Genomic DNA, 72,089 nt, shown 5'->3' on the forward strand with positions numbered 1-72,089 from the left:
CCTCTGGTGTCTGCAAATCACAAAAAGGATATAACTGAACTAGACAAGTCCTGTGTGACAGACTCGACCTAAAAAATATTGAAGGGGATCGAACTCAGGTCACCTGTATGGGTGATTGCCCTATAGGTGATTGCCCTCTGAAGGGATGATTCCCTTTTTTATTATTGCATCTGAGGTGTTTTTCAATCCAAATATTTTTTTTTCGTTTTAAACGGTACGTGCGCATATTGTATCTTGAGCAATTACTAGAAGATTAATAAAATGCACATGTTCGAGTTCTAATTGTGTAAGATAACATGTCATGAAATGTAAGTTAAATTTGATCGTTATATAAATCTACACGTTACACAATTGACTATCATATCAATGAACTTTCGATAATACAGGAGCAACATATTTAACTTTCTAATTCTAATAAACTCAAACACAATAGCAATATAAGACAAATATCTAGCTTATAAGGTATGGAAATATGGCACATCCTTTTTCCTTTTGAAGTTCATGACTGTATAATCTGTACCCTTAATTAATTAGAGCTTAAAATTTAGCATACCTATTATTTGAAGAAAAAGACAAAAAACAAATAAGATGGTGGTTCTCCTACTTTTTTTTTTTTGGGAGACTATGGTTGAAATTTTAGCAAAACAAACAAATTTCCTCTCATTTGGTTAGTGGCGGATGCACATAAAGAGTTGTGGGTGCTTAAGCACCTATTAACTTTGACCGTATTAATTAATTTATATAGGCAACAATACAAATATTTAGATAAATATTGAGTGAGCACCCACATGTAAATTTATTTTTCCTCTTCTTTTGAAGTTTTTATCGGCGAGCACCCATAACTTTAAAATCCTGGATCCGCCACCAATTTCTACAAAATAGTTAAAATGCATGCAAGTTGGTCGAATACTATCGTTCACAATTAAATAAAAAAAGAGAGAAAAGAAGAGGAGGACTTCCTATTAACACTAACCGTTACGTTAAGACCATTTATTTTGATTAAATACTAGGATTAATATGGGAAGTTATTTCAGCTTATGTTCTTTTCTTTTGGGTGAGCTAGCTTAGAACATTGTTAAAATGAATCCCCACGTTACGTTGCTTGCAAAATTCTTAGCATCTTCTCCAATCATCTGCCAACCGAATACAATATGGAGGACAATTAGTATTATACCAATTTTAGAGCATGGATGTCAACATTTAATCTTATACCGGCTTTAAAATAAATATATAAAATATTTAATTTTATGAAGAGATCACGAGTTCACATGCCCATAAAACTCCATATAAATCCGCCACTGATGTTCTCAATGTATCTATCTAGAGCAAATTATGCTATATACCCATAAAAGATAAAATATTTACCCGTAAAATATTTACCCGTATCTACCCATGTTCATTTCTATTATATTTTATACCTATGCGACACATTTATTTTACCCGCTCTACTCATTCTTATCTTTGCCATTGCTTAGCATGAAAGTTCAATTCTCAGATTCATATGCACCTCTATTGTATCTTTTAAGTGCACCACATTTTCCTAATATAATTTATACCTTATCATAATAATACTAATTAAAAATAATATAATATAATATTTATTAAATAATATATAATATTATAAAAATATATGAACCTGGAGAGCAAAAAAAGATATTATTATTATTATTTTGAAGATTTATTGTTTGATTCGATGTGGGCCCTATAAAATATTGCTTATAGTATCTTCGAGTAAGCTTCGCAAATCCAAATTTTTATGTGTATTTGAATATCCACCATTTTTGGGCTTGAAGCTCAATTTTATTTTTGAAGCTTTTTTGTTTGATTCAAAGTGGGTGCTGTTAAATATTGCTTATAGTACCTTCTGGAAGTTCATACTGAAATTTGATAGCATTTGGAGTTGATTTGAGGTGATTGAGATCGAAATTTTCAGTTGAAAATCGAAGAAGAACACAGCTACAGTATACCAGTATACCACTACGGTATACAATATATTGTAGGAGTATATAGCTATACTGCAACAGTATACTATTATAGTTTACAATATACTGCAACAGTATATTGTAATAATTGAAGAAGAACACAGTTACCTAACAGTATACCGCTACAGTATACAATATACTATAGGAGTATATAGTATACTGCAACAATATATTATTAAAGTATATAATATATTGTTATAGTATACTATAATAATATGCAATATATTGTAACAGTATGTTGTAACAGTATACAATATACTGCAATAGTATACTTATTACCGTAAATTCACTTGCCTTTTCCTTTTTAATTTGCTTTAAGCTTTTACCCAACGTGAGGGGCAAATTGAAAATGCAAAAAAAAAAATTAAAAAAAATTATAGTATGCTATATAACGTAACGTTATACTCTTACAATTAGACCCTTTTAAAATTTTTTGAAATTTTTATTGACAGTTGATATTATTTTAGTTTAATAATTGAATTAAATTTTTTTTAACTCTTGCGTACAATTGTATACCTCGTTGGTATAACTATATACTATACTGATATCATATGTTAATTTATATTTTTTAATTGTATTAGCTACATTTAATTGATACACAATTTGATTTTTCTTTAGTAATAGTATATATAAAAAAAGAATAATAAAAAATAGTGAAACAGTAAATGAAATTAGATTATGAAGAGAAAAGGAATATAAATAGAAGAAGTTAAATGAAATTAGAAAGGGAAAAAAGAAAAAAATAAGAAGAAAACGAGAAAAAAAGAAAAGGAAAAAAGAAAAGAAGCATAGACATAAAAAAGAATTGGAGAATAAAGAAAAAATTCCTCACAAAAATTACTATGGGTAGGAAATGTAATTAGTTTATGAGTAAAAAAACAAATGGATAGACAAGGGTAAATAATTTTATTTTTTGGGATAACTGTGTCATTCTCCCCTCCACTGAAAAGTTAATGTATCTAGGCCACAAAGCAACCAAACATGTCATCAAAAGTTCCTCTAATTATACATTTCTTGGCTAAAATATGTTGCTAAAAAAATCAGCTAGCGTATATAATATATAAGGAAAGAAAGAAGTATGCTTTTAAAAATACAAGAGAAACATTCACATATGATATAATTAATATTCTGTTGACCAACTAATTAAACCCATATCATAGTACGTAAAACCTAACTATTTTCTTTACCAATTTCAAAAATTAGGACAACCACATTTTACCTCGTATAACCAAATGCAAAACCAATACTAGAAGCACAAAAACCACCAACAATAGACCAGCGTACCACTATAAAGATCGTGGTAACATAGGAGCTTGAGTAGCTATAATTTTATGCTTACTTAGTTAATCTGTATATTAAATTTAGAAAAGCTTCCAAGTTATTTTTTTTGGTCAAAGTACCTTTAACTTGGGTTCTTTCGAGTAAAATTTTTTATTATGATCGATCGATAACATAAAGAGTTAGTAAATCTTACGATTTGAGTAAATCGACTAGAAAAACTAGTTTGGTTCCATAATTGAGGTGTAGGTTCGATTTTTCTTAAATACCACTAGGGATCCTTTAATGATATTGTTAATTATGTGGGTTTAAAAGTGATGAGAATTCTCCATCTATAGGGAATATTTGAGATTTTAAAAAGTTGTAAGGTTCTATTTCAACATTTTAAAGAATAAGAGGACCTATTTGCATTTAATACGGCTCTGCTTCGACGCTGTAAAGAAAAGGATAGTGCTTTAGGGTTTAGCGTATTATTACAGAAAGAACAAAGATGGGAGGGAAAGGGAAAAAGAGAAGAGAGAAGAACTACAGAGCAGCACATGGAGGCACCACTAGGCTCCCTCCCCCACCCACTCCCTCCTCCCTTGATGCTCTTCCCTCTAAGCTCCGTCAAATCATGGCCTTTTCAGGTACACAATACAGTACATTCCATTGTATCTATGTTATTGCTCGTGAAGTTTTTCTAATACATGTATTTGGTGGAAATTAATAGTTTTTTTTAGTTTCTAATATTTAATTCGAAATGGGTTTTTCATATTTATGATTTTAGGTGCAGGGAAAGCTTCATCCAATAATGCAGATAGGAAGAAAGGAGATGGTGGCGGCAGTACTAATGGGAAGGTAAAGTTTGGATCTTTAAGCTTGGGCTCCTCATATTACTTGTCTTCATGGAGATAAATGTTGTACTGTAATTTGGTTGTACAAGTTGGTTTTAATGCTGAGTTTGGAGTTATTTTAGTCTTTTAATTGTAGGCAGTGTTATCTTCAGAGAATCCATAATTTGCCTTAAAAAGACAATCTTGCAAGCAGAGGTTGACCTAGGATTTGAAGGTCGTGGGTGCACTTTTGGATGCAGCCAAAATCTGCTTGGTGCCCGCTACTAATATATCACTATTTTCTAAAGACATATATATATATATATATATATACACACACACATGGTGGTAATGTTGAACTTCACGGGTGCCGGTGACCCATCTCGGTATAGCATCGGTCCGCCTCTGCTTGCAAGTGTAGTTTATTAACATCAATATGCTCGGAAGATTCAGAACTGTTCAGTGATAGGTTTAATAGATTTATGATCAGCTCAAGCATGCAGTCAAGATTCAAAGCATCATGTTCACTCAAGCCCAAGTTAAGTCAAGGCTCGGTCCCTAGCAATTTTGTTTATTCTCTTGCTCTCCTAGTTATTCTGTCTCCAACACTTGTCTTCGTCTATGAGCTAAAGAGCTAAAGAATGCGAGATGGAAAAATAAAAAAGGGTGCTACTTAGTAGCTATAACATGGAAGAGCTTAATATTTACCAAAGCATAGCCAAGTGCATTTGTTTAGATTTTTTTCTGAACAAAATATAACAACAACAACAACCCAGTAATAATCCCACTAATGGGGTCTGGGGAGGGTAGAGTGTACGCAGGCCTTACCCCTACCCCTGAGGGTAGAGAGGCTGTTTTCGGGAGTTTCTGAACAAATACAATCTTTATTTATTTCTGAAATAATCAATTGGATGCTATCATACATTTGTTTAAGATTCGTACTTACCATACATCTTGTTTGGGGGGCCTTTTCTTATTACATCAAAGAATAATTAAATTTATCATCCATACATCTAGATATTTGGTAGACTGTCTGGCTCGAAAGAAACAACAGAATTTTTGAAGGAAAAAAGAGAAACATACACAACCTTAAACAGAGATGTATTTTTCTGTTAGCTTTGTGGTGCAATCTAGTTAAACATGATTTAGAAGGAATGCTAGACACAATAGAGGGATTGAGCAACCTGTGCCTGATGCACTGGCTTAGTGCAGAAATTCATATAATCTCTAGTTACTTATCAAAAAAAAAAAAAATAATCAAAACAAATTCAATCTCAACTTATCAAAAAAATAAAAATAAAAGGTATACTTGAAGTGTCAAGTATTTGCTGTTAGTCTCCATTTTGGCCAATGCTAATGCTCATCTGTATGCTAAGTTTGTCGCACATTTCCAATGCGAGTGATCTTTCATTGTCTCTTGTCCCATTTATGGTCTTTCGTCATTATCAATTTGCATATGCGCTCTTTCTTGTCTCGAATAACATAAATGTTCTAGTGAATCATTAGTAAAAGAAACTCCTGAATTCTCTCAGTTTGTTCTTCTAAGACCGTCACTGTTTTTTCCGGCATTTCCCCCCCCCCCCCCATGCAAATGTGCTACTTGTGTTACATTAGGTGTTGAAAATTTGGACTTTTATGTGTCCCTGAACAGAGACTACATTCAGAAGATCGAGATCAAGCTAAAAATGCGGGTAACAAAAGGAAAGATGATGAAAGCAATTTGAGTGGTGTCGGGGATAACGCACATCAGAAGCGAAATAAAAAGAGAAAAAGGAAGGAAGTGAAGGACCTTCGGTTTGAAACGGCTGAACTGGGTGTTACTAGTTCAAAGAGAAAGGAGCGAAAGAAACAGTAAGAACTAATGCCTCAGTGAAAGATCTCTCTTTTACTTTCCTGCCTTAATGATAGTGGCATTTACTTGAGATAAACTTTTCTATTATAACAAAGGTGAGCTGAAGTAGAGGCAGAGCTATTTTTTATTGTTAGTAGAGGCAGAGTCATTGATTTACGTCATCTTAAATATATATGCTGCATATCTTGTTAGCAGAACAACTAAACCAACTCTATTTCATGAGGGGAGAGGGGTATCCATTTTAACCTGGGGTATCGAGGGAGTCAAATCTGTAACTTCATGGTTATGCAGTAAGGTGGTTAATCATGCTAAGGCTGCACATTATTCTATGACAAGTTTGACTCTAGCTCAGATTCAGTATTTCATTAATTGAATTTAGCAGCTAATCTTTTTAGCACCTTTACCTGTTTTCTCTAGTTTAATACTTTAATATATTACTTGCTTGTTTCTTCGTTGTTTTCGATGGTTACTAAGATGCAGCTGAGTTTCTCCAGACAATAACAATTTCCCCCCAAATAACTTACTACTCCTTATTGAGGGCCATCGGACTGGGTAAAACCTGAATTAACCGTGGTGCACTTGCGGGAAACTCCTTGCCGAGGGCCTGTGCACCCCCGGGATTAGTCGGGGCTCATAGAGACTCGGACACCCGGTGCAAATCAAAAAAAAAAAAAGACAATAACAATTTCCCCCCAAATAACTTACTACTCCTTAAGACATAACAATTAGTTGAGCATTGTTTTACTGTTTGTTTATGCTGGCATAATGTATTCCGTTGAATTTCACATTTTATTAGCAATTTGAATTTGGGCCAATGAAGCAACATTCATTTGTAAGCAAAGGAAAAAGGATCCACCCAGAATAGCCTGTTTTCCCTGTAGCAAATGTAATAAGGATTTCGCATATACAAACATTTTGTGATGACATATTTTCATTTTTCACTTTTTTTTTGTGTGTGTGTGTGTTTGTGGGGGGGGGGGGGTGTTTGGTTGTTACTGAATTGTTTATATTTGGATCTGTGCAGGCGTTTAGAAGCAAGAAAGAAGAAACATAAGAATGCCAATATGGATGAAAATGTGGATTTCCCTGGCCGTGAAGAAATAAAATTTGGTGAAGTTGTTGAAGCTCCACCCAAGTTGGTTGTTCCAAAGGTACAGTTGGATGATTTTATTTTGTATTATATACACCCGCATTGACATCTGAAGTCCTAAACTGTGCCTATGCTTATGGCATTGACCTTGGTATATACTGCAATTCATATGGTAAAACTTGTTTTCTGCTTATGAAGGCATTCAAGAATGCACAAGATGCTTCAAAAGAAAGACTTCGATTGCAAGCAGTTGAGGCCTACAGGCAGCGGAAAGGATGGTCATCAAGACCGGGGATTCAGCTTCCTCAACCAATCACAGAGTCTCCACTGGTATAGTTATCCCACAAACAAGGTTTTATTTATCTCCTCTGGACATCAAATGTGAGATTGCCGGATGGATACTTGATACCATACAAACGCTCTACATTGTGCACCATATAATATCCAAAGAGTCGAAAGGAAGGACATACTTTGTCACAGAAAAGATTAAAAGGAAAAAAACTGGAAAGGAAGTGGAACGGCTGTTTGAATCATACAGTAGAGGAAACTTTCTTGTAGTTTAGTAGCACTTATGTTGAATGAATGTAAAGGGATGTACTATAGATGCTAATTTACTTTAATCAGTTTAGCATCTGCATGCGTTTATATTAACCCACTTTTAAGCTGGCGTATATTTATTTTGATCTTTTCTTTTGTATTTTTATATGGGTTCCTTTTACTGGATCCAAGAATATTTGGTGGTTGTCGCAGACATCTTCGTTTCGAGAAATTTTGCTTAATGGTGAACAAAAAATAAAAATGAACTAAAGCAGCAAGGAGTACGGAGATAGGTGAAACCAGAGAGGAAAATGTTGAGTTTCTTTAGTTTTGCATTTTGTCAAATATGTTGTTTCAGTTTGCTTGCAATGCATAGGCTACAGGGGTCTTATTTGAGCTGAGAATCTACTAACAGAAGACAAAGTGGATGAGGTTTTGATTGACAACAACAACGACCCAATGAAATCTCACTAGTAGGATCCGGGGAGGGTAGTGTGTACGCAGATTTTACCCCCGAGGGGGTAGAGAAGTTGTTTTTGATAGACCCTTGGCTCAAGAAGACGAAAATGAGGTTTTGAATGAATTTCAAATATTTAAAGGAGGGTTTCTTGAAAAGGTTGGCCCTCATATGCAGCTGCTTATGCACTATATACTGGCCAAGAAGTGGTGAAGTTTCCTCATCAACTGTGTTTGCCTTAACTATGTCAAAACTGATACTAAATGCAAGCATCTTGAGAAAAATATGCGCATATAATTTGAGGTGGACAAAAAGGGAAAGGCAAATCATAATCGACCCTACACTTGGAATGTCCCAATGTGCCTTCTCCGATGTTTCCTTCCTCATCATGCTAGTGGTCCCAAAGATCCGTATAGTTATATACCGGGTAGGGCAGCCCAGTGCATTAAGCTGCTGCTATGCGCAGCGTCCAGGGAAAAGCTGTACCACAAGGATCTATTGTACGCAGTCTTACCCTGCATTTATGAAAGAGACTGTCTTCAAGCATATTATTGAGAAAGTTAAAGCAAAATTTGAACTCAAAGAAATAATTTTTTTTAAAAGAATCAACTAATTTATGTTTTAGAGTCCTTAATGTAGTGTACTTTTATCGATCCATAAAATTAAAGAATTTCTAACGTATTCTCTTTCATATCTTGATGTTGCTCTCAACTCTTATATCGTTTCTAGATGTTATTTATGTCATGTATGATTGACAAGCAAATTGAGTAATTTAATACACCAATACAAGAAATAAATTTGGAGTCAACACAAAGCTTATTCAAACACTCTTAAATAAATTGTCATTCCTAAAACATTACTTTCGAACAAACGTGTCATAAGGAAGCAAAATGAAACCAAATACTCCAACTGTCTCGTATTATGGGTCATATTTCTCTTTTACACGCCCCTTAAGAAATATTAATTAGGAAAGAGATCTGGCTATTCGATCCTTATTTATGTCTTAAAATGTAATCTTTCTTTATTAAGTATTTATTTTATTTATGTGTTTGTCACACCTACTTTTTGCGCGCCCCACCCCGAAGGGTTAAATGCGCGAGGGAGTTTTTCCAATTTAAGTGACAATATTCGAAATGGGATTATTTATTTAATTCAGAGTTGCCACTTGGGAAAGGTTTGGCTTTTAGTGTCCCAAGTCACCGGTTTATCTTGAATCCCAAATCGAGGAAATTTTCGACTTTTCCAAATGAAGTCTGCGAAGAAATTCTAAGTAAGGAATTCTGTTGACCCGAGGGAAGGTGTTAGGCACCCTCGAATCCCGCGGTTCTAGCACGGTCGCTTAAATTGTTATAATGGCTAAATATCTGATTTAAATACATGTTGTAACTTAGTGCTTTTATTAAGTTTAAATCGCTTTATTATTATCGTTTTTATTTTTTATAGGATTGCAACGTCGTGAAAATGCATCTCGAACCACGTCACAATCAATGCACCCGTGGTCGTCGACACATTTAGACTCCGTTGAGATTTGGATTTGGGTCACATCAATGTGCACCCGAATTTAAGAATGTAATTTAATTAAGTCGCACCCAGAGCAACTAACGTACTGTTATTTTGGGAAGGCCGTAAAATTCGCTAAACGGCCTGTCCCGAATTCTAAGTATTTTAGTATATACATTTAGAGGGCCCCGCAGCTTGTTCATTTTTGTTAGTCGAGGCTCGTCTCAATTTTATTTAAAGGATAAACCTATAGTGACTACATTTTTCTATTACGTTTGTCTCTAAAAATAAAAGGAAGAGAATACCAAATTTACTTGTTTAAACAACTACATACTAAATCTTTAATATGTTTGCCGAATCCGAATTTTGTTTTATTACGTGATTGGTTGTTTATGAGAGTTACCTCATGACTTGTCTTCAACGAGTGAATACGCTTGTTAATTGGCTAAGGGAGATGGCAAACAAACTAATAACATGTACTAAACTTACATTAAACGACCTTCAAATTTGAATTTTAAAACTAGCTTATTTGGGCTTTGATTAATGGAATCGACTGTTTATTAGGAAAACTACTACTAATTGAACTCAAAATGCCTATTAGTTTTCCTCAAAAGTCATCGTATTATTTCGAAACAGTGAATCTATATCGAAACCCATATCGAACCTATATAGGAACAAGTAATCTAACAAGAGGGTTGGCATACATGACCACCCTGTTAACGTAACACCACATGAGAATTAGCTTGGGGTACATTTATCTTGAAATCAAATGGGACCAAATATAACAGATTTGACAGTTCAGAGGTCTAGACAAAAATACATACAGATGCTTGCCATGATTCTATGTTATACTGTCATAACTAAATCGAAACCTAATGGTTATACACATTGAAAATACGTCTGATCTAACAAACAATACTATCTAATATGTCAATCAGGATGTGTTTAATTCATACAGAGCAATTGCAGTTGGAACTAACTTAAACAAATACAGGCCAACTACCATTCAACCTATTTTGAACACAAGTATTGTGAAGTAAACAAACGTTCATTTCTTTATTTCTGCTTCAAACTTCAAACTTTTAACAAACATGGTTTCGAAAGTGTGTACCTGGAAGTGCTTACAGAAGAAGAAGAGAAGTCAGTAGAGTAACAATGGCAATAGAAACAGCAGCAGTAACAACTGGTAACAGCAGAACAAGCTTGAACGCAAGAATGGCAACTACAGCCGATAGGAAAGGTAGCCAAATGACAGCAGCACACAATGGAGTAGAATCAGAACTCCAGGCAGACCAAAACCAATGATAAACCAATGAAAACACTCAACCAAATAGACTCAATTGGAACTTCAAAGAATCAAAATTGATTGAAAAGGCTGAAAACAAATGAAGCCCAAACAACAATAGGAAGAAACAGTTTATGATTTTTCTGTCTGTTTTTCTCTCTTGTGTGTGTCTGTATATATCTAACAATCAAATCTCCAGAAATCTGAGTTCAGTCTAAAAATCTGTCTGCCTTTTTCTTTTTCAAAATTCAGTCCTCAAAATCAATCTCAGTCCCCTTACTAATGGAAGTTCTTTTTCCTTTTATAGCCTAACATCAGGCTATCTACAGCCTAGTAAAACACATCAGAAACCTTCTCTTTCTTGCTGTTTTTCCATTCAACATTTTAAAATATGAAACATTCCCATGAGATTCCTGACAGCCCTTTTAATTGGCTTATTAAACTAAAAGCAGACATGGGCAGCAGGAATATAACCTGACAGCACATGCTGTCAAGTTATTCTTCATCTTAACAAAGGCCTTTATGCACATGTTGTGCACAAGTGCACATGCCCCCCAATTCAGACTGCAGTTATAGACCAAGACCCTTAAATTTCTGATTCAAGTACAACAACTATAAGTAGTTAAACTCAATTCCTAATTTGATTTAAGTAGGATTTCAACAGAAAACCCAATCAAATTATTATCATTCAAAGCTTTGAACTTATTGACGATGTGTATCGACTCGACTATATTAATTACAACATATACAATCAAAAGCCATGATCAGAACTCTAACAGTATCAACCTACAATTCAAATTGTACTGACTAAGCAAAAGTTGTACTGGTGAAATCAATTAATCAGTCAATTTCAAAGTTCAATTGATTGCACAGCTCATACACATATACACATTATCAGTGAATAGAAGACAGACTCGATCAAACACAGAGGTGGACAACAACAGTTGATAAAATTTAAAAGACACAAATTAAACAAAACATTTGGCCATACGAACAGACCTTTAACAACACATGTACTGAATCGAGGAAAGAAAAACACACCTACCTTAAAGTCCTTGAAAAAAAATCAGAAAACCAGCTCGTGTTTGAAATGAACCTTCTTGGGGTTGAGCGGACTTTAATCGAAGTGTTCTCAAGTGAGAACACTTCGATTAAGGTCCAATAGACCCTAATCACTTTAGCTCAAACGGACACAGACCAGGCTTGGGGTTTCTGGGGTTCATAGATGGTAGATTTGGGATTTGGGTTTCCATGGTTAGATTCGGACCAAACCAAGCATGGTTTGGTCACGAGGGAAGTTCGGGGACTGTCTGGTGTGAAGCTGGGGTACATCGGTGTATGTCGAGGTTCTGCTCGAATCTTCAAATGAAGATTCGAGACGATGGGGGGAGGTTCGAGATCAATGGTTTGCAGATCTATGTTCAGGGTGTCAAGGTGGTCCTAGGGTGTTAAGGTGGGGGTCACCGGCGTCCATGCCGCCGGGTTTTTGGTGAGGGGAAAGGGGGGCGGCTCTAGGGTTCCGGGGTTGGGTCTGTTGGAAGGGATGAGGACGAAGGAGGGGTATTTGGATAGGGGGTGGGGTACGGGTGGAAAGCTTATATATGGGGTGGATGGCCTGATCTCAGCCGTTAGATCAATCGAGATCAACGGCCTGGATCTGGAGGTTTAAGTGAAACGATGTCGTTTGCTTTCATACTGGGGTGGATTAGGCTGGGTTTCATTGGGTCGGGTCTGATAATAGGTAAAGGATATGGAACGAGGGCTGTTAGATCAGCCCGGCTTGAACGGCTGAGATTAGACGGCCTTATACGACGTCGTTTGGGTAAAGGATTGGTCTGATCTGGGCCGTTCCCCTGAATCAATCAACGGCTCAAAAGGATGACGCCTATACGGCGTCGTTTGGGGCATCTCGCAGAAAGCCTGGTTGGACTGGGTCATTTGTATGAGTTTGGGCCTGATTTCATTTGAAATTATGGCCCAAATCCAATGTTTTCCTTCTTACAACTTAAAAAATAAAATTCCTAATAAAATCATACCAATATTAATTAATACTCAAAACAACAATTATCACTTACATTGACATTTAATTAAAATCACTTAATGACAAAAAAAAAAAATAGAATAAAAGACGCATATTTTTTACGATTTTCCTTTAAAAACCAATTACGGTTCAACTACACACGACACATTTTTGTATTTTGTTTTCAATAAAAGATGGGCAAAAATCACAAACAATTAACAAAGTACCGCGTAAAAATCCAAAATTGTATAGCAAGACCATTTGCTATTATTTTTATTTCTTTTGGAGTGATTGTCGCGTAAACAAAAATCACGTGCTCACAGTGTTATCTCTACATATTCAAGAATAATTATTACTTATTAAGGGTAAAAAGGAAAAACTATTTTAAACTTCTAAAATGACAAATAATTTGAGACAATTATCTTTAGTAACCACTACTTCTGTTAATATTAGTGGGAGTACTATTTTTTTATGAGATTTTTTCATACCTATATACTATTGAAAACTTTATTACCCTAAATGTTAATGTCAAAATTTGTATCCTACTTCTTTTAATATATCGACGGTAGAGCCAATAAATTCACAAATGACTTTTACGCATTGTAAACGATATTTTTTTTTATTACATGAATGATAAAAAAAAAATTAAAGAGGATCGCCGGCCAAATATATATATTCCACCTTAAAAGGCTCCCAATCCATTATTAGTGTCTTCGATTAAGAGATTTAATTACGCCCTTTACCTTTTTTTTTTTCTCTTCTTCACTAGATCACCAAAAATACTAACAACTGCATCACTAAATTCAGACAATAAGGTCATTCCCATCCCTTGCATAGACATGATGAGGTTTTTCTTCGATAACGAAAACCAGATCGACAGGAATAATACCAGGTTCCTGATTTCCCTTTTAGGAAAAGTTACCTTGGTCCCCTTCTTCCACTCAGGCTTTATGTCGATGGTCAATATCTCCGCAGCTTCCTGCAATAGAAGAACAATATACATATCACAACAAAGTAACTAACACTGATGAACATCCTATGAAATTACAGAATGTATCATCAAAAATTCATCACATAACGTCTCTATTAGATCCAAAAAAATACAATATCCATGAAACTACAAATATAACGACAAGATTCATACACACATCTCATGTCCAAAAGCAGAGGATGGTGAATCACAGAACTTATGTTCCAACAGGGGAAGTTCATTTCTCTATGGAGTGACATCATTACTCTACATAGTACACACGAAGAATTTTTATATAGCTACAATATCATACAATTTAAATATAAATTTTATACAAAAATTATACAATATGTCTTTTGTATATTTTGTATCTGATTTATACATAGTAAAAACAAATTTCATACAACTAATTATACATTATACAACTTATCTACAACTTTCACACATTATTTCTACCCAGTTAAATACAACTACAATAACATACAACTTAAATACAAATTTTATACAAAAATTATACAAAAATTATACAATATGTCTTTTGTATATTTTGTATCTGATTTATATATAGTAAAAACAAATTTCATACAACTAATTATATATTATACAACTTATCTACAATTTTCATACATTATTTCTACTCAGTTATATACAACTATAATATCATACAACTTAAATATAATTTTTAGACAATAATGTTCAACTTTCATACAATAATTAAATAATGAAAGAAAAATATATAAACAACAGAATACAGTTTTTCTACAAATTTTTCTACAATTTTGCTACAATTTCGTAAATATAATGTATATTATGTCTTTTTTTTTTCGAGTTTCAATATGAAATTCATGCAAAATAAAGTCTAATCTTCACCAAAACCTCTCAAAGTTGAGATATAAACTCCAAACCATATTCCCAATTGTTTGCAACAACACCCAATCCAAACAAATAATGATTTTTGAAAACCCAAATTCGAATTCAAAGCTTCAAAGCTTTTTAATTGCTGTCAATGGTGGAATTGTTGCTCTCTTATTAGGGGATTGAGAGATTGAGAGAGACGTAGAGAGAATTCCCAATTTTTTGCAATAACATCTAATTCAAACAAATAATATTTTTTGAAAATCCAAATTCGAATTCAAAGTTTCAAAACTTTTTAATGGTTGTCAATAGTTGAATCATGGGTGAGTGCAAGATACGTGGGAGGGGGGGTGAGATGTGGAGAGAGAAACGTGTGGAAGATATGTTAGAGTAATTTTGAGATACTAATTATTATCATTAATTCCCTTAAAATGTACATAAATGGTGATTGGATATATAAAATGTAATTATAGTAAAACTTGAGGGTAATATAGTTTCGTAAGAATGTAAAAATTCCATTATCTCAAATTTCTGGTCCAACAATTTACAAACCTCCTCCAATTAGATCTTCTAAATACGTGTATCTGAACAACTGCCGCAGTAAGATGATGATTTGGCATCACACGATTGGCCACTTGTTGAAGAAAGCACGTAGCAGATCGGACTTTTTTCAGTTGGACTGTGCAGATCTTGGCAGCTTATGTCTTTGTATCAGATCTCCACTCAAAATGCTATAAATTCCAAAACCCCCTATCATCAAAGTTGTGAAAGCAGTTCAGATCTGTCCGAGAAGGAACGGTTTAGTGAGGTAAGCCAATGCTGTTCTTCTTCATACATTGAACCTTATTAGTCTTAACTGTACCATCCTCATTTTGGAATGCCATGTGTATATTGATGGCCTCTCTTGCACGTCTCTTCTTCTTTTTCTTTCGTCGGTGCAAAATTTGCACTTTCAGTAACACGAAAATACCACTTGTATCTATATGTCTACCTTTTCTATGACATAATCTCGTGCATATCCAGAGACCCATTTGGTTTTTTGAATAATTGCAGTGGCAAAGTTGACATTTTTGATGTTTGAATGCAGTGAGAGAGAGAGAGAGAGTTGCTGAGAATTTTTAGATTAAAATGGCTGCAAGGAAGCCTGGTTTAATTGCTCTCTTTGATGTCGATGGAACTCTTACAGCACCTCGCAAGGTATGATCTTTTTTCCTTTTTAAAGTAAATTTACTTAGTGATCTTTATCCAACCCAGCAATGCTACTGAGTTTCTTGCGCATCTGCCTGTATAATTGGTTGCTTGTATTTGTTGGTTATAGTTTGATCATTTTCTACTAATATAGATCTAATACCTGCCCCTCTTGAGTCTTGACTTGAACCTATAACCTATGGTTGGTGGTGGAAATGCTGAACCACTAGAGAAAAAGCCTCACTCTTGAAACTCTTTTCAACACTTCATTTCTTGCTTGCCTCCTAATTATTTTTTTAAAATCTAGTCACTTGTTCAGAAGGGAGCCTTGGCGTAACTGTTAAAGTTGCTGCCATGTGACCAGGAGGTCACGGGTTCGAGACGTGGAAACAGCCTCATGCAGAAATGCAGGGTAAGGTTGCGTATGATAGACCCTTGTGGTCCGGCCCTTCCCCGGACCCGCGCATAGCGGGATCTTAGTGCACCGGGCTGCCCTCTAGTCACTTGTTCTCATTCTTCCTCTCTTTTGTTCCACTCTTTTTCATAAATTTACTTGTAATGACTTTTACTCATCTTTGTACTGCTTACTGACTCTTCTTCGGAATTCTTACCTCAAAATTTCAGGAAGTTACTCCAGAAATGTTGAAATTTATGAAGGAACTTAGAAAGGTGGATGATCCTTTTCTAAACTCCTTTCTCCTCCCTTTTTTCTCTCTTTAATTTCTTTTTCCTTCCTACTTAACTGTTTGTCTTCCTGCAGGTGGTTACTGTCGGAGTTGTTGGGGGTTCTGACCTGGTTAAGATATCAGAACAGCTTGGCAAGACAGGTCAGCTTAACTAGCTTTTATATGTATTAAACGTGGAGTCGTTATGATCAAAAGTTTAGGACATGAAAATTTGTGCGAAGGGTTGTGATCGAGGTGCCAAATGAGCTTATTGTAGCTCATGTTTGTAGCTCAGTATCTAAGATTCATCTTAGTATTAGAGCAAGAGCAGAACTATGGTTTCATTCGCCAAAGAGCACTTAACTGAGTCTTGATTTAAAAAAGGTCTTATACGAAAAGTTTTCAGTAAAATTCAGTTTAGTGCTCTTTTTCGAAGTAAAGACCTTTCAATTAGCGTGTGTAAGTAGTCTTATGGTAATAGCTCCATGTATGCCGATAAACTCTATGTTTTCCCAGTGTTCCTTTTCGAAATCAAGACCTTTCTACTGGCGTGTATAAGTAGTCCTATGTTTATAGCTCCCTGAATGCCGATGAAATGTATGTTTTGGTAATTTTAATGCTAAATGTTCCCTGAGGTCAGGCGTATCCATATGGAGCAGATATGATTATCGCGAGAACTATCGCCAGAAAGGAAGAAGAAAGAAACTTCCAATGACAAGAAAGAACACAAAATAGTTTTTACGTGATCACTCTCATTGTTTTACTTTATCTATCCTTATCTTGAAGTAATAAATTATAAACATTGATGTCCGGTGAACCAAAAGAAAGTCTATGGTCATCAATAATGTCGATCAATGATCATCAATGTGGAAAAAACAAAAACATAAAAAAGAAGTCTATCAATGATCTCCTATGATTCTATTGCGATTCTGTCCATTTATGTGGTCCCAACAGCCAAAAGAAGACAAATCTTTTAGCCACTTAATTCACGTGGGCCACAGTTCTTCCAGTCACACAAAACTGAACTTTACTCCTGAAGCTTGGTTGTTGGTCGTAATGGGAGTGTCATAAATTGTAAAGACCCCTGCCTTTGTGCTCTTTTTCTTCCCCCTTGGCAAATGTTTTTTTTGTTTAACTCCCTCTAGCCCAAAAACGTTACTGGCATTGCTTTTTTACTCGTTCCAATTTGCATAGATAAAAGTCTTTTCTTGTATTCACGCTGAATATTATACAAATTTGAAAAGTAATATGAAGCCCGCTTAGCCTCAGAGAAATCTCAAACCTAGCAAGGCATAACAGTAACCTCGACTTTTGGAGAATTTCTCTGTAAAATGCTTTTACTACTTATCTCAACTTTACTGTTATGCTACTTGTTCAAGCAATCTCTGACAATTGAAATGTCGAAGGAGGGAGTATATTTTTCCTTCAAATGTTTTATAGAATCATCTGTAATAGAGCTTGTCTGACTGATTTAGCTGGAGGTTAGAAACTTCTCAATATGTGGCTATTAACCAATCTTCTAATATTTGTGATGCAGTTACAACGGATTATGATTATTGTTTCTCTGAAAATGGCCTTGTAGCACATAAGGATGGCAAGCTTATTGGCACACAGGTACTGGAAAGATTTGACAACTTTTCTCTGTAATTTTACTCGTGAGGTGCAAGTTTGTTTTGTCACGAAACAAGATATTTAGATGCTGTCTTTATCCTCAAACTTAAACCAACATCTTTGTTGCCAAACATAAGCACCTTGTACCAAGATAGAGCTTTTTAAGATATGCAATAAATGCACATTTTCTATTGTCTAAACATGCTATAGTTAGGTCCTAAGCTCGTAATTCAAATTTAGTGATGATTTACATGGAAATGGAACTTCTCTTACTCACAACCATTTGACTAGAAAATAGTCTCATGATATATGGAACAACTTGGAGAGTTTTTTCTCTGTTTTCAACTTTAAAGTGCATCTCTTCTTTCGTTCTCCTTAGTTGCTAATTAGCAGGGTGATTTCTTTTGAAATGACATGATTCCCTGTATGCAGAGCTTGAAGTCATTTCTTGGAGACGAGAAGCTCAAGGTTAGTCACTGCACTTTTCCTATAATGAGGAAATGCTTTACTTTTTAAGAAGCCCAACGAGGGGAATATACCCAACCAAGTGCAGTTCGAGAAAGGCTTTGCGATCCTTTTGATTATTTGTTGATAAGATAACTTAAGAAAAAGGATCTCGTTGAATCAATAAATTAGTTTGAATGTATACCTCCTACGAATAAGATAAAGCTTCTATGAGTCAATATATGATAGTTAATGGAAGTTTGATAACTAAATTATTGTACAGATTCAAGGTTAATTATTTTATTTCAGTAATTACTTCAAGACCTATTATACTAGAGTGGCATTTTTCGAATGTGTTTCTCCGTACGTGCGTCTGTTTTAACAATTCTTGTGTGAAATTGGCTTGGTATTATTTATTTAAATTTTCTGGTAACAAAACAAAAGGTTTTCTATGACACGAGGAATTGTAACCTTAACAAAGAAATTTGTCCATTAAAAGCCAAGAAAAGAATCGGTTCAAAATATTTTTTGCTTCCCTTCTTCAATAATTGGCAAAAACTTATGATAGAACACATCCAAGAAAGGGTAACAGGTGCTTGTAAATTTCAATATTTCGCTGATAGTCCTTTTTCCCCATAATTAGAAATGTTCAATGAAGAGTTATTTGTGTATGTTTGTTGCATACAGTTGGGTGAGGATTCATGTAATCATGTTCATAGCTTAGGCTCACTCAACTGAATTAGAAATGAGCTTATATGTGGACGGCGAAGACATATCTTGATTGGATGCAAATGATGTGCAGGAATTTATTAACTTTACCCTCCATTACATTGCTGACTTGGACATTCCAATAAAGAGGTGAGCATATGAAAGGTCATAAAAAATGAAAGGTTGAATTGTGTGCTTCTTTGTGGCAAACTTCTTAATTATTCTCCTTTGCAGAGGAACATTCATTGAGTTCAGAAGTGGCATGCTAAATGTCTCACCTATAGGGAGGAATTGTAGTCAGGAAGAAAGGGATGAATTTGAGAAGTATGACAAGGTAGACACAACTGCTCTAATACCACATATATGTGTCGGAGTAACGTACCACTGGCAGATTCTTTCCCTATAAATTAAAGACTTAATGATCTATATTCAGGTACACAAGATACGTCAAACAATGGTATCTGTGCTCAGAGAAAAGTTTGCACACCTTAACCTCACCTTCTCCATTGGAGGCCAAATTAGTTTTGATGTGAGCAACTTTAAGCCTGTGCTTGTGCTCATTGATCCTATAATGTTAAAAGTGTATTCTTTACAGATGATTTTGTAATCTTGCTCATGACAGGTTTTTCCTCAAGGATGGGACAAGACTTATTGTTTGAGATACCTTGAAGAATTTAATGAAATTCACTTTTTTGGTGACAAGACATACAAGGTCAGTCTTTAGTTACTGATGTGCGTGAAGCTTTCTCTTCATGGTTGAGCTGAAGTAAGAATCCTGCTTTTTACTCTAACAGGGAGGAAATGACCATGAGATCTACGAGTCCGAGAGAACTGCGGGCCACACAGGTTTGCATAAAACCTCATTCTTCTGATGTTTGAATAATTATTCGCCTGCATAATTACCCGAAGAATCATATCACCAGTTATTTGTTTGTTTCTTTCACTTTTTTCCAGTTACTAGCCCAGAGGACACAGTAAAGCAGTGTTCTGATCTATTCCTCGGCAAGGATAATGGAAGTTCTTGAGCTTGCTGCAGTTTTCAAATACACGATTGTATGCTTGTAACCTATGCACGACAGAAATGAATAATTCCAATAATTCTTGTATTACTTTTACCATAAAAATTATAATATGAATGTAGTACTTTTTGTTTACATTCAATTCAAAAATATGTTCGATGACTTTCTTTTGGAGGCAAGATACCACAATATTTTTTTCGTTGAGGAATGTGGTTGATCTCAGCGATCTCTATTGACAGACAAGTAATTCCATCGGTCCTAGGTTTTATCTTCATCCTTGTGGTGCATTCAATTGAAGAACCATTGTTGCTCCCAGATGCACATGCAAGTATTTTTGGTCGTACAAGTAGGGGAAAAAGAAGCTGTCACAAGCTATTAGTCTATCACAGTGATAATGCACCCATTCCACTATAGGTCTTGGATTCTGATTTAGAACAACCTTTCTGTTCTGAGACCTTCATAGAGAACCATTAGGGGGTTATGATCTACTCGATTCTAAGAACCGAAGCTAGGTGCCTCCTCTATAACTTAGTATTATCTCTATCCACCAACTGTCTGGGCAGAATCTGATATTCTGATTCAAGTGTACCTGTAAGCTGTAACATAATATTCTATGAAGTTTGCATCTTCCTTCACAGATATTTATGTCAAGGTGAAAGACAGGCTTATGTTCCCTTCCTCCACACTTAGTGATAGGGGCGTATACAAGAATTTTTATAAGTGGTGTCGAAATTTATACAAGAAATAGCCTTAGTGTTGAATGCCAAAACTCCCACATCGGTGGAAGACCAAATTGGTAGGGATTTTTTCCCTATAGAAGGAGGTCTAATGTTTAGGATTTTAACACACCTCTCATTTGCCTTCTTATCTTCTCAAGGCATTTATATCTTCTCTCTTTAGTATTATTTCACTTGTATTTTTGGAGTGAAATAAAATATTGGTTGTGTCCGAGGAGTAGGCAAAATTGGCCGAACCTCGTAAATTTTGGTGTTCCTTTTATTGTTGTTTTATTGTCTTATTTATTATTTGATGGCTGTCATAATTTTTGGTATAATAGTTGTGACTTATTCACACTATATACATTTGGCTTCCGCAACAATTGGTATCAGAGCCAAGGTACTGTCTAAGTATGCTCTGTGGTTGCAGCATAGTCTGATCTTCCACATCAGAAAATATTTATCTTGGTAACTGAGTCAAGGTTCTATCTGAATATGCTCTGTGGTTGCAGCTTAGTCTGATCTTCCACACCAGAAAGGAAATAATCTTGATTTGTGTCGTCAGCTGTTAAATAATATTTGTGTCAAAGATGGAAGACAATAAACAAGAAGAATCTACATCAAGTGTCAACAATACGTCATCATTGGCATCTTCGCTTATGACAAGAATTGTGTCAAATGCGAAATTTGCGGTAGAAATATTTGACGGGTCCGGAACATTTTGGGATGTGGCAAAGCGAGGTTCTAGATGTCCTTTTTCAACAAGGGCTAGATCTGGCCATTGAAGAAAAGAAACCAGATGTTATTGGAGAAGAAGATTGGAAGATTCTCAACCGTGTTGCTTGCGGTACCATTCGATCCTACCTTGCTAGAGAGCAGAAATATCCATACACAAAGGAAACTTCTGCAAGTAAATTATGGAAAGCACTGGAGGATAAAATTTTGAAGAAAAACAGTCAAAATAAATTGTACATGAAGAAGAGACTGTTTCACTTCACCTATGTTCCTGGTACCACGATAAATGAACATATCACCAGTTTCAATAAGTTGGTCACAGATTTGCAAAATATGGATACAACTTATGATGATGGTGACTTGGCCTTGATGTTGTTGGCGTCACTTCCTGATGAGTACGAGCACCTTGAAACTACTCTACTCCATGGAAATGACGAAGTTTCTCTTAGAGAAGTTTGTTCGGCTTTGTACAGCTATGAACAAAGAAAGCGAGAAAAACAGAAGGGCGGAGAAGGAGAAGCACTATTTGTGAGGGGTCGTCCTCAAAATCAACTGAGGACAAGAAGGGAATATCCAAGTCAAGATTCAGACCCATCAAAGATGAATGTGCCTTTTGTCGAGAAAAGGGGAATTGGAAGAAAGACTGTCCGAGGTTGAAGAATAAGGCCAAACATAACAATGGAAAGGCCATTATGGATTCAAATGTAGCTGATTGTGATGATTCAGACTTCTCATTAGTTATAACAGAGTCATCAACATCATCAGACATATGGTTGATGGACTCGGCTTGTAGCTATCATATGTGTCCCAACAGGGACTGGTTCGTGAATTTTCAAAAGGGAAAATATGGAGTCATCCACACAGCGGACAACAACCCTCTTACCTCATATGGAATTGGTTCAATACGATTAAGGAACCATTATGGAATGATCAGAACATTAACAGATGTTCGATATGTACCAAATTTGAAGAAGAATCTCATCTTTGTAGGAGCCCTCGAATCAAAAGGGTTCAAAATCATTGCAGAAAATGGAGTGATGAGAGTATGTTCCGGTGCACTAGTGGTAATGAAGGCTAATTGGAAGAATAATAATATGTACCGCTATCATGGCAGTACAATTATTGGGATAGCGACAGTGACATCCAGTGACGACAAAGAGGCAGAAGCAACCAAGCTATGGTACATGCGCTTGGGACATGCTGGAGGAAAATCCTTGAAAACTCTATCAGATCAAGGATTGTTAAAAGGAGTAAAAGCTTGCAACTTGGAGTTTTGTGAGCATTGTGTTAAAGGGAAACAGACAAGAGTTAAATTTGGTACAACAATCCATAATACTAAAGGCATTTTGGATTATGTACACTCTCATGTTTGGGGTCCTTCCAAAACACCTTCATTGGGTGGGAAGCACTATTTTGTAACCTTTGTTGATGATTTTTCCCGAAGAGCGTGGATGTATACAATGAAGAGCAAAAATGAAGTGTTGGGAATTTTTCTCAAATGGAAGACGATGGTGGAGAATCAAACAGGCAGGAGGATCAAGTGTATTCGCACAGACAATGAAGGTGAATACAAAAATGATCATTTCAATAAGGTCTGTGAAAATGATGGCATCGTCCGACACTTCACTGTCAGACATACACCACAACAGAATGGAGTGGCAGAACGTATGAACCGGACTTTACTGGAGAAGGTACGGTGTATGTTGTCCAATGCTGGCTTGGGCAAAGAATTTTGGGCTGAGGCAGTTACATATGCATGCCACCTCATTAATCGCATACCATCTGCTGCTGTTGATGGCAAGACACCATTTGAAAAATGGTATGGAAAAACTGCTGTAGATTATGACTCTTTGCACGTGTTTGGCTCAACTGCATATTATCATGTGACAGAGTCAAAATTGGATCCAAGGGCAAAGAAGGCTATTTTTATGGGAATTACTTCTGGAGTCAAAGGATATCGCTTATGGTGTCCTATGACAAAGAAAGTAATATTCAGCAGGGATGTTACCTTTGATGAATATGCTATGGTAAATAAGGTAACAGAAGATACCAAGCAAAAATGAAGGTGCTTCTAAGCAGGTGGAGTTTGAGGGACAATTTATTTTTCCTACACAAGAAGCAGAGGAGGAAACAAATGAAGATTACCCTCTGGAAGGAGAGTCAGTAAAGGAGATTCCAACTCAGGAACCTCAACAACAACTTGAATCAATAGCAACCAGCAGGCCAAAAAGAACAATAACGAAACATGTTCGTCTCATAGAGACGGTTGCTTGTGCAACCTCAATTATAGCTGATGATGTTCCTACCACTTATAAAGACGCAGTCCAAAGTTCAGAAGAAGATAAGTGGAGGATTGCCATGAATGATGAAATACAGTCTCTTCATCAGAATCATACATGGAGATTGGCCAATCTCCCGAAGGGAAAGAAAGCAATTGGGTGCAAATGGGTATTTGCAAAGAAGGAATGATTTCCTAACCAAGTAGATGTTCGCTACAAAGCAAGATTGGTGGCCAAAGGATATGCTCAAAAGAAGGGAATTGATTACAATAAAGTGTTTTCCCCAGTTATAAAACATTCCTCCATTACAATTATGTTGGCTTTGGTAGCACAATTGGATTTGGAACTAGTTCAGATGGATGTAAAAACTGCATTTTTACATGGAAACTTGGAGGAGGAAATCTACATGACTCAGCTAGAAGGATTCAAAGTTGCTGGAAAAGAAAATATGATGTGCAAACTTGAAAAATCGTTGTACGGATTGAAACAATCTTCTAGACAATGGTACAAGCGATTTGACGAGTTTATGTTGCGGCAAGGGTACAAGAGAAGCAAATACGATCATTGTGTGTATTTGCACAAGCTTAAAGATGGTTCCTTTGTATATCTTCTCCTATATGTTGATGATATGTTGATAGCTTCCAAGAATTCGGAAGATTGATAAGTTGAAGATTCAACTGAAGAAGGAGTTCGAGATGAAGGATTTGGGTGAGGCAAAGAAAATTCTTGGCATGGAGATAATAAGAGATAAACGTTCAAAGAAACTCTGTTTATCTCAGAAAGAATATTTGAAAAGAGTACTACAACGTTTTGGCATAGATGAAAAGACTAAGCCAGTTAGTACTCCACTTGCTCCCCATTTTAAGCTAAGTACTACTATGTCGCCAAAGGATGAAGCTGAACGAGAGTATATGTCAAATGTACCATACGCAAATGCTGTTGGTAGCTTGATGTATGCAATGGTCTGTACGAGACCTGACATTTCACAAGTTGTTGGAGTTATTAGCAGATACATGCATAATCCAGGAAAGGAGCATTGGCAAGCTGTGAAGTGGATTCTACGGTATATTCACAATACTGTAGATGTTGGGTTAGTTTTTGAGCAGGAAGACAATCAGTCTGTAGTTGGATATTGTGACTCAGATTTTGCGGGTGATCTGGACAAACGAAGATCAACTACTGGTTATGTGTTTAGTTTTGCAAAGGCACCAGTTAGTTGGAAGTTTACTTTACAGTCAACAGTTGCTTTGTCTACAACAGAGGCAGAATATATGGCTATTACAGAGGCTGTGAAGGAAGCAATTTGGCTTCAGGGATTGGTAAAGGAGCTTGGTGTTGAACAAAAAAGTATCACAATCTTTTGTGATAGTCAAAGTGCTATTCAATTGGTGAAGAACCAAGTTTATCATGCAAGGACGAAGCACATTGATGTTCGGTATCATTTCATACGAGAAATTATAGAAGAAGATGGAGTCACAATGAAGAAAATTCATACTACGGAGAATCCTGCTGATATGCTGACAAAAGTGGTGACTGCGGTCAAGTTTCAACATTGTTTGGATTTGATCAACATTGTTGAACACTGAAGATTGAAGATGAAGACATAACCAAAATTTGTTATTGAGAGAAAATTGAAGATGTGGAACTTTGCCAAGGTGGAGATTTGTTGTATGCCAAAACTCCCACATCGGTGGAAGACCAAATTGGTTGGGATTTTTTCCCTATAAAAGGAGGCCTAATGTTTAGGATTTAAACACACCTCTCATTTGCCTTCTTATCTTCTTAAGGCATTTGTATCTTCTCTCTTTAGTATTATTTCACTTGTATTTTTGGAGTGGAATAAAATATTGGTTGTGTCCGAGGAGTAGGCAAAATTGGCCGAACCTCGTAAATTTTGGCGTTCCTTTTATTGTTATTTTATTGTTTTATTTATTATTTGGTGGCTGTCATAATTTTTGGTATAGTAGTTGTGACTTATTCACACTATATACATTTGACTTCCGCAACACTTAGTAGAGGCTTTCTCAAATATTTTCAAAAATACATGCTATGTGAGATTTGAACCTTTGACCTCTTAGAGCAAAAAAAGTCATATAAAATTTGTGTTGAGTGATGTCATTTTTTTGTACTTGGTCATTTTCACATAGTATTAATACATATTTAGTAAAAAAATCCGACGAAGCGGTATCGTGTGATACACACTTTATTGAACTTGCATCCGCCCCTGCTTAGTGAGATCTATATGTTCCGATTAACCATATCACCCGTTCCTGTTTTACAAACAGTTGGCTGTCCCCACCCGAGAACGTATAGCAATGAGTGACAAGCAGTTGGCTATCCCCATACTTAGTGATGTGTTGTTTTTGAGAGAATACTATAAATATACAAAACTCAGGTGTAGAATGCAGTTTAAGGATAAAACATGATGGAAAGAATAGACAGAAGTCCTTATTATACATGCCATAAGTCGCAAATGCAACAAATGCAATTTATTACGTTAAATTGCACTTGCCTAATGCGATTTATAAGTCACATGCAATAAACTTGTGTTTGCTAATAGAAACGTCTAAGTTTTTCCTATTTTAGATTCCTGTTTGGATTCTTATTCATTACATATAAATTTTCTTATCAAAATTTTAGCTTTCATTTGTGATTCTGCAATAGATAATGAAATTAAAGAAAGTTCCTCCTAATGCAGCGCAAATGAGTTATTCTTCAATGTATCACATATTTATTAACGGTCTAAAAAATCCAACAAGTACTATTGAGTATACATATACAGTATGAATTTTTATATTTATGAAAAGAAAATCGATAATCATTAATCATCCAAGGGGTTAACTTCCAAGGAAAAACCATTTTTCGTAAAGTCAGTCCCTAACGGAGAATTATAAATGAAAAGTTAAATTTTAAAAAAGAAAATTTTATGTAATTACAAGAAGTCTAAAACGGGATATTGAGAATGGAGAAACGGAGACATAAATGGAATTAGACAAATGTGGCTTATAAATCGTATAAATCACGCGCCGACACTCTGGGAAATAAATTCAGAAAAAAGAGAAATGGCCAGTGAGGTTGCTGATCAGACCCTCTCAGCTCCGACATTCTTCGTGGCCGTACACGTCGGCGCGTGTTTTCTCTGTGTTAATGATCTGTTATAAGTCAGCAGAATTAATGCAGTTTTTTTTTTTATTTGAAAGGACAACTCTATATTCTTTTTATATGTTGAGGTGCATGGTATAAAATGGTCTGTAATATTCTTATTAATTGTGTACTTAAAAATTCTTGCTAATTGTGAAATAATTGAAAAGCTCAATAATTATGAAAACTTCTTTATTTCATGTAATGTGGATACTTATATAATTAGCTCTTTTCACTGGAAATCTGAGATCCTAGATCTTGGTGAACGGCTTAATAAGTTTTTGTCTAGCAGAGAGCAACCTTTACACCACATGGCCAACCATAATTTTTTTTTTTTTTTGTTGTTGTAGTTTTAACTACTCCTTTGTTCCATCTATGTCAGGTAATTGACTAATCATGGAGTTAGGATGTCCGCTTTTTTGATAACGGAAAATCCTCGAGGGCCAGTTGGAACGTGGTTCGAAACTCGGTGGAGAATGGGGCAACCCCTTAAACTTTCTCACTTAAATACTAGATTTTTGTGTGTGGTAAGGTTCGAATCGTGCCGTGCACCTAAACCACATCATGAATTGCGCTCTTATCATTGAACCAAGCCCAAGGGCTATGGAGTTAATATGTTAGATTTGACTTAAATGTTAGTGTATTAGTTATAATAAAAGAAATATCATGGTTGGAAAATTAGGTTGATAGAGAAACATCACATCGAAGTTTAAACTTCGATGTTAGAAGTGTACCCATATTGGTAGGGAAGTGGGTTGTCGCCTCATGAGTTAGCTTGTGGAGTTGAGTTAGGGCAAGGTCCATTTTCTTAACATGGTATCAGAGCCAAATCCCATTCTTCTTGTTGTATTTTCCAATGTGCACAGGTTGGACCCCGATATTATGTTGTCAAAGCTCTAATTGTCCAGGTCTTGGCTTGTCCGCGAGGGGGGCGGGGGTCGTTTTTGTTGTTGAGTCAGGTCCATTGTTTATTTTCTTAAGAGAGTAGTTTAATGAATCTGAATTCCGGAAATTTTTTAAAGTTGTATAGAAATGGATTGGTGTTGAACTTTTTGGGGCGTCCTATAATCGAAAGATGTCATATAAATTACGATGAAGGGAGCATTTATGTCTATTTTTGGTGGCACCACATCTCTTTACGGGTTTGTCTCTGGTGTTTAACCTTTTCCACCCAATTCTAACATCAGGAGTTTCTCCTCTTTAGGAGGAATTAAACAATCTTCATCACATGTGCAGCCAGAATGCTGGATGATGTATGTACCACACATGTTTCACATTATATTAGTCGTTTTGTATGGATGTCATCAGTTATTGTCAGATGGTGTGTCAAGTCAGAAATTGCTTCTGTCCAGTTACTGCTATGTCAATAGTGAATGACACCCACCACCCATTCAGCATCATGTCATAATCAAAAGCAACAAGTTTCCACTATTCACATTAACTATTTGTGGAGCTAATTGGTTATCCACCACATTCCACTTTCCTTCTTTCTTTTTTATCTATATTTTTAATCTTAATTGCCTCCTACTATGTTTTAGTTTTTCATGGTTAAAATTTTTCTTCAAATTTCAACTTCTAGGTTAAGGATAATTTCATTTTTAGGGTAAAATTGTTAATACACATTCTTCTGCTGTTGCTCCAAAATCGAGGTTGTCGATAACACTTTTTACCAGTGGGGAGACTCTATATCATTAGAGGGGAAGTGCTTAGCATTCTCTAAGCTATAAGGGAGGTCTCTTGAATTTTAATCACTTAAATGGGAGGTCTATGTGCTTAATCTAAATATTCATTTTTCCTGAACTTGATTTGAAGTGTACTATTTATTTGTCATATGGAAACAGTGGCTTGTGACTGGGAAGGCAAGTACCCAGTGGAAAAGATACAAAGCAATGCTTCATGATGCCAAAGTTGGTAATGATGCTCTTGACTTAAAGATGACACATCTTAAAGAGACTAATGCAATATCTGGTAAGTTGTAGCATATTGTTGTCCAAAATCTTTTGACTTTGATATGGCTACTTATTCTCTATGTTTTAGATTTTCCTTGGATTTCCTTAATACGTCTAATTATCGTGATGTGTGAAGGGATAGTGAGTGGATAAAAATTACTATTTCGAGTTCTCATGAACGGACATTACATATTATGAGGTCTCAAGTATCCCATTTTTGCATTTACTTAACATTAGACGTATCGTAAACCCCTCTAATAAGTTGTATCCTTAGTTGTTACTTTGTAGTATGTGCCCATAAAAGTTGTATATTCCAGTATATGAAACATTCCCTTGCTATACAATCTGTAGAGTCTAAAGCTTATGGGATCATCGAAGTATTGTGCTTTAGGCTGCTAGATGACTATACAATTTATATTCTCAAGTTGACTGAATTGACTGGAGACACTTGTCCTCTGATTGAGTATTTTTGTCATCAGAAGTGACACTGATCTTCTGCAGGCTACATAGATACTACAGGAGCATAATATATATGCATTTTAATGTAGTAGACAATTGCATAGTTACAAGGTATGACCAAATTCAATGCTCCCATATAATCACTATTTCCTTGTTGGCATATTCTACTTGGCCGGACCATCTTGTTTTCCAGTAATTTTTCATGTCATGAAATATTTTGTTTTTTTGGTTGATTCCCTCTCCCTCTCTGCCTCTCTCTGTGTGTGTGTGTGTGTGTGTCTATCTCATATATGTTTGCATTCTTTTTCACAAGTAGAGGGCCAACCATGTGATCAGTTGTGGGGAAATGGAGTTGGTGATGCGTTAGATGAAGACTTGATTTCGGACACAGTTGGCGTTATCTGTCTCGATTCAGAAGGACATATAGCTTGTGGAGCCTCTAGTGGTGGTATAGCATTGAAGGTGATGCTTCTAGAAATGACATGAACTTGTAGCTTTTGCAGTAATTGTTTTTCTGCCCAACTTCTGCATTTTCCTGGTATACTGATACGCTGTATGAGCATGTTTGAATTTATGCACTTCAAGGTTTCACGGTAGAAGGATTGTGACTGGTGCAGCTTCATCTGGGTGTTAGATACTTCAGTTGGGGTGTGTGTGTGTGTGTGTTTGGGGGGGGGTGTGTGTTCTGAATTTAGGCTTTAATTTTTATGTGATAGCCTTTGTGAATTTAAGATTATCTTAAGTTATTAGAGCCTTCATAATGCCGACTGTTGTTCAAACTGGAAAATAGAAAGTTCTCATTCTGTCGCACTATAAGTGGAAGGTCTTAATTGAACACAACCACAGTACTTGAACAAGGGAGTGTATTGGTCAATGTATATGCCTTTTGGGAAAGAACCAGTTATCCAAATTGATTTTCTTGGTAATTCTGTCTTATTTGTTGGTCAATATTTCAGGCAGTCTTCTCCTTCTGCTTCGCTTTAACGGGTCTCGTCTCTCTATAGTCATTATCGGAATTTCTGACGATTTTCATCAAAAGAAACCAATAAAATATTTGGTCAAATAATAACAATAGCATCTACTACGCCCCGACCTCAAACTAATTGGGGACGCACTATATGAATCTTCTATATCTATTCCGCTTTATTTGGGGAAATCTTGATCCGCAAAAGGTAAAACAATGAAGGAAGAAGAATACAACTTGCATTTGTTAATGGATAAGAGTTCATAGTGGTGGGTAGTGAGCACAGGGCCGTAAAGCTAAGTGATAACAACTCTGAGATCCTTGAGACCATTATGGGCTTTATGAGTGGTTAGTTATGCCTTTTGGCTTGACTAATGCACCCAGCAATTTTATGAGATTGATTAATCATGTTTTTAAGGATTTTCATGGAAAATTTGTGGTGGTTTATTTCGATGGTATCTTGATTTATTCTAAAAATTTTGATGAGCATGCGGAACACCTAAAGCAAATTTTTGAAGTTTTTAGAAACCAACACCTGTTTGCTAATCTTAAAACTTTTGTGCTGTTGGAACAAATATACATGTATTTGCCTATCTTCTGCTGCTTCTATTTAACTTCTCAGTATATCCTTTTTCTGCACTTTACTCTCCGGTCATACCTGACTGCTTGAAAGGCTTATTTTGTACTTTGACTTTATACAAGCACCATGTACAACAACCACAACAACGACCCAGTATAATCCCACAAGTGGGGTCTGGGGAGGGTAATATGTACGCAGACCTTACCACTACCCCGAAGGGTAGAGAGGCTGTTTCCAGGAGACCCTCGGCTCAAAAAAAACAACAGGAGCCAAATGAAATAAGACTTCGACATGCTTAATTAGTCAACTCAAACTTCTTTTCCATTTTTTCTTTTCCCCATTTTTATCGTAGGTGGAGAGGAAGGTGCAAAGACTCCTGACAAATGTATTAAGGGGTGCTCCCTTAATACGTATACGATTGCAGAAGAACAGAATAAAATTTTGCCATTTCACATTAAAGAAAAAACTAACCATCTTTTTTCATCTCACGAAGCAACCCAGATGCATATCTTCTCACAATTTGCAAGTAGTACTCAACAAGCACCATGTACGTGAAGATTAAAAACCATGAGATTATTGAAGTAATTAAAAGTTGTATCATGGTTTTGGTTTCTTCGAAGATGTCTGCTTCTGGTTGGCTTTGAATTTCTGTTTTTGAGCAGTATCCGTACAATCTACTCGGAGTGTAAAGTTTTCTTGATTTCAATGTCTATTATTTCCTTTAGCAAACTTAATTGCTGTGAAACTTTTCCTAGCTCTGATTTATTGTATTTGAAAGAGAAGAGGCCCTTTTCCATTATTTTCTTTATATTGAGCTGGTAAATTTTTTGGGTTGCTTATTTATTCAGCCGTTAAACTTCTAACAGGTAAGTGGGCGTGTGGGTCTAGCAGCAATGTATGGTTCCGGTTGTTGGGCATCGTCAATAGGGCCTTTTGGAGCTCCATTTATTGTGGGATGCTGTGTCAGTGGTGCTGGAGAGCATCTAATGAAAGGATTTGCTGCTCGGGAATGTTGTATTTCATCATCACTGTATGTTTGCCATGCATCTAAGATATTTTCTTTCCCACTTGTCCCCATTATTAGCTATGGCCAATATGATTGTTGAACTCCTTTAGCATTGAAGAAAATTTTGCCTGCAAGATTCGATGTATTTTACTGAACATTAGTGGTCATTGTTGAACTTGAACATGCACATATTAGGTTTCATCTCGCTTTTCGCGCTTGAATTTGATACTGGCCTGTTTCTTTCTGCAGGTCACAAGCTGGTCCATCTTCTGCCTGTAAAAAGGTTTTGCGAACTGTTCAAGAAAACAGCCAATGTGGTGCTGAAAGTAGTGCTGGATTCCTTCTAGTTCAAGCAGAGCCTTCAAGATTAGTAAGATCGTTCCTGTGTTTCTTTATCTTTCTAGTTTCCCCTGCTTCAATCTAAAGGAAAAAAAGATAAAGGAACTACACATTGGCTGGCGATCTGTTGTCCATAGGTTGCAGGTACTTTGGCTAAGCTGGAAACTGTTGAGATTGCAGCTGTTTACTCTTCCTCATCTTTTGGAATAGGTTATTTTGGCAGCTCTATGGATAGGCCTAAGGTATCATACATCTGCGTATTCTCACTTTTTATGCAAACATACACCATTTTTTTTGTGTTTAAAACCGATGGCCCGTAGTTAAATAATTGTTTCTAGGGAGAAAGGTAGGAGTAGCTAGTTTTGATGATATAGGCATAAAGATCGATTATATTGCTTTGATGACAATATGATAAATTTGGAGCTAGTTTTGATTATGGTCCAAGTTGATCACTGAAAATGATAATAGTTGTTTTGGATTTTTCTTTTTTTACTGTTTAATTGCTTTTATCTTATTTCTTATGGACAATACCGCTCGTTAGACAGATATCTGCTTGATTTTTGGAAACCACGAGGGATTAATTATTCATACGTAATGTTTTATTTCTACATTACTTTTGACTTTTGTTAAAATTCATTACTACCAGGAACAGCAGCCAACCGTCGAGCTTAATCAATTTGAACCCAGAAAACTCAGGCTCGAGCTTTAGACTTGGTGATGAGGTTCAAAGATGATATTCCTATCCTGCTCATGAAACACTATATCATACAGTGATCCTCTATAAAAAATCATTACTATTGGTTAACTAAAAGGAACCATCATCATATGAAGAAATAAAAGAAACTAAAAAGAATCATAGACATTGTTAAAATATAGCTTTGCTTTGCTATGTTGAGGAGAAGCTTTTCAAGTTTGCAGATCTTAGTCGTCTTCCCCTTTTTCTGTTCTATAATATACTATTTACGACCATTGTTGCTGCAAAAATGTCACTGATACATGTTTGTATTCAGCATGAGCTTCTACAATTAGTGTACTTCTAATTGTGATCTCCTACAGGTTTCAGTACTTAGGAGTAAAAAGCAGCAAAGTAAAACTGGAATCAATGAGTTTGCAGCAAGAGTTAATCTTGTGACCAAGAAATGATAGTGTTGCAGCAGGAGTGCTGGAGCGGCAATTGGAGAAATTACTTGCCATTTCAACGGTGTCATCATTTAAACTAGTTATATAATCAGCCAAATGCTGAAGATGGAGCAGAACACTCTATTTAAGTCTCAAGATATGGCTGACAACTAAACTGGTAGTTGAGGATTGTTATAGACGTAGTTGAACCAAAAGGAATCAGTGATTCAAATGAAACTAGTGCTAAGAGATTGCTGCAGACATGATGTAGTAGAACTGATTTTTGAATTATGGGAGAAAATGTATTGCTATTTCATAGGAATGTATGAATTATTATTTTTCATATGGAACCTATATATAATAGAGAATACCGTTACCTAATGTGAAGCAAAGAGTGGTATATTGTTTACTTGTATCATTACAGTTCTGTAAAATTAGTAATATAGTGATATAGCTTTTGAAGAAAGTTACAGAAACAGAAATATTCAAACGAGATTGATAACACATTGGAGTACAAACAAGAAGTTTAATTAGCCTATTCATCAGACCAAGTTATATCCAACTCCCCCCATTCGTTCATAGGCACATGTAAATCTCTCCAAACTGCTTGTGAAGCTATAACAAGGTTATTAGGACAAGGTGGTTGATAATCATGTTTCTCATCACAACCCATGGTTGAGTCACACTCATCCACAACCATGGCTTTTACACTTATTCCATTATTAGCATTTATTGTAATGTTACTAAGGCACCTTCCTCCTCCATTGTACCAACCAGTGGAAAGAGCTACAACATGTGTATGATCAGAATGATACTTGTTATCACATTTTGATGGTCCATATCCATCTCCACCCTTTTCAAAACTATCCAATGTGAGAACTGCCTTGGTACTCTTCTTAGAAACTGGGGGTGAACATTTGTAAGTAGTATAGACTTTGCCTTTGATGCAACATATGTCATCATCTTCAATGTTACAGTGCCCCGTCGGCGGCTTTTTCGCCTTTATCTTGCTGCTAGGATTGCAGGTTGGCAATCTTGCATCTGTGGGACAAGAAAGAGTAGCTAGAACGAGTAACACAATAAGAGATGTAGTACCAAATCTAAAATTCTTCATGATCTCTCTCTCTATTCTTAGTTATAAAATCTTTGGTTTCTGAATAATGGAGAGCTAGCTGGTTAGTCTATATAATTAATGTTTGGTCAGATAAAACTCCAAGGTTGTGTTCATCAAATTCCAATATCCTCTAAGTTTTTCGTACGTTAAAAAAATGGCCCGTCTAGATTGTAACTTCTCTTGAGCTGCCGTACACAGATTCCTATAGGCATGTATTTTCTCATGACAAAAAGACAACATATAATTTGATTCGAAAACAAATTAGGAACCAAAAATGGTCTCCATCAGCTTAACGAAGATGTCATGGCATTTAGCGACTGTTGTCTTCTGCCGTCCGCCATAGGACTTGTACATTGAACGCCTACTCTATCACAATGCTCTCTTGAAACAAAATTATTTCTAAAACTTGGAATCTCAATCCTAGGTCCTTTAATTTGGTTATATTTTACAGTTCCTAGACGTGTGTAATATAAAGGGGAAAAGGAGAAAGGGAGAGAATAGAGTGAAAAAGGACAGTCGCCACCAATAATATTGTTGTAGGTTGCCGTCCCTAAGTAGCGACCTGCATAAGATCTATTTTGTGGCCGTATTTATTTACTTTTTATGGCAAGCTTAGTCGCTAAACTCTAATAATAACAATGCGACGGGGAGGATGCACATTTCCAAGCCTTGCAGAAATTTTTTACAAAAATTATATGTAAAATAAAAAAAAAGGTCTCCATTAGCCAACGTATTTTCTATGATAAAATTAACACTGTAGTAAAATGACAACGGGGAAATTACAATAATACTGCTATAATATTATTTGTAAGCAAATACGCGAATTGACTTGAGTCGTGTTGAGCACTATCCTAAGAAACTATTTAAGCAGTGTGAAATGTCTCTCCAAGATTAAAAAAACTTACCTCTATTTTAGAAGATACATGAATCAACAAAATATTAAATTACAAGCCCAACTATTTAAAAAAGAGGAACAAAAGAAAATAGACTACTGAATTTTGAGAAAGAAAGACAACAAAATAAGCTAGTGAAGAATGAAAAACCAAGGAAAGTTGCTGATGATTTTGCCTAAGTTGATTGCGTATTTATAGGCTTTAAAAGAGATTTGAAGCATGATAAGTGTATGACACTTGTCTTGAATTTTCCATGCAATTGCCACTTTTCATACTTTTTTTGTCACTTATCATAGGCTTCTAGAATGGCTAAGACATTTGTCATTTAGGCTTTGAAATATAGCCACAAATACTTCATAGAATAATCTGCTTTCAACAACTCACTTTAGCATTTGTTATTGCTAGAGAACTTTAGGAAATCAGGTTTTTCGGTGTTTCTATGGCGACTAAAGCAGTCGCCACCAATAGTAGTGCCATATAGCCGCATTTCCGATTAGCGACGTACACAAAATCTATTTTGTCGCGCACTTTTCACCTTTTGTGGCGATTTTAATCTCCACAAAAGCTAATAAAAGCCTTGGCACAATTTTCCAATCCTAACGGAACTGCTAAATTTCGTCCGAATGTCACAACATACCATTCGGATAACACACCGGTGGTTGCACTCTCAACGGGTTGGTTCAGTGGCGAAAAGAGGTGTATGAAGAATATTACAATCTTTGGCAACAGAAAGCAAACGGATGCTATGGTTGTCAGATCTTCTTTTTACACCCTGAAGGGGATATAAAAGAGTTTTTCCAATTTAAGTGATATTATTTGAAATGAAATTATTTTATTTAATTTCTCAGAGTCGCAACTTGAAATATTTTAATTGGTGTCCCAAGTTACCAGTTTATTTTAAATCCCAAATCGAGGAAAATTTCGACTTTCCTTTTGAAGTCTGCGAACTAGAAATTCTGAATAAGGAATTCTGTTAACCCGGGGAAGGTGTTAGGCTTCTCCGGATTCCGTGGTTCTAGCACGGTCGCTTAAACTATTATAATTGGCCTATTATCTGATTTCAATACATGTTTTAACCTATGATGTATTCTCAAACTATTAAACCGCTTTTAATTATTTTTAGGAAGATTCAACGTTATTTAAAACACGCCTTGAACCACGCCACATGAAATGCACCCGCGATCCACGACATGTTTTATTTAACGTTGTTGAGAATTGGAGTTGAGTCACATGAAATGCACACCCGAGTTTAAGGAAATTAATTTAAATAGCGTCCCTAAAGGAACTACACACTTTCAAGTTAATGACAAGGTTTGAGAGGGCCATGGAAAATTCAACTAATGACACACCTCGATTTCTAAAGGGTTAAACTTAATTAAGTGAGGGCCATGATTTTTTGGGATTTTATTCGGCATGGCACACCTCGAATTATTCTATTAAAAGGGTTTCTAAATTTAGTTTCGAGAGCCATAAATTATATATTGGGCTAATATGGCACACCTCAAACTAATTAATTAAAGACTAAGAGCATATGAATTTTACTTTTAAGTGAATGGTTTAAACTAACTTAATCATTAACAAACTAGCATTAAAAGAAGTCGGGTATTCAATTATTTGGAAAGCCTAAACCTGCGGTAGGCCCAAGTGCCATTTGTGAAATTACATGGCAAAACCAAAAGAGAGCCCAAATCGAGAGCAGAATTGACAAGAGCATTTTGGTCTAAATGGGCTAAGACAATGGCCTAGCTGTGAGGCTTTTTGCAAGAGTCTGCACTGAAACAGTCACAAAAATCTCTGAAGATTCATCTAATTTTCAATAAAATCACGCAGGGAAATGAAATAAACACGCTTAAACTGAAACGCCTAGCCTAAGCCATGGGCTATTCTTCTTAGGCCTATGTTTGGCCTCATTCGAGGCCCATCGGCCACATTACCTCATACCAACCCAAATTTGCTTTACACATTTTAACACAAACTGAAACCCAATATGAATACCATGCTGCAATGTTCAGCCTTATTACAACTCAACATAATTGATCTCTACTATCAAAACGTAATGGAGTTCAGTTTTTATTCAAAAAACACTTAACATGATTTCAAAAGATATGCACATACTTAATGATATAGATTCAACTGAAAGTTTTCAACAACGACCCATAGCCTTTAAGTTCATTCATCTTTAAAGGAGAAAACTCGAAACAGACTAAATCATTTGTGAAGAATAACCTGAAATTGAATATCACTAAGAATGCAACATCTTACTCAAAAGAAAACCTAAAATGGTATTAACTATCTCACATTGAGCTCATGCATGACAATACAACTATCCAAAATTCAGGAGAAAGGATTCAAAACAAGCTGATATTACAAGCACAAATAAGAGTCCAAATACAACCCTCAACATAAGTCTCAAATGTTCATGGCATAACATCACTTTTTAGCATGCTAAAACAGAAGAAATGAATTAACAAGTTGAATGAAAAAACAAGAGAAAGCATTGAGTTCGAGTAAATGTGGAGATCTTCATTTCTTCAAGCCAAACGAGTCATTCTTACATGTTCAGAATCAGAGATATGTACCTGAGTACAACAAATAAATAACACAACAGCCTGAGTTTATGAAGAAACAGTAGTAGTAACTCAACAAGAGGGGAAGCAACAACAGTAACTCCAGCAAAACCAAACAGCAACAAACCAAACTTTTAAACCATTTTGAACCCAGAATAAACAACCATTATTGAGGAAAGTTCGACTATGGAAATTTGAGAAAGAAATAGGAAACCAGAACCAGATTCTTCACCAAAATTGTAAGGAATTTTCATAACTTTGGACTCAGCCGTTTCTAATAATTTTCAGTGTTCTTAGTCTCCAAAATCTGAATTGATTAAGAAGTAAGAGCCTTTTATAGATATCAACTAGGGCAGCAGAAATGAGTCAAGTTATTTTTCACTTACCCTTTTCAAATTTTTATTTTTGCTATTGAATCCTTAATTAAAAAATCTGGTTTCTAAAACAGTCCCAAACCCACCTTCCTAGAAATTTCCTAAGTCAGCTATTGAAGATTCTCCTACTTAAAATCCCCAAACTAACCTTGTAAACCCTGTTAATTACCCTTAAGACCTCATGGGTCAAATTGACCCAACCAAACAAAACAGACCTAGGCTTGCAAAGACCCAGGCCAATCCCTTCTTTTGGGCCTTTGATTCACAGAGCCTCAATTCAATCAAAAGCCAAGCTCATAAAATTAATGAGCTAACCGGAATTGCCCAAAAGAAAATCAGAAAACCTTTGAAATGAAACCAAAACAAAAAAAAGGAAAAGGAACTAATTAAGAACCAAAACAGAACAACTAAACTTGCTATTAATCTAATCATGCAACAAAACACCGATTAAAAATGAAAACATAATAAATACAAAGAAAAGAAGAGACAGAAAGAGATGAAGATGAGAACTAAAAATGAAAAAATGAAGAAAAGAAAAGCAAACATAAAAAGAAAAAGTACCTAAGAGGACGTTTGGACAGTGGAGGTCGAAAATCTCTTCAACACCTTCAATTTTAGCCGATATTGACATTAATGGGAACACACGAATAACATCAATTTCCACCCTAATCCTTCAGTGAAATTTGACGATTTGGGAGTTTTGGGAATTTAGGGTTTCAAACTTTGATTCAAGATTTGAAGGGCTCTGTGATGATTTTAAGGAAAAAGGTATTGGTTTTGGTATGAGGGGTCAAAGGGGATGCTAGGGTGTGAATTTTGGAACGGATTGGAGTGGTGTAGGGCTGCACCGCCACCAGAGAAGGTGAAGCATTTTGGGGCAGCGCTCTAGGGTTCTTGAGGGAGATGAGAGACAGGAGTAGTACGATATACTAGGTTAATGGGGGGTTTCAGACACTCTTAAAGGGAATGGGGAAATAACTTGGGGCCGTTGGATCAGATGGAATGGAGGGCACAGATTGGATCTAGATAATTGCCCCTCTTTTCTCGGAGACACGAAGGATTTTCGGGCAAAGATAAAATGAGCAATTATGAGGGATTTTTGCCCATTTGAAACCCCATGATAAGCATTTTGAAAAAGTGTGACCGAACCTTACTTCAGAGGTTGCCTACATATCCTTGGCTATAAAGGAATCAGGTTAGTGTAGTTCTGGAAGTTTCGGTAGCTGGGACTACCTGGAAGCTGTGATTTCACTGTTGTTGCTGCTGCTACTGCTTGCTGAACTCCTTATTACACCAAAAATGGAATAAAAAAGAAAAGCTAAACTATCTAAGCCTATCAATTACGAGTTACAAGATTCCTATCTATAAATCTCTTGAAGCTTGATCTTGAGTCTTGGCTGGTTCTTGCTGCAGACTCCGATCTGAATCTTGATGCTCATCAGCTGTAGGTGCTGGTTCCTTCTTCAGATTTTCGGATCAAGGCGAGACATGCGAAGCTTGTGACTCAATCATATCTTGAGCAGTACACATCCTTCTCCACTTCAGCACTTTGAGTTCATTTCTTTTTGCTCTTTTTCTTCTTTTCTTTATTTTGGATTGAGACTCATTCTTTTGGTCGTCTCGAACTCTGTGCCTCGAGGTCAAACCTGCACAGACACCAAAGCAAGAAAACAAACAAAATTTTCTACCCCAATTTTCACTAGGAAAATTTCGTGAGTTATTGTAACCAAAACCCTACACTATCACTCTACTGAAAGCAATAAAGTAAGGATCATGTGTCTCTAGGAGAAAGAGATTAGGAAGTGGAGCCTTATATCTATAAAAATTCAACTAGGGAGTGGATACCCTATGTTGGCGAAAAGCGACTAGGGGATGGAGACGCTATGTCTAAAAATAATCTCAACTAGAGATTGGAGACCCTATATTGGGAAAAGGCGCTAGGGTATGGAGACCCTATGTCTAAAAATAATCTCAACTAGGGATTGGAGACCCTATGTTGGCAAAACGTGACTAGGGGATGGAGACCCTATGTCTAAAAAATCTCAACTAGGGGTTGGAGGCCCTATGTTGGCAAAAGGCGACTAGGGGATGGAGACCCTATGTTTAAAAAATCTCAACTAGGGGTTGGAGACCCTATGTTGGCAAAAGTCAACTAGGATATGGAGACCCTATGTCTAAAAATCTCAACTAGGGGTTGGAGACCCTATGTTGGCAAAAAGGCGACTAGGGGGTGAAGATCTTATGTCTAAAAATCTCAACTAGGGATTGGAGACCCTATGTTGGCAAAAGGCGACTAGGGGATGGAGACCCTATGTTGACAAAAGGCGACTAGGGGATGGAGATCCTGTGTCTAAAATCTCAACTAGGGGTTGGAGACCCTATGTTGGTAAAAGGCGACTAGGGGATGGAGACCATATGTCTAAAAATTTCAACTAGGGGTTGGAGACCCTATGTTGGCAAAAGGCGACTAGGGGATGGAGACCCTATGTCTAAAAATCTCAACTAGGGGTTGGAGATCCTATGTTGGCAAAAGGCGACTAGGGGATGGAGACCCTATGTCCAAAAAATCTCAATATGTTGGCAAAAGGCGACTAGGGGATGGAGACCCTATGTCTAAAAAATCTCAACTAGGGGTTGGAGACCCTATGTTGGCAAAAGGTGACTAGGGCAAAAGACGACTAGGGGATGGAGACCTTATGTCTAAAAATCTCAACTAGGGGTTGGAGACCCTATGTTGGAAAAAGACGACTAGGGGATGAAGACCCTATGTCTAAAAAATCTCAACTACGGGATGAAGACCCTATGCCTAAAAAATCTCAACTAGGGGTTGGAGACCCTATGTTGGCAAAGGCGACTAGGTCATGGAGATCCTATGTCTAAAAATCTCAACTAGGGGTTGGAGACCCTATGTTGGCAAAATGCGACTAGGGGATGGAGATCCTATGTTTAAAAATAATCTCAACTAGGGGTTGGAGACCCTATGTTGGAAAAGCGTAAAAGATTGAGATTGGGGATTCTAAACTACCATTTTTGTTTGAATTTTATTCTTATTTCTTTTTTTCATCTTGTTTTCCTTTTTTTTATTTCATGGAATGAGTAAATACGGGAAAAAAAACTTGGAGAGGACTTCCCTTTTTATGGATTGTTGCTGCAAAGTTGTTTCTAGCACTTGCACATTTCTTTTTTCTCCTTTTTTTTGTTGCACCTGCTTCTAGCACGGTTGCTTTGGATTGCACCTGTTTCAAAATTTTCAAACAAAGAACAATTGTTAGTTTGAAACGGTGGTTGGTTTTGTGGCCTTGACTGTTTTTGATCACTTTATCTCGGCCCAACTCTTTTGGTGAAAACCTCTGTTGCTTGTTGGCTTTTCTAAAAACTGATCTTTCTTCTAAAACCGAGGAACTAAACTTTTCCAAAATTTCTCATGATGGTTCACCCGTATGGGGCTTTGGCCCTTTCAACTTATTCTGCCTCTATGGGCACTTGGCTTTGGATTTCTTTCGTTTTCAATAACTTTGATCTCGGAGCATCAGCCATCATGGCCAGTCAAGATCGACTTGATGCACCTGCTGAGGCTGGGTACTTTTCTTTGGACTTGGTTTTTATTACGTAGAACCCTATAAAACCAATCTTGTCACCTTTTCTTTGTATTAGCTTCGGAACAAAGTTAGACCAAAAGGGATTCAAAGAAAAGTAAACAAAGGACAAGAATTTGAATTTAAGGAGAAGTGTCCCTTTCGGGGGAGGAAAGAAGGACTTATCTGGAGTGCATGCAGACTTCAATAGACATGACATGCTTCTTGGACTGGATACTCGATCTGCAAAACTATCCAACTTCTCATAAACCCATTGTGATCCATGTTTTAAAAATCGAGAAACCTTTACAAGACCCTTTTAGTACCAATGGTGGTGAAGGTTTTCTTCTTTTCGATCAACGGTGTCCTTTGCGGGTTTTCGCCATCATTTCTCTTCTCACCGTTGCCTTATAGTGCTCTTTACGAGTTTTCACTAACAAGACTCTCTCATTTTTCAGTTTCTCTGCTCACCATTGCCTCACGGTGCCCGTAGGTTTTCACCAATAAGACTCTCTCATTTTATTTTTCCCATCTTGATTGCATCGGATCCAAACAACTGCGTTCTCCGATTTTGAACACCTTTCCCCGATTGATCGGAAGGACTTGAACAAGATTTGGGTAAAAAAACTTGGGTCGAATTACAACTTTGGAACCGTTCAGGCGGGATCATCGCCGAACCATTATAACATCTTCCCCAGTTTCACTTTCTGGGGAAATTAGATTTTGTTTTGGTATGACTGAACCCCAGAGAGAGGCTGCCTACATATCCTTTTGGAATCAAGTGGAACGTAGTTCAGGGCAACATTTTGTTTTGTTGTTTTTTAGACATCTTCAAGTTCCAAAGAGGGTAATGAAAGGAAGGTAACCGACTCAAAGGGTTACCAAAGGATTGTAGTGTTTGTGGTAGTGAGAATGAAAGCCTTCGTCATCCCAATAGGGTAATGATGTTGCTGCAGAAGTATTAAACATAGTACCATTTGATTGCGTCTGTATTTACAACTGTTTCAAAGTCATTTCTTTCAATGTATCCCAGATATAATGCCCCCTTTGGCAATAATTTTCTAATAACGTATGGGCCTTTCCAGTTAGGAGAAAACTTTCCTTTTGCTTCCTGATGATGGGGAAGAATACGCCTTAAAACGAGTTGCCCCACTTCAAAATTTTTAGGCCGCACTTTCTTGTTGTAGGCACGGGCCATTCTTTGTTGATACAACTGCCCGTGGCAGACTGCGGCCATTTGCTTTTCATCGATTAGGGTTAACTGTTCTAGGCGGGTTTTGACCCACTCACTGTCTTCAATTTCAGCTTCAACAATGATCCTAAGAGAAGGGATTTCAACTTTTGCGGGTATTACAACTTAAGTGCCATAAACCAAAAGATACGGGGTGCTCCGACTGATGTGCGCACAGTAGTGCGATATCCCAACAGTGCAAACAACAACTTTTCATGCCACTACCTGGAACTTTGAATCATCTTTCTCAAAATCTTTTTGATGTTCTTGTTTGCTGCTTCGACGGCACCATTGGCTTTGGGCCGATAAGGAGTAGAATTTTGATGCGTGATCTTAAACTGCTCACATATCTCCCTCATCAAGTGACTATTCAAGTTTGCAAAATTATCTGTAATAATAGTTGTAGGGATACCGAACGACATATGAGATTGGAGTGCACGAAGTCTACCACAACTTTCTTGGTGAAAGATTTGAGAGTAATTGCTTCAACCCACTTTGTGAAGTAGTCGATAACGACCAATATGAATCTATGCCCATTTGAAGCTTTTGGCTCTATCGGCCCAATGACGTCCATACCCCAGGCAACAAATGGCCAAGGTGCTGACATGGGATGCAGTTCTATAGGTGGTGCATGAATTACATCACCGTGCACCTGACACTGATGACATTTTCGGACGAAACTGAAACAGTCTTTTTCCATAGTCATCCAGTAATAGCCTGCTCGGAGGATTTTCTTTGCCAAAACATACCTGTTCATGTGGGGTCCACACACTCCTGCGTGCACTTCATACATGATTCTTCTGGCCTCTTCGGCATCAATACATCTTAACAAGTTGAGATCCGGAGTCCTTTTGTACAAGATATCACCGCTCAAGAAGAAACCGCTTGCGAGCTGTCTAATAGTTCTCTTTTGGTCTCCACTGGCTTGCTCAGGGTATTCTTTAGTTTTCAGAAATCTTTTGATATCATGATACCATGGCTGAATATTTGGTTCTACCTCAACCGTATCGCAGTAACCATGCCTTTCTCAGATTTGGATTTCTAAGGGATCAATGTGGGCATTGCCTGGGTATGGCAACATTTAGGCCAAAGTAGCAAGTGCATCGGCCAATTCATTGTGACAACGAGGGATGTACCTGAACTCTATTGACTTGAATCATCTGCTAAGATCTTCCACATGTTACCTCTAAGGAATAATTTTGACATCTCGAGTTTCCCATTCTCCTTGAGCTTGTCGGATAATCAGATTAGAATCTCCCTTGATCAACAATTCTTCGACATCTTGGTCGATTATCATGTTCATACCCATAATGCAGGCTTCATACTCGACAGTGTTGTTTGTACAGAAAAACCAGAGCCGGGTTGTGGCTCGATAATGCTGACCAGTGGGTGAGATCAAGATTGCCCCAATTCCAACACCTTTTGCGTTCACAGCTCTATCAAAGAACATTTTCCAAGCATTGGTATCTTCTAATGTTATCTCAACTAAATTTACTTCTTCATCTGGGAAGTAGGTGCTCAAAGGCTGGTATTCATCGTCAACAGGGTTTTCAGCCAAGTGATCTGCTAAAGCCTGGGCTTTCATTACCGTGCGGGTGATGTAGACTATGTCAAATTCGGTGAGCAGGATCTGCCATTTTGCTAACCTCCATGTGGACATTGGCTTCTGGAATATGTATTTCAGAGGATCCAACCTGGTAATGAGGTAGGTGGTATAGACCAACAAGTATTGCCTAAGCTTTTGAGCGACCCAAGTTAGGGCGCAACAAGTCCTTTCCAATAGGGTATATTTGGCTTCATAGCTTGTGAACTTTTTTTCTCAAATAGTAGATCACCTGCTCTCTTTTCCCAATCACATCATGTTGTCTGAGGACACATCCAAAAAAATTCTCTAAGATTGTCAAATATAGAAACAAAGGCCTCCCAGGTTCAGGTGGGACCAAGACTGGCGGGTTCGACAGATATTCTTTGATTTTGTCAAAGGCTTCTTGACACTCATCCGTCCATTTGACTGCTGCATCTTTCTTTAACAGCTTGAAAATGGGTTCACATGTGGAGGTCAGCTGAGCGATGAATCGGCTAATGTAGTTCAACCTTCCTAGCAGGCTCATAATCTCTTTCTTGGTTTTTAGAGGAGGCAAATCTCGAATAAACTTTATCTTGGTTGGGTCTAACTCGACGCCCCTCCGGCTGACTATGAATCCCAAGAGTTTTCCAGACGGAACCCCAAATGCACATTTGTCTGGACTTAGCTTCAAATCATATTTACACAGCCGCTCAAAGAATTTTCTCAAGTCCCGAACATGGTCGTCCTGGGTCCTGGATTTGATGATCACATCGTCCATATACACCTCAATTTCTTGGTGCATCATGTCATGAAAAATGGCAGTCATGGCCCTCATATAGGTTTCCCCGGCGTTCTTCAGACCAACAGGCATGACCCTGTAATAGTAGATGCCCCAGGGTGTGGTGAAAGCTGTCTTTTCTGCATCCTCTTCATCCATCAACACCTAGTGATATCCTACGTAACAATCTACGAAGGACTGTATTTCATGCTTGACGTAGTTATCAACAAGGATGTGGATATTCGGCAAATGGAAATTATCCTTGGGACTTGCTTTATTCAAATCTCTATAGTCCACACACACTCGAGTTTTCCCGTCCTTCTTTGGCACTGGAACTACATTGGCTAACCATGTGGTGTATCGAACCACTCGGATCACCCCCGCTTTCAACTGTTTTGTGACCTCTTCTTTAATCTTGTCACTGATATCAGTTTTGAACTTTCTTTACTTTTGCTGGACAAGGGGATAATCGGGGTAAGGTTGCAATTTGTGAACCACCAAATCGACACTTAGTCCTGGCATGTCATCGTTTGACCAAGCAAACACATCTTTGAATTCAAACAAAAGTTGGATCAATGCGTCCTGGGTTTTTTCATCCGTGTGAATGCTTATCTTGGTTTCTTTGACCTCTTTAGAACTACCCAAATTAACCGGCTCGGTATCATTTAAGTTCGGCTTAGGTTTATTCTCAAATTGTTCCAATTCTCAATTTATTTCCCTAAAAGCCTCTTCTTCATCATATTCCGGTTATTGGTTCATTATTTCACAATTAGACAGCGTGTTTGGATTTGGGCATGAAGTCCGCAAGCATGTCATGTTATTTAAAGCCGCATTATTAGAACTAAAAGAAGAAATAAGAGAGAAAAATAACAAAAATCAGAAATAATAAAGAGAGATGAACGATGAAATATTGATTTTATTTCATTGAATTTTGAAGATAACAAGGTTTACATTGGAAATTAAAGATAGGAAACTAAAGAAAACATTCGAGTTATACCCTGAAATAACTCGTGATGCAGAAAAAGTGGCAGGACTGGACTACCGGGACTCTCGCTTGATTGGGAACGGAGTAGCCTTCCAATTTTGCAGCTTGGCATTGGGTCTCATGTATAGCACCTCAACAGTGCTCGAGCCTTCTCCCGGCTAGACCATGTGGGTTTCATACAACATCTGCCTCATAGCCCCACAGATTTCTTCAATTTCCTCGGCCGTGAAGGCCTCATCTTCCTCTTCCTCATTGTACTTAGGCCTGACAAATGTTCTATAAAGATGCAGAACCGGCTGAGGCAAGACCCAACCATTATTCTTTCGTTTATCCTCCCATTTTTCAGCAGCTGGCGTGGGTTGGAAACCTACCCCAAAGAACTTCCCACTTGCATCCAGAGTGATAGGTTCGGTGATTCCTTGCAATGACGTCCCGATCCCCTTCCCAGGTTTGTAACCATGCCTGATCATTTCCTTGACAACCATAATTGATGCATTTGAGAGAAAAGGTTGAGGACAAGGGTTTCTTTCTTCACATTGGTCCGCGACCACAACCTCAAAAGCTTGATAGACTATATGTTCACTTTCTTCTCTAGCTTCAAGACATGGGACTGACGGGTCCCGGTAGATCGACTGCTCATCTTCTCCGTGAACTACAATCTCCTGATCTTCATGTTCAAATTTCACCATCTGGTGGAGAGTAGAAGGTACAGCCCCTGCTACATGAATCCAAGGCCTTCCCAAGAGGAAATTATAGGAAGTATCCATATCCAGGACTTGAAAAGTCACCTCGAAATCTACCAGACCAATAGTCAAGATCAGATCAATCTCACCTATGGTATCTCTTTTGATACCATCAAAGGCACGCACACAGACGTTGTTGGGCCTGATTCTCTCAGTACCAATTTCCATTCGTTGCATATTTGAGAGAGGGCAAATATCTACCCCAGAACCACCATCTAGCATGACCCTTTTCACATAATATCCCTCGCATTTAACTGTCAGATGAAGGGCTTTGTTGTGGGCGGCCCCTTCCGGGGGAAAATCATTCTTGCTGAAAGAGATTTGATTGACTACAAAAAACCTTTCCGCTATCCTCTCCAACTATTCCACAGTGGTTTCAATGAGTACATATGCTTCGTTGAGAGTTTTGATCAACACTTTTTGATGTTCAGTTGAATTCATCAGTAGAGACAACAAAGAGACTTGGGCAGGAGACTTCCGGAGTTGGTCAATTATCTTGTAGTCCACCATTTTCATTTTTTGAAAGAACTCTTCTGCTTCTTCAACACTCATTGGCTTCTTGAGTGGGAAACTCCTCTTCGTGGCATTATTCACTTCCTCCAGATTGAAGTATTTCTCAGCCGGGTCATTTTCCTTAACTTCTCCCGAGATCGCTTTACCTCTGTAAGTTACTACCGCTTTGTTGTAATTCCATGGAACGGTAGTGGGATCTGTCATGGGCCTTTGCGGTGTACGACCAATAACTACAGGCTCATTCAGCCTTGGTGAAATTACTGGCCCCCGCACCATATAGGTCCTTTTAGGCACATACATTTTAGATCCCTTGTTTAGTTCAAACCTTCTTGGAGGGATCAATGACATCTGTTCTTTGTTGCGGCCCCAGGGAACATAAAGAACAACATCTTTTGAGGGCGCTGCCCCAGATTTGGCTTTCTCTTTCTTTTCTGAATTCTGAGGGGTGGCTTTACTCTTCTTCTCCCCCTTGTCTTGTTTTGCGACAGCCCTTGGCTTCTTTTCCACATCGGCTATGGCAATGATGGCTTTTAGAGCTGGGTCAAACTCTCTATCTTCACAGATCATTCCAATAACCAGCCCATTGTTGTGAGCCGGTAATGGATTGTTGGTTACATTAGGAACGTCCTATTCCTTTAGCACTATTCACTTTTGTTCTATGAGATTTTCCACAACCCTCTTCAGGGTCCAACAGTCATCTGTATCATGCCCTTCCTCCCTCGAGTGGTAAGCACATCAAGTACCGGCTCTATAAGCGGGCGACGCTGTGTTCTGCCTGGTTTGGGGTACAGGCTACAACAAACCCATCTGGACAAGTTTGGAGAAAAGGCTGGAATATGACTCACCAATAGGTGTGAAGTTTGCCATCTTGGGTGGCTCCCAGGCATGGGCATTGTAAGGGAAGTTGTTCTATGGAGGTCAGGAATTATACTGAGCTTGGTGAGGAGGTTGATTTCTGGGAAATGGAGATCGGTTTTGATTAAATTGTTATTATATCCTAACGTAGGTTTGGGCATTCATTACTGCGTATAAATGAGGAACCATAGCGTAGGCCACATCCTGATGGGGATAATAATGTTGTGGGGTTTATTCAGGGAAATAAGGTCTGGGTGGACGGGGTTTTCTTACACTTGAAGTTGCCATTGCCGCTTCTTCCTTCTTCTTTCGGTTTGCTACACCTCCAGACCTGCCTTGAATTGCTTGGGAGGTAGCCCCTATAGCGGATTGACTCAAGATTCACCCTGTTTTTAACCCATTCTCAACCATTTCACCAATTTTGATGGCTTTGGCGAACAGTTTCCCCATCGCAGACATCATAATCTGATAATAATCAGCCTCTTGGGCTTGAAGAAAAACACTAACCATCTCTGTTTCGTCCATTAGAGGTTTGACTCTGGCCGCTTGTTCGCGCCATTTGACAGTATACCCTCAAAAGTTTTCCGAGGACTTCTTCTTTTGATTTGATAATGAATTCTTGTCAGGGGCAACATCGATGTTATATTGAAACTGCCTGACAAAGTCCCGAGCCAGGTCGTCCCAGATATGCCAACGAGATATATCCTGATCCATATACCATTCAGAAGCAATGCCGACCAAACTCTCTCCAAAGTAATCCATTAGAAGCTCCTCTTTTCTGCCTGCTCCCCACAATTGGTTACAATACCTTTTGAGGTGGGCTATGAGATCCCCATTCCCATCATACTTTTCAAACTTCGGGGTTTTGAAACCCAAGGGGAAGGGTAAATGTACGTATGGGAACATACACAAGTCAAAGTAGGATATGCTCTTTTGCCCACTCAGACCCTGTATATTTTTGAGACTTTGCTCCATGCTTCTCATCTTTCTGGTAGTCTCCTCTTGTTCAGGGGGTTTTTGTGGTTTTCTCCTGCCCTACGGTAAACTCGTACCGTGGTGGCTGAGGGTAAGCATTGGTAGTAAACTGGGTAGGTTCCAGTGGGAAAGATGGTGTTTGAAAGGTGAAAGATGATGGATCAAAGCTAGGCCTGGGTAGAGTGGGTTGTGCCATAGCTGAACAAGGTGGTGCAATGAATATATTTGAGGCTGCACCTGACGTTAACACCTGGGGGCGAGCCTCAGAAGGTGTTCCACCAAAGTGGGCTGAAATGGTAGGATATCCCAGTGGGGTATTTGGATAACTTATGGGGATGTTGGAAGTCCCACTTGCCCTGGGAAAAAGCTCAGTGAATTGGAGTATCGTGCTTGGTGGTTCTCTACCGTTGGCCCAGGCGTCCCATATTTCCATTATGCGGAGACGTAGAATCCTATTTTCCTCAGCAGTTGCTGACTCAGAAGTTGGGATGGCCGAGATCGGGCTATCTTCTGGGATAGGGATTGTTGGAAGTTGACCTTCCGAAGACATTTCAACACTTTCTTTTGACCTTGTGAAGTACGGATGTGAAGCCAGATTACCACAAAACCAACCACCCTAATATAAAACCTGTACTTAACTGCAGACAACAAACCGGTCAGTTTGAAGCTGTTAACACATAGGTAATCGTACGTTGGGGGTGTGATGTACCTATACAGTTAAATGTGTTTCTACACGTTTCACACGGTTGCACATTTCATCCCGGCTTTGCTTATTTTCCCAATTTTCTTTTCTTTCTACTTTGGCTCTTTGATGTTTCTCCTCTTATTCCCATTTCCCACTCTTTTCTTTCCTCTCTTTCCTTGCTCTTTTTTTCATTTTTCTTTTGGTTTTTCTTTGGCTCTCTTTTTCTTTCTTTTGGTTTTTCTTTCGGTTCTTTCCTTCCACACGCTTCTTTTATTTGAGTTATTTACAAAATTATGACCAGATCCGATAAGGATTAGCTACGTATCACGACACCACGTGAATCAGATCATTACGTAGTTCAAGAAAAAATAAATGCAAAAATAAAGAAACAATTTTTGGGAATTTCCAAATTTCATTAATAAAACTCCTAAACTTTTCTATTACAAAAGACTTCAACATACTCATTTCTTGGAATTTTAAAACTACAAATAGACTCAAAGCAAATTTTAAACTAAAAACTAAAATATAGACTCGATAAATGAAAATCATGAGTACATAAGTGCTTCGACTCCTGGGGGCCGTGGGACATCATTTGGTCTTGCCACGGGCCTATGTGCAAGATCCCCTTGAAGCCGCTCCAGATCACTCATTATTTGGCAGACAAATGTCATTACTCCAACAAAGAAAGTGGTTCGAGTCATGCCCTAACATTCGTGGCATTTCATGACGATGTAGTCGGCAATTGCTCTAACCCTCTCCCGGATAATACCATTTTCTTGAAGCAAACGCCCAGTTTGCTGAGTCCAAGCTTCTAGCACCTGGGTGTCATGATGGTTTTGATTCTGCAACTATTACATATCTTCCTCCATCTGGGCCATCAAAACATCGCAATGTTCCCTTTCGGTTTTAAAGTTCCTAGCCTATTTGGCCACCTCATTTTCAAGGGTAGTCAGCTTTCTCTTCAAATCTATGACTGTTCCCTCGTATTTTCTTTTCATCTGCCGCACAAACTCTGCCCGCCCTTCTGAATATTTTGCCAGTTGTGCTCGGAATCTTGCTAGACTAGCCTTAGATTTCTCTAAGTCATCTTGACACTCGAGTACTTTCTTTCTCAGACCACTTATAAGCCTTTCATCTGCTTGGCTTCTTTCCTGGTTCCTAGCAGCTATTCTCATTTTCTGGATCTGAGTTTTGAGGGCTTCATTTTCCTGAGCCAGCTTCTTCTTTTCCCCTTCATCTGCAACAACTTGGACACTATTATCAAATTTTAGGTCCCTGATTTGTCCCTCTAATTTACTTATCTTGGCCCTATAGCTTGCTTCTTTCGTCAACCAGTCCCACTGCTCCTACGAGTCATCAGTGAATTGCTGGACATGGGGTCTTTTAGCAGGCCTTTCGGGCTCTCGAGGGATTTGAAACCTTTTACCGAACCAATTCATGTAATTGGGGTCTACCTCACCCTTAGATAGATCCCACACCAGAGTCTTAGGTTCTAGAAGTCTGCATTCATTCCAAACTTGACGAACTCTTCCTTCTGGGAATACAGCCTTTGGGCCCAGTTCAACGACTTGTTAGCTCAGATCTTCATCATGGGGAATAGTTTGAAACCTGCCCAATTGGCACAAAACCCAGCGAGGAGCATATGGCTGAATGCTCTGGAGACCCATTAGGAGAAGATAACACACTTCAGCTGACATGTGTATGACTTCGGTGATAGGGAGCCATCCGAAAGTCCACTCAATTTTGTCCGAAGTTAAAGAACTTAAGTGTGCAAACCAAGCCCCTGTACCCTCTGGAAATTCAACACCCACCACTCGGTTTTCAAACTCTTCGATACAATTCAAACCAGTCATGACGTAGTTCATATACCCGACACGGTGACAGAGATGTTCTTGTATCCACAGTTGTAGGAGTAGGTTACAACCCTGGAAGAGTTTCCCCCTTCTCAGCAGATGGTCAAAGCTCGGAATTCTCAGATAAGATCATTTGAACCAGAGTGCCATTAGCTTTCTTGATCATGACATCAACCATTACCACAAGACCCAATTCTATGTTGCCGTCTTTCCTCGGACAAATTATGGCACCCAAGAATGCTACTATAAAGGCCAAGCCCCGCCGTGCCTCCCATTTATCTTTGTTTTCCACATGGGTCAGACTAGTATTCGGTGCTTCAAAACCTTGGGGATTGACATAGCGCTGGTACAAGAATTGGAAAGTGCAAAACCCTTCGGATAAATTCTCATCATGAACCTCCCAGCTTATACTCAACATATCTAGAAACTTGTGAGGAGACACTGTTCTTGGTGACACCGGATACCGACTTCTAAGGTTTCTACTGAGGCCAGCATAGCCCGTAATTTCCTCTAGCGTGGGGGTGAGCTCAAAATCAGAAAAGCGAAACACATTGTGAGTCGGGTCCCAGAAAGGTATCAAGGTTTCAATCACATCCAATCTTGGTTTGATTCTCAAAAGTCCGACAAGACCACCCGAAACTTTTACCACGGTCCCTCTGCTGCCTTTTCCTAAATCGTTCCACCACATATGGAGCTGTAAGGGGATTTCCTCAAGAGTTGCGAAGGGCTCATTTTCATTTGTGCTCATCCTGCACAATTATTAGAATGATTTAGTTAAAGGATCATGATTCATTTTGACTCAAGAAAAGGTTATCAACATTTTTTCAAATTTTTCATTTCAACAATAAAAACCCGATTTTGCAAATACGGCCCTTCAACACTTCGGGATTAGGGCTGTGTTTGCTAACCGACCAAAAATTTAAAAAAAAGACCATAAGTGGCTGTTTTTGCAAAGACAGTCTTCCGACACCCTTTTGGGAATATTCGGCTATTTTTGACAAGAGTGACATCACCTTACTTATTTATCACAAAACCATAAAAATTTATTTGTTCTTTTTGGGCTATTTTTTGCAAAAATGAAGTTGGACCCGATGGAAGTTGCCTACGTATTCCACATTCGGTGAGAATCAAACTGGCGTAGTTCAGGCAAATTTGACAAAATAAAAACAATACTAAATATTTTTTTTAAAAAACAAAATTTTCCTTTTTTTTTTCAAAATTTTGGCAGAGTTTCGGTACCTTTTGGACATCGAGTTTTTCAAAACAGGTAATTATCTCTCTATCCCCCAAATTGATTTTTTCTTTTTCCCAACTTTTCTCCTATTATTCATAAGCCGGTCAACATACAAATCCGAAGCAAATAAATGCACAAATAGCAAGTAGAATGCATTAGGGTGGTCTTTTCATTTCGGGTACACCTGTCCTAGACAGGTCCAACCCCTGTGTTGAGTCTCCAAAGTCAAATGCACGTGATGCAAACAAACGTTCCTACTAGGGATCCGACATGAGGCTTTGCTATACTAGGTTTAAAACCTGGGTATATTATTTCAGACCTGGCTTACCCGAGCTGACAGCACGAGCTGAGGGGGGCAGCGTATCGGGAATATAGAAGCTTCACCGGCTTTGCAACTTGTCCGAATCTCGTTCTAAATTTGGGATAAGACTCTAACAGAAAAGAAGTCACACGAAGTGCACACTTCCCAGATGATTTAGAAGACTTAGAGAGAGGAGGGTTTCGTAGCAATTTATATACAGTCCAAACAATATCAATACGGTAAAATCGACAATTAGCACATTAGGCTCAACATGTAAAATCAGATAAAACAAGCCAACTATAACAGTTATTCTAAGCTCGAATTCTTGAACCTTGAACCAAAGTTCTGGGTTTGGATATCAGTGGAGTCGCCAGAGTTGTCATACCTCCTTTTTACACCCCGAGGGGGATATAAGGGAGTTTTTCCAATTTAAGTGACATTATTTGAAATGAGATTGTTTTATTTAATTTCTCGGAGTCGCCACTTGGAATATTTTAATTGGTGTCCCAAGTCACCGGTTTATTTTAAATCCCAAAATGAGGAAAATTTCAACTTTCCTTTTGAAGTCTATGAACCAGAAATTCTGAATAAGAAATTCTGTTAACCCGGGGAAGGTGTTAGGAATCCCAAGATTCCGTGGTTCTAGCACGGTCGCTTAAACTATTATAATTAGCATATTATCTGATTTCAATACATGTTTTAACCTATGGTGTGTTTTCAAACTATTAAACCGCTTTTAATTATTTTTAGGAAGATTCAACGTTATTTAAAACACGCCTTGAACCACGCCACATGAAATGCACCCGCGATCCACAACATATTTTATTTAACGTTGTTGAGAATTGGAGTTGGGTCACATGAAATGCACACCAGAGTTTAAGGAAATTAATTTAAATAGCGCGCCTAAAGCAACTACGCACTTTCAAGTTAATGACAAGGTTTGCGAGGGCCATGGAAAATTCAACTAATGGCACACCTCGATTTCCAAAAGGTTAAAATTAATTAAGTGAGGGCCATGATTTTTTGGGATTTTATTCGGCATGGCACGCCTCGAATTATTCTATTAAAAGGGTTTCTAAATTTAGTTTCGAGAGCCATAAATTATATATTTGGCTAATATGACACACCTCAAATTAATTAATTAAAGACTAAGAACATTTGAATTTTACTTTTAAGCGAATGGTTTAAATTAACTCAATCATTAACAAACTACCATTAAAAGAAGTCAGATATTCAATTATTTGGAAAGCCTAAACCTGCGGCGGCCCAAGTGCCATTTGTGAAATTAAATGACAAAACCAAAAGAGAGCCCAAATCAAGAGCAGAATTGACAAGAGCATTTTGGTCTAAATGGGCTAAGACAATGGCCTAGCTGTGAGGCCTTTTGCAAGAGTCTACACTGAAACAGTCACAAAAATCTCTGAAGATTCATGTAATTTTCAATATAATCACGCATGGAAATGAAATAAACACGCTTAAACTGAAACACCTCGCCTGAGCCATGGGATATTCGACTTAGGACTATGTCTGGCCTCATTCGAGGCCCAGCGGTCACATTACCTCATGCCAGCCCAAATTTGCTTTACACATTTTAACACAAACTGAAACCCAATATGAATACCATGCTGCAATGTTCAGCCTTATCACAACTCAACATAATTGATATCTACTATCAAAACGTAATGAATTTCAATTTTTATTCAAAAAACACTTAACATGATTTCAAAATATATGCACATACTTAATGATATAGATTCAACCGAAAGTTTTCAACAATGACCCATAGCCTTTAAGTTCATTCATCTTTTAAAGGACAAAACTCAAAATAGACTAAATCATTTGTGAAGAATAACCTGAAATTGAATATCACTAAGAATGCAACATCTTACTCAAACGAAAACCTTAAGTGGTATTAACTATCTCACATTGAGCTCATGCATGACAGTACAACTATCCAAAATTCAGGAGAAAGGATTCGAAACAAGTTAAAATTACAAGCACAAATAAGAGTCCAAATACAACCCTCAACATATGTCTCAAATGTTCATGGCATAATATCACTTTTTAGCATGCTAAAACAGAAGAAATGAATTAATAAGTTGAATGAAAAGACAAGAGAAAGCATCGAGTAAATGTGGAGATCTTCATTTCTTCAAGCCAAACGATCCATTCTTACATGTTCAGAATCAGAGATATGTACCTGAGTACAGCAAATAAACAACACAACGGCCTGAGTTAATGAAGAAGCAGCAGTTGTAACTCAACAAGAGGGGAAACAACAACAGTAACTCCAGCAAAACCAAACAGCAACAAACCAAACTTTTAAACCATTTTGAACTCAGAATAAACAGCCATTATTGAGGAAAGTTCAACTATGGAGATTTGAGAAAGAAATAGGTAACCAGAACCAGATTATTCACCAAAATTGTATGGAATTATAATAACTTTGGACTCAGCCGTTTCTAATAATTTTCACTGTTCTTAGTCTCCAAAATCTGAATTGATTAAAAAGTAAGAGCCTTTTATAGAGATCAACTGGGGCAGTAGAAATGAGTCAAGTTATTTGCCACTTACCCTTTTCAAATTTTTATTTTTGCTATTGAATCCTTAATTAAAAAATCTGTTTTCTAAAACAGTCCCAAACCTACCTTCCTAGAAATTTCCTAAGTCAGTTACTGAAGATTCTCCTACTTAAAATCCCCAAACTAACCTTGTAAACCCTGTTAATTACCCTTAAGACCTCATGGGTCAAATTGACCCAACCAAACAAAATAGACCTGGGCTTGCAAAGACCCAGACCAATCCCCCATTTTGGGCCTCTGATTCACAAAGCCTTAATTCAATCAAAAGCCAAGCTCATAAAATTAATGAGCTAACCGGAATTGCCCAAAAGAAAACCAGAAAACCTTTGAAATGAAACCAAAATAAAAAAGGAAAAGGAACTAATTAAGAACCAAAACAGAACAACTAAACTTGCTATTAATCTAATCATGCAACAAAACACCGATTAAAAATGAAAACATAATAAATACAAAGAAAAGAGGAGATAGAAAGAGATGAAGATGAGAAGTAAAAATGAACAAATAAAGAAAAGAAAAGCAAACATAAAAAGAAAAAGTACCTAAGAGGACGTTTGGACAGTGGAGGTCGAAAAGCTCTTCAACACCTTCAATTTTAGCCGATATTAACATTAATCATGTGTTCCCATTTGGAACACACGAATAACATCAATTTCGACCCTAATCCTTCAGTGAAATTTGATGATTTGGGAGTTTTGGGATTTTAGGGCTTCAAACTTTGATTCAAGATTCGAAGCGCTCTGTGATGATTCGAAGGAAAAAGGTATTGGTTTTGGTATGAGGAGTCGAAGGGGATGCTAGGGTGTGATTTTGGAATGGATTGGAGTGGTGTAGTGCTGCGCCGCCACCGGAGGAGGTGAAGCATTTTGGGGCGGCGCTCTAAGGTTCTTGAGGGAGATGAGAGACATGAGTAGTACGATGTACTAGGTTAATGGGGGGTTTCAGACACTCTTAAAGGGAAGGGGGAAATAACTTGGGGCCGTTGGATCAGATGGAATGGAGGGCTCAGATTGGATCTAAGTAATTGACCTCCAAACGACATCGTTCGGTTAAGCTGCAAAGGCTGGACCGCGTATGAGGTGATTTGGGGCCTGGAATTGGATGGGTTTCAGGGTATTTAAATCGTTTGGGCTAGTACAAATTGGCCCAAATCAAAACAATCCTCTTGATTCAATTCCTTTCTTTTTTTTTTAAATTCCGAATTTCCTTTTATTTTCAAATAAAAATAAAAACCTAAATTAATCCTTAAACTAAATTAAGCTACCAAATTATATTAATTACTCAACATAGTATTTACAATAATTAATTAAATCCTAAATTTAAAGAAAAAACTATAAAATTCAAAATTAAAGAGTTAAAATGCAAAATGAACTATTTTTGTGATTTTTCATATTTTATAAAACAACTAATTTACTAATCAATTTAAAAAATGTAAAATTAAATCCTAAATGCAAATGCAATGTATTTTTGTTTTTTCATGAATTAAATAAAATTAAACATGCACAGAAAAATTCAAATAATTAGGAGAATTCTATATAATTCCTAAAATATCAAACAATTAAAAGACAATATAATTTTTTGAAATTTTGTAGGTGTAATTCATGTGAGGCAAAAATCACGTGTTCACAATGGTTGTTGACGAGTGTGATTCCACAATGGGATGTGACGACGATCATGATTATCAACCACCGTGTGATAACAACATTGTTGACGCGCCCAAAACTATTTGGAAGTCTCTCGGAGTCCCTAAGAAGCAATGAGGCCAACTTGATGTTTTCTGGTCTGATGCTACTTCTTGAATTTAGTTTAGTTTTTTTTTCCAGATTAATGATCAACATCCAAATGTGAATAAAGCCTATAAGAAGAGAACTAATTAGCAAGAACATAAAGGGCTAGATGCTGAGTTAGCTGTTTTCTTATTTACAATCAGAAGTATTGTACGCAGCCTTATTCCGAAGAAACAACCTCTTGCAGAAATACAGGGTAAGGTTGCAGCCACTACCAGGGGTAATGGCCGGGGCCAAGGTAGGGTCCGAGGTGTCACGACCCAAACTGGAGGGCCATGACTAGCACCCGACCATACTTGCCGAGCACCAACGTATATTTTATCTAACCTTCTTTATTATCTTTTACGGCTGACGAGATCAATATAAATGGTAGACATGGATCATGGACAACCAACAATAAAAACTGATGGCATGAACATATATAATATAGGGTGACCAGACAATTAAGAAACTATATATAAGGTATGAGCTACCACGCTACCATGAAAGACTATACAACAAAAACTAGCCGACAAGGCATATCAAACTATACATGAGTCGACACCTGTCTATGAGCCTCTAAAGAAACATAAGTGCTGCAACATAGCCGGAACAGGGCCCCGACATACCCATAATGTCTATAACAAAAATGCATACCAAAACCAAGGCAAGTCCGGAGAAGGGATCTAGCCAATCACCGCTGAACTGGACAGCCTACTGTGGTGGGGGAGCTGTACCTGCCTGTCTATCAGGACCTGCAGCACGACATGCAGCGTCCACAAATAAAAGGACGTCAGTACGAATAAAGTACTGAGTATGTAAGGTATGGAACCATAAATACGATCAGTAATGTAAGCAAGTATAGAGAATATACAACCTGTAACATCTTAGTACCTCTGAGGGCCACTGACATGAAATGCATGATACATATGTATAAATACATAAACCTTTAAAACATTCGTTTCTGTGGGCATCATCATCATCATATCGTACCCGGCCATAATAGGATCGGTAAAAAACGTACCCGGCCATCATAAGGCTCGATAGAATCGTACCCGGCCACGTGGAGCTCGGTAAAACCCAACTGATCAGTGGTTGCACAATAGGTGTCGTACCCGGCCAACTATAGCGTGACTCGGTAGAGTAAAATAGATACATATATATAATGCATGCTCGACTCATGGAATCACATTCTAAACCTTTCGGAGTGACGTAAGGTCGGTATCCTCTGTACACGTTATTAGGGCTAACTCTTCACTATGAACCTTATAAGAATCAGGAAGTACCAACAACATTGATAACATAAGAATAAGAGAAGCAACATTAACATCAATCGTTCCATAAGAGGGAAAACAATGTAAGTACTGCTAGCTTCTAAGAGTAGAGTATCTTGGAAGCTCGTTCATTACATTATGTACAATCGGAGTCATGCAAAAGAAGGAAAGGGATAGCCTCACATACCTTGTATATACTGCCCCAATCTCAAGCTATGCAATTGTCAAAACTCCTTAGTCTACAATAAGAGAAACGATACTATCGTTATTATTTAAGCGTCATAACTATTATGTATCGACCACAACCTATTTTACGATGAAACGGACAGCACCTCCCCTATATATATGACTTCACACCATTCAAAAAAATCACCAAACAGCCCAAACAACATCAATAATAAACGTATTGAGCCTCCCAAAATAGTCCATGCACAACCTAATCACTCCATACATACGACGACCACCGTAGTCGTGCCAAACGACCCGGAAATATTACGAATAACTATCATCCCACAACCCTACATATATATGGTGTTTCTCCACACCCTTCCTCCTCCAAAACTCCAAAAAACAGTAGTAAAATACGCAGCCCAACAGCAACGCAAAACAGTCCACAAAACAATAACATTACTACCAAGCCTTTCGATATATATTTCACAAGTTCTAGCTTCAATGGCTTAGCTGAAACTTGGATAATCTTAAATACATATAGAGTAAGAGGTTCCTTACCTTTATACAGAAAGAAAAACTCCAATTTGACCTTAAATTCCATGAAATATCCCTCCAATGCTGCCACAACAAATAAAAAAAGCGAAACTAGCGATCAATTAGTGTTTTTTGGCACTAGAATCACTTTAGAAGGCTTGAAATCACCTAGGATTGATATTAAGAACATGAGGGAGTATTTAAAGAACATAAACCCTTTAAAACAACCTCCCACATGAGCTGGAACGACACAAAAATGAGCAACAACAAGAAGAACAAGAGACTTACTAGCGCCACGGAATTCCCGACACTTGATTTGTGTTGTTTGCCCTTTTTGGGTCTTGAATCTTGAGAGAACCTTGAGAGGATGTTCCTAGGGTTCTAAGGTCTGAAAATAGTGAAAATAAATGACTTAAAACGGGTTGGAGGCATCCTATATAGGTCCAAATATCTTAAACCGCCTTAGTGGGCGCTTGGCGCAGTCTCGCGAAAATGCGAATATCTCTCTACTCCGAGATCGTATCGATGAACGGTTTAATGCGTTGGAAACTAGACTCATAGATATTTAATTTGGTTGATAGATCACCCCGTAATTCCTTGTAAATTAGGATAAAAGATTAGAAACATTTGACCTAATGTTTAAGTAAAATTATGAACCTAAGTTGCGACAACTTTTGTCGACTTTTGTTTCATAACTCGTTTGACTTCAAGACTTATGATACGGATATTATATGATTAAAATACCTTAATACATGACCTCTTGAGTGTATTAAGCACCGCTAGATTTACCTGAAAATACGAGTTACAACATCCTTGATTCATTTAACTTCTAATACTTGTTAATCACCCTTATACACTCTTGTATCACTTAAGACCAATAGGATTGACTTCTTATCATCTCAAAGATAATTCCTTCTTGGATTTATGTTAACTAATATATGGCATGAACTAACACATGTGGATATGGGTTGTAACACTAGGTCCACAAATCGAGTCAAAAGTAATAAAGAACTATGTACTTTCATATCGAACATTGGTTTATCAGCTCAACCATCTTAAGCAAATCCTGTTTTGGGACTTAATTCAGATAAACCCTTGGAGAGTTCTGGAAAAGCAAAGGAATTTAAGATAACAAAGAGGGCAAACAAGTAAAAATTTCAAATAAACATTGATGACATTCTTAATAAAATGGTCACAGGATCATACTAGTAGCCTAGCTACTAACAAGACAAAATTGAACACCATAGTAAAAGAAATAACAAAGAACACATTCCTCAAAATCCAATTAACGAAGGGCCTGTATACAAATTGCCAATGAATATAGGCAAAATATATTTGGGTAAGAGATATTAATTTCAACGAGCCCTCCCAATGAAGGTATCCAAGCTCATCTCACTTGCATCAGTAGCCTGCAACTCAACCTGGACACCATCTAATTCTCTCCTGAATCTGTCTTTGGAGCTTGCATACAACATCTTACTTCTTACTCTTGCTGTTTCTGGTGCCCTGGATGTAAAACGTTATACATGATTAATTAGCGACACACAAAATTAATGTTGAATTTTATGCATTGACAATATAAAAAGTATTTACAGAATCAGGTCACTTGCTTCAGCTTACCGAGGACATGACCCTAAATAGAAATATGTGGAGGTCGAGAATTAGGGCCGAAAGTTGATATGTATCGATGGTGTCTCCTAGTATTACCAGTAGTATTAGTAATATTCTTATTCCCTGTTCCAGTGTTCCTAGACTTTTTATTGTATGTTGTGTCTTTCTTATCGATAGTATTAGTAATCAGTGGCGGAGCCAGAATTTTTGCTAAGGGGTGTCAAAATATATAAAAGTAAACATACCAGGAAATTAAGGGGAGTCAATACATAATATATATATACATATAATTTATTTTTGTACCCACCTCCTATAAGGTAGCTCCGCCAATGTTAGTAATATTCTTGTATTTCTTGTCTCTAGATATTTGTTAGTATACGTGAGTCTTTGTTTTAATTTTCTTTTCTTGTTATTGTTATGGTTGCTTCCTTGTCACTGTTCCTTGAGCCAAGGGTCTATCGGAAACAGCCTCTCTACCTTCTCAAAGTAGAGGTAAGGTCTGCATACACACTGCCCTCTTCAGACCCTACTTGTAAGATTATACTGGGCTTGTTATTGTTAGGTCCCTTGTAAGGTAATTACACTTAAAATTCTACGACAAACATTAATTGATAACCTAAGTAAAAATGGTAACTAATCTATTATCACAAGTTAAACTGCTTTGATATTGTAAAAAGTCTTTACGCTGTTAGTATAAAGATAAGTAATCAGAGTAACAAGGACATATATGTGGATAATGATGAAATAATTAGCAATTGAAAAATTAAATGAAAGGATAAGATTGTTACCAAGCAACAAAGAAGATCTTGCTTTTCTGGACATTCTCATTTGTGGTAAAGTCATAATCAAAAACTGCATAGCGACACTCATTGGGAGGTAAATTGTTGGCAAAATCTTCATGAGTCTCATCATTTCTCCCAACTTTCTCAACCACAACTTGATGCCCTGAATCATCAATCTTGAACACTATATATCTGTGGTCTCTTTTTGCTTTCAGCTCCAAAAATTTCAGTTTGCATTCATCACTCACTGCTATCCCTGACGCCGAATTCGCCTACGCAAAATGGCACCAAAAGAAGAAAGAAAAAAAATAGTACAGTCCACATACATGCATGAAAATAAATTAAAGAAACGTTTGGTATGCAATGGCGGAGGCAGAATTTTGATAAGGAGTTCAAAAGAGAAAAAAGTCAAAAAAATTTGTAACTAGCGGGGATTGAACACATGACATTACAATAGTTTTGAACTCCCTTAATCATTAATCTATGCTTTTGGGCTATGTCAAGGGGTACAAAATATAATGTATAAAGTTAAAAACACATTTAATGTCAGTGTAATTTTTTGGGCGAAGGGGGTTCACTCCGCCCCTGCTTGTACGTTAAATAGTTCATCTTTCCTGAGAGATTATAGAATGGGAATCGAAACTTCAACATAGAAAGGGTATAATTGCTTTTAAATTACCCTCTTAAGCATTTAAGATTTTGCATTATTTCTTTTGAAAAACTTTGGTTGCTTTTTCGTTATGTAATTACGTCTAGTGCATAAATCACGAGAGGCACATTATACCCGACCAATTAACAACAACATACCCAGTATAATCCTACAAGATACACAGACCTTACTTCTACCTCGTGGAGGTAGGGAGACTGTTTCTGAAGACCCTCGATTCAAGAAATATATATATGAGGAATTACAATATTCCAAATTTGGAGCAAACCAAAAGCAGATGATTTGGCCGTGTTAAATCGGAAATGAGAATACAGAATCATTTCTTGTTATATATAAATGTATAACAAGAGCAAATATATGTATCACATAAATCTATACTGTGAAAGAACTGCGTACAACATACCATTTGGGTAAGTGGCGAGCGATGAAGCTTCTAAACCAATAGATATGAGCAAACTCTGCAAATGAAAGAGAAGGAAACAGGGCGTGAAAGGGAGAGAGAAAGAGAAAGATGCTTGATTTTGGAAAGGGGCATTGAAGTTGGAAAGTGCCTAAGAAATGTTCAAAGGACTGAGAGCTTTTTCAGGTTGCACAAAACAAGTTTGTTAGTTTTGCTAACTGCTATTCTTCCTCTTCGTTAATTCTCCTATGGTTTTGCGTCCTACGTTAATTATTACTTCTCCTCTCAAATGTGAGGAGTAAATGACTTTTATGGATACGTACATAAGGTTAATTGTGAAAAAATAAACTGAATTTTTTCTTGATTATATAAATGGACACTTATTTTGAACCAAAATAAAAAAATAAATTAGTCACTTATTATGGATCAAAGAATATAGTAGTAATTAGTTTCCCATCTAACAACATAAATTTTTTTTTCTCATCAAATTAATTTGATTAGTCAAAGGTATGTTCATTCCATATTATTGCCCTGACGTTGATCAAAAGAAAGACTTCCTAGTTGATGTACACGACCATAGGAAAATGCTAGCTCTAGGTGTTAGTTAGGGTGTTCATGGTTCGGTTTGGATCGGTTTTTCTTTAAAAGGAAAAAAATTAAACTAAACAAGTCGGTTTTTTAAATATTGGAACCGAACCAAACCAAACCAATTAAGTCGGTTCTTTATCGATTCGATTTTTGTCGGGTTTTCAGTTTTTTCATTTATTTATCGATTTTTTTCTTAAATATGAGACATATACTACCAAACACATATTACAGCAGATGCATTTTCAAAGTAATACTATCAAACCAATTGCTCTTTGAGAAATCTATCATTTACCAAGATATATTGATGATAATTGAAGCAAATAGTGATGAATAATTTAAGTACTTAATTAAAAATCGATTATTTTTAACATGAAATAAATTCTTGTTCTTAGCAAAAGAAAACTATCAATCAAACTACTAGAATGTAAAGGCAAAGAATTATATTGTTATAATAGCAAAGAACCAGAGTAAAAATACAAACTACTAAATATATCATAAAATATTAGAAAATTTATATAAAAATATACATATATATAGGTGTAAATAGTAAATTTAAATAACTATTTCTATAGTCGGTTTGGTTCAGTTATTTTTAATTAAAATCAAAACCAAACCAAATTTGATCAGTTTTTAAAACTCAAAACCAAAACCAAATTAAACCTAAAAAGTATCGATTTTTTCGATCGATTTAGTTCGGTTTTCGATTTTTTAGATTTTTATGAACACCCCTAGTTACCCATCAACAGGTATAGAATAGAAAGCTTATTGAAAAACTGAAGCAATCACGCTTCGCTCTATCAAGTGATGAGCGTTTCACATAATTACTTGAGGCCATCTCCAACCCTTGTCTCTATTTTCTCCACCAAAATGGAGTAAAGTTACCGTCACGATCCGGATTTTCTATCCTCCGGAGTCGTGATGGCGCCTACTCGTGAAAGCTAGGCAAACCGAGTATTATAAATTCATTACCCTTTTTATTAAGCATGTTCAGCAATTCAAAGTAATAAGTGATTAAACAGCGGAAAAAATTAAATAACCAGAAATGCGGAAGACGGAAACTTAATAGTTTAACCAAACATTGCTACATAATCTGACGTACAATACTACCCAGAATTTGGTGTCACAATTTCACGGACTGTCTAAGAGTATTACAAATAAAGGTTCGAAAAATAAATACAAATTGTTTTAGAAATACATAAAAAAAACAGTAGAGAAAGATAAAAGGAGACGCCAAGGTCTGCGGACGTCTGCAGGACTACCTCGGGTTGCCTAAATGGACTGGAGACAGCACCCTCACTGCGGTCCAAACACTCCGGTATCAATATCTGCACACAATGCAGAGTGTAGTATCAGCACAACCGACCCCATGTGCTGGTAAGTGCTTAGCCTAACCTCGATGAAGTAGTGACAAGGCTAGGACCAGACTACCAAATAAACCTATGTAGTTAAATCATATACAACGAAAAAATAAAAACAGATATTTAGAGTTAAAGAGGGGGGAGGGGGAGATATGCTATGGGGAGTATCAGATAACAACAAAATACTAAAGAGGAATGTAAAGAAACCATAATTTAGTTGCCAACAAGAATAAGAGAAACAAACACAATATTCTAACACTTTCATCTCTTTCTTGTTGCAGGCGTGCAACCCGATCCTATTTCATATATCTTGTTGCATGTGTGCAACCTGATCCCATTTCATATATCTCGTTGCAGGCGTGCAACCCGCTCCCATTTTATATATCTTGTTGCAGGAGTGCAACCCGCTCCCATTTCATATGTTACCGTTGCAGAAGTGAAACCCGCTCCCATTTCATGTATCAACACCAATCATATAAGAATCCCTACAAGGGAACAATAATACAACAACAACATTCCGGCAAGCGAACAATAATATATCGACAAAATCCCGACAAGGGAACAAGAGTACAACAACAACATCCCGGCAAGGGAGACAATATCACAAATGATCACATCCCGGCAAGAGAACCAACAATGATAATCATCCTATTAGACATGGATAAATCACAACGGCGTCACAACAATTATAATACTAGACTCATAGGCATGCTTGACACCGACGTAGAGATACTCGTCACCATGCCTATACGTCGTACTCCACAATTAACACATAGCAAATACGACACAACTCCTAATCCCTCAAGCTAAGGTTTGACCAAACACTTACCTCAAACTTCCATGGCCAACTCAATCCTCAAACACCGCTTTTCCTTTAGAATTCGCCTCCAAATTACTTGTATCTAGTCCAAATTAATTTAACAACATCAATAAATGCTAAAGAAGTCATACCCAATGCTTAATTATACTTTTTATTTATCAATTTTTCCAAAAAGTCAAAAATCGACCCCAGGCTCGCTTGGTCAAAACTTGAGGTTCGGACCAAAACCCAATCACCCATTCACCCACGAGCCCAAATATGCAATTAGTTTCGAAATCCGATCCCAAAACGAGGTCTAAATCGTAATTAATCAAAAAACACTAACTCTACCTAAATTCCAAATTTGTACCATAAAAATCCTAGACTTTAGGATGAAAATTGATGAAATGCAATGGGAAATCGAAAGAAAAAGGTTTAGAATCATATACCAACTCTTTGGGGAAGAACTTGTTCTTTGAAAATCGCCCCAATGCTCTTCAATTTTGAAAATATGAAGTAAATGGGTTCTGCCCATTTTTGGCTACTATTTTTAAAATGATTGGGTAGGCCTTCATCGCGTTTGCGGAGCTTCAGCTCCTAGAGCCTTCGCTTTCGCAGTCAGATGGCCGCGTTCGCATATAACAAATGTGAAATCCCTCCCCCAGTTTTACTAACCTTACACGTTCGCGAGTGCCTGAAGGAGTTCGCAAAGGTTACTCCCCCACAACTTCGTTCGCGTCCTAAGCTCCGCGTTCGCAAAGAACAAACTGGCACCTGAGGAAGTTTGCCTTACGCGTTCGCGAGTGGAACCACGCGAACGCAAAAAACAAAACCTCTGTGCACCTGAGATAACAAGACCTACAACGTTTCTAAGTTTAAAAACATCCTGAAACTCACCCGAACCCTCGGGGCTCCAAACCAAACATGGATACTAACCCAAAGACATCATATGGACATACTCGTGCGATCAAATCGCCAAATTAACAGCTTTAACAACGAATTTAGCATCAAAATCAAAGAACAATCCCAAGAACACTTCAGTTTCAAATTTCACAACCAAGGGTCCGATTCATATCATTTTAAGCCCGTTTCGTACCAAATTTTACATGCTCAATCTAAACTCCATATAAGACCTGTACCGGGCTCTAGAACCAAGATACGAGCCCGATACCATCAATTTCAAATACATTTAAATTTCCAAAATCTCTTAAAATTTTAGTTAAACAATTTTCTTCAAAAAATCAGTTTTTTGGCTTGGGACCTCGAAATTCAATTCCGGGCATACACCCAAGTCTGATATTCTCCTATGGACCCTCACGACCGTCAAATCACAGGTACGGGTCCGTTTACCCAAAATATTGACCAAAGTCAACTTAAATTCATTTTAAAAGCAACATTTATCATTTTTTTTTACAGATTTTCACATAATAGCTTTCCGGATACGCACCCGGACTGTGCACGCAAATCGAGGTGAGATAAAAAGGAGGTTCAAGGCCTCAGAACACATAATTTATTTCTAAAACAAGTGATGACCTTTTGGGTCATCACATCCTCCACTTCTAAAACAACTGTTCGTCCTCGAACGTACATAAGAATGAAGTACTTGAGTCGGAGAAAAGATGGGGATAATGGCTCCGTATATCAGACTCAGACTCCCAGGTCGATACCTCAACAGGCTGACCTCTCCACTGAACACGAATAGAAGGGAAACTCTTTGATCTCAACTGACGAACCTGACGGTCAAAAATAGCTACCGGCTCCTCCTCATAGGACAGATCCTTGTCCAACTGGATAGTGCTCACGTCTAACACGTGGGATAGATCGTCGTAATACTTCCAAAGCATGGACACATGAAACACTGGATGCACGACTGATAAGCTCGGTGGCAACGCAAGTCCGTAAGCCACCTCTCCGACTCGATCAAGAATCTCAAACGGGCCAATGAACCTAGGGCTAAGCTTTCCCCTCTTCCCAAATCTCATCACGCCCTTCATATGTGACACCCAAAGCAACACCCGCTCACCCACCATGAATGCCAAATCAAGAACCTTACGATCAGAATAACTCTTTTGCCTAGACTGAGCTGTTCGAAACCTATCCTGAATGATCTTGACCTTATCCAATGCATCCTGTACTAGATTCGTACCCAACAACCGATCCTCTCCCGGCTCAAACCATCCAACCGGTGACCAACACCGCCTACCATATAAATCCTCAAAAGGAGCAATTTGAATGCTCAACTGGTAATTGTTGTTGTAGGAAAACTCCGCTAAAGGAAAAAATTGATCCAAAGAGCCTCCAAAGTCAATAACACAAGCTCCGAGCCTATCCTCCAAAATCTGAATAGTACGCTCAGACTGCCCATCCGTCTAAGGATGAAATGATGTGCTCAACTCGAATCGTGTGCCCAAATCACGTTGAACTGCCCGCCAGAAATGCAAGGTAAACTACGTACCTTGATCAGAAATGATAGACACGGGCACACAATGAAGACAAAAAATCTCCCAAATATAGATCTCAGCTGGCTTCTCAGAAGAATATGAGACTGCCACAAGAATGAAATGCGCTGACTTGGTCAGCCTATCAACAATAACCCATACTGCGTTGAACTTCCTCTAAGTCTGTGGGAGTCCACCAACAAAGTCCATAGTAATACACTCCCACTTCCACTCAAGAATCTGAATCTTCTGGAACAAACCACCAGGTCTCTGATGCTCGTACTTTACTTGCTAACAATTCAAACACCGAGCCACATATGCAATGATGTCCTTCTTCATCCTCCTCCACCAATAATGCTGCCGCAAATCCTGATACATCTTGACTGCGCTAGGATGAATAGAGTACCAGGAACTATGGGCCTCCTCTAAAATCAACTCGCGAAGTTCATCCATATTAGGCACACAAACTCGACCATGTATCCTCAAAATTCTATCATCTCCAACTATAACCTGATTGGCACCTCCGTGCCGCACTATGTCCCTAAGAACACACAAATGGGGATCATCATACTGCCGATCTCGAATACACTCACGCAGCTGGGCTCATAGACATCCAACCTTATGAACTGATTGGCCAAAGCCTGAACATCCAAAGCAAGCGGCCTCTCACCGACCGGAATATATGCAAGACTACCCATACTGGCTGACTTTCTACTCAAAGCATCGGCTACCACATTGGCCTTCCCTGGGTGATATATGGAGACATCGTAGTCTTTCAATAGGTCCAGCCACCTTCTCTGCCTCAAGTTTATCTCCTTATGATTGAACAAATACTGCAAGCTCTTGTGATCCGTGAACACCACACATGACACGCCATAAAAATAGTGCCTCCAAATCTTCAGCGTGTGAACAATGGATGCTAACTCCAAATCATGGACTAGGTAGTTCTTCTTATGAATCTTTAATTGACACAAAGCATAAGCAATGACCTTTCCATCCTGCATCAACACCGCACCAAGTCCAATACGAGATGCATCACAATAAACTGTATATGACCCTGAAACTGTGGGCAAAACCAATACCGACGTCGTAGTCAAAGCTGTCTTGAGCTTCTGAAAGCTTTCCTCACACTCGTCCGACCACTTGAATTGGGCACCCTTCTAAGTCAACCTGGTCATCGGGGCTGCAATAAATGAAACCCCCTCCACAAACCGACGGTAATAACCTGCCAAACCCAAGAAACTCCGAATCTCTGTAGCTGATGTATGTCGAGGCTAGTTCTTGACTGCCTCTATCTTCTTTGGATCCACTTGGATACCCTCTGCTGAAATAACATGACCCAAGAATGCGACTGAACTCAACTAGAATTCACACTTCGAAAACTTAGCGTACAACTGACTATCTCTTAGAGTCTGAAGAACCACTCTCAAATGTTGCTCGTGCTCCTCCCGGCTATGGGAATAAATCAAAATATCATCAAGGAAGACTATCATGAACGAATCCAAGTAAGGTCTGAACATTCGGTTCATCAAATCCATGAAATCTGTTAGGGCATTTTTCAATCCGAATAACATCACCAAGAACGGATCCATCCGGGCCCAAGGTGAAAGGCATGGTCAATAGCACACAAAACTTTGGGACTCGCACGGATTTGCAGTTTTATGGCTGTAAAATGCCAAAAAATGTAATTTGGTCATTTCGGGGCGGCAACAATGGTTTCTTAGGCCGTATTTGATGTCCGGGACAAATATTAGGCGATTCCAGGACGTATCCATCCGGGTCCAAGGCGGAAGGCATGGGCGATAGCACACAAATATTTGGGACTCGCGCGGATTTGTAGTTTTATGGCTGTAAAATGCCAAAAAATATAATTTGGTCATTTTGGGGCGGTGACAATTGTTTCTTAGGCCGTATTTGATGTCCGAGACAAATATTAGGCGATTCCAGGACGGATCTATCCAGGCCCAAGGCGGAAGACATGGGCTATAGCACACAAAAATTTGGGACTCGGGCGGATTTGCAGTTTTATGGCTGTAAAATGCCAAAAAATGTAATTTGGTTATTTCGGGGCGGCGGCAATGGTTTCTTAGGCCGTATTTGATGTCCGTGACAAATAGTAGGCGATTCCAGGACGGATCCATCCGGGCCCAAAGCGGAAGGCATGGGCTATAGCACAGAAATATTTGGGTCTCGCGCGGATTTGCAGTTTTATGGCAGTAAAATGCCAAAAACGTAATTTGGTCATTTCGGGGCGGCGACAATGGTTGCTTAGGCCGTATTAGATGTCCGGGACAAATAGTAGGCGATTCCAGGACGGATCCATCCTGGACCAAGGCGGAAGGCATGGGCGATAGCACACAAAGATTTGCGACTCGCGCGGATTTGCTGTTTTCTTGCTGTAAAATGCCAAAAAATGTAATTTGGTCATTTCGGGGCGGCGACAATGGTTTCTTAGGCCGTATATGATGTCCGGGACAAATATTAGGCAATTCTAGGACGGATCTATCCGGGCCCAAGGCGGAAGGCATGGGCTATAACACACAAATATTTGGGACTCGCACGGATTTGCAGTTTTATGGCTGTAAAATGCCAAAAATGTAATTTGGTCATTTTGGGGCGGCGACAATGGTTTCTTAGGCCATATATGATGTCCGGGACAAATATTAGGCGATTCCAAGACGGATCCATCCGGGCCCAAGGCGGAAGGCATGAGCTATAACACACAAAAATTTGGGACTCGCGCGGATTTGCAGTTTTATGGCTGTAAAATGCCAAAAAATGTAATTTGGTCATTTCGGGGCGGCGACAATGGTTTTTTAGGCCGTATTTGATGTCCGGGACAAATAGTAAGCGATTCCAGGACGGATCCATCCGGGCCCAAAGCGGAAGGCATGGGCTATAGCACACAAATATTTGGGACTCGCGCGGATTTGCAGTTTTATGGCTATAAAATGCCAAAAAATGTAATTTGGTCATTTCGGGGCGGCGACAATGGTTTTTTAGGCCGTATTTGATGTCCGGGACAAATAGTAAGCGATTCCAGGACGGATCCATCCGGGCCCAAGGCGGAAGGCATGAGCTATAACACACAAAAATTTGGGACTCGCGCGGATTTGCAGTTTTATGGCTGTAAAATGCCAAAAATGTAAATTGGTCATTTCGAGGCGGCGACAATTGTTTCTTAGGCCGTATTTGATGTCCGGGACAAATATTAGGCGATTCCAGGACGGATCCATCCGAGCCCAAGGCAGAAGGCATGGGCGATAGCACACAAATATTTGGGACTCGCGCGGATTTGTAGTTTTATGGCTGTAAA

The 72,089-nt window shown here is 37.8% G+C and overlaps 5 protein-coding genes across 11 annotated transcripts; 3 read left to right on the forward strand and 2 right to left on the reverse strand.

Moving 5' to 3' along the window:
* The first annotated feature begins 3,721 nt into the window (after positions 1-3,721).
* Positions 3,722-7,688, forward strand: LOC107831986 (uncharacterized). The gene is made up of 5 exons (XM_016659785.2): positions 3,722-3,889; positions 4,030-4,100; positions 5,727-5,926; positions 6,952-7,078; positions 7,216-7,688. The coding sequence occupies exons 1-5, from the start codon at positions 3,751-3,753 to the stop codon at positions 7,351-7,353; spliced, it is 675 nt and encodes a 224-aa protein (XP_016515271.1). The 5' UTR covers positions 3,722-3,750; the 3' UTR covers positions 7,354-7,688.
* A 7,623-nt stretch (positions 7,689-15,311) lies between these two features.
* PMM (phosphomannomutase) lies at positions 15,312-20,439 on the forward strand. Of its 2 annotated transcripts, XM_016616654.2 has the most exons (12): positions 15,312-15,449; positions 15,729-15,838; positions 16,454-16,498; positions 16,590-16,656; positions 18,032-18,108; positions 18,538-18,573; positions 19,352-19,407; positions 19,492-19,591; positions 19,691-19,786; positions 19,880-19,969; positions 20,052-20,103; positions 20,212-20,439. In XM_016616654.2, exons 2-12 carry the CDS (start codon positions 15,770-15,772, stop codon positions 20,280-20,282), a joined length of 759 nt encoding a protein of 252 aa, XP_016472140.1. In that variant the 5' UTR covers positions 15,312-15,449; positions 15,729-15,769; the 3' UTR covers positions 20,283-20,439.
* A 7,083-nt stretch (positions 20,440-27,522) lies between these two features.
* Positions 27,523-33,944, forward strand: LOC107794187 (putative threonine aspartase). 6 transcript variants are annotated; one of them, XM_075225835.1, is made up of 8 exons: positions 27,523-27,674; positions 28,989-29,115; positions 29,869-30,017; positions 31,966-32,129; positions 32,355-32,475; positions 32,582-32,686; positions 33,091-33,166; positions 33,501-33,944. In XM_075225835.1, exons 1-7 carry the CDS (start codon positions 27,555-27,557, stop codon positions 33,151-33,153), a joined length of 849 nt encoding a protein of 282 aa, XP_075081936.1. In that variant the 5' UTR covers positions 27,523-27,554; the 3' UTR covers positions 33,154-33,166; positions 33,501-33,944. The 6 variants fall into 6 exon arrangements, with proteins under 6 accessions (XP_075081936.1, XP_075081935.1, XP_075081937.1 ...); XM_075225834.1 differs by lacking the exon at positions 33,091-33,166 and having other exon boundaries at positions 27,533-27,674; XM_075225836.1 differs by lacking the exons at positions 27,523-27,674; positions 33,091-33,166 and adding an exon at positions 28,234-28,400.
* A 16-nt stretch (positions 33,945-33,960) lies between these two features.
* Positions 33,961-35,666, reverse strand: LOC107794185 (kiwellin-1-like). Its single transcript, XM_016616653.2, has one exon. The coding sequence runs from the start codon at positions 34,675-34,677 to the stop codon at positions 34,099-34,101; it is 579 nt and encodes a 192-aa protein (XP_016472139.1). The 5' UTR covers positions 34,678-35,666; the 3' UTR covers positions 33,961-34,098.
* A 25,586-nt stretch (positions 35,667-61,252) lies between these two features.
* LOC107792053 (actin-depolymerizing factor 10-like) lies at positions 61,253-63,730 on the reverse strand. The gene is made up of 3 exons (XM_016614225.2): positions 63,594-63,730; positions 62,530-62,795; positions 61,253-61,636 (listed from the first exon to the last, which is right to left on the reverse strand). The coding sequence occupies exons 1-3, from the start codon at positions 63,594-63,596 to the stop codon at positions 61,486-61,488; spliced, it is 420 nt and encodes a 139-aa protein (XP_016469711.1). The 5' UTR covers positions 63,597-63,730; the 3' UTR covers positions 61,253-61,485.
* Positions 63,731-72,089: the final 8,359 nt, after the last annotated feature.

This window comes from Nicotiana tabacum, chromosome 11 (assembly GCF_000715075.1).
Source record: "Nicotiana tabacum cultivar K326 chromosome 11, ASM71507v2, whole genome shotgun sequence".
Classification (NCBI taxonomy): Eukaryota; Viridiplantae; Streptophyta; class Magnoliopsida; order Solanales; family Solanaceae; genus Nicotiana; species Nicotiana tabacum.

Bases quoted from the DNA above. Each gene is read 5' to 3' on its own strand.
- PMM (XM_016616654.2), top strand. From the start codon at position 15,770: ATGGCTGCAAGGAAGCCTGGTTTAATTGCTCTCTTTGATGTCGATGGA. The intron at 18,574-19,351 runs GTTAGTCACTGC...AATGATGTGCAG, and splicing joins TTGGAGACGAGAAGCTCAAG to GAATTTATTAACTTTACCCT. The intron at 19,787-19,879 runs GTGAGCAACTTT...TGCTCATGACAG, and splicing joins GAGGCCAAATTAGTTTTGAT to GTTTTTCCTCAAGGATGGGA.
- LOC107794187 (XM_075225834.1), top strand. From the start codon at position 27,555: ATGTCCGCTTTTTTGATAACGGAAAATCCTCGAGGGCCAGTTGGAACG. The intron at 29,116-29,868 runs GTAAGTTGTAGC...CTTTTTCACAAG, and splicing joins AGAGACTAATGCAATATCTG to TAGAGGGCCAACCATGTGAT. The intron at 32,687-33,500 runs GTATCATACATC...GATCTCCTACAG, and splicing joins GCTCTATGGATAGGCCTAAG to GTTTCAGTACTTAGGAGTAA.
- LOC107794185 (XM_016616653.2), bottom strand. From the start codon at position 34,677: ATGAAGAATTTTAGATTTGGTACTACATCTCTTATTGTGTTACTCGTT.
- LOC107792053 (XM_016614225.2), bottom strand. The intron at 61,637-62,529 runs GTAACAATCTTA...TTTTACATCCAG, and splicing joins AAGATCTTCTTTGTTGCTTG to GGCACCAGAAACAGCAAGAG.
- LOC107831986 (XM_016659785.2), top strand. From the start codon at position 3,751: ATGGGAGGGAAAGGGAAAAAGAGAAGAGAGAAGAACTACAGAGCAGCA. The intron at 4,101-5,726 runs GTAAAGTTTGGA...GTCCCTGAACAG, and splicing joins GCGGCAGTACTAATGGGAAG to AGACTACATTCAGAAGATCG. The intron at 7,079-7,215 runs GTACAGTTGGAT...CTGCTTATGAAG, and splicing joins CCAAGTTGGTTGTTCCAAAG to GCATTCAAGAATGCACAAGA.